At 37.0% G+C, this 72,089-nt stretch overlaps 3 protein-coding genes across 3 annotated transcripts; 1 reads left to right on the forward strand and 2 right to left on the reverse strand.

Moving 5' to 3' along the window:
• Positions 1-13,217: 13,217 nt before the first annotated feature.
• Positions 13,218-22,563, reverse strand: LOC107796754 (phragmoplastin DRP1C). The gene is made up of 16 exons (XM_075221764.1): positions 22,260-22,563; positions 21,977-22,040; positions 21,314-21,418; positions 20,582-20,683; positions 19,953-20,003; positions 19,778-19,839; positions 17,639-17,729; positions 17,480-17,544; positions 17,174-17,368; positions 16,955-17,074; positions 16,791-16,861; positions 16,297-16,522; positions 15,802-15,852; positions 14,496-14,736; positions 14,124-14,263; positions 13,218-13,625 (listed from the first exon to the last, which is right to left on the reverse strand). The coding sequence occupies exons 1-16, from the start codon at positions 22,389-22,391 to the stop codon at positions 13,500-13,502; spliced, it is 1,842 nt and encodes a 613-aa protein (XP_075077865.1). The 5' UTR covers positions 22,392-22,563; the 3' UTR covers positions 13,218-13,499.
• Positions 22,564-32,441: 9,878 nt separating this feature from the next.
• LOC107793130 (uncharacterized) lies at positions 32,442-38,293 on the forward strand. The gene is made up of 2 exons (XM_016615417.2): positions 32,442-36,876; positions 36,952-38,293. Exons 1-2 carry the CDS (start codon positions 32,681-32,683, stop codon positions 38,084-38,086), a joined length of 5,331 nt encoding a protein of 1,776 aa, XP_016470903.1. The 5' UTR covers positions 32,442-32,680; the 3' UTR covers positions 38,087-38,293.
• Positions 38,294-44,937: 6,644 nt separating this feature from the next.
• On the reverse strand, positions 44,938-46,899 carry LOC107783379 (uncharacterized protein C594.04c). Its single transcript, XM_016604348.2, has 3 exons — positions 46,655-46,899; positions 46,300-46,569; positions 44,938-45,532 (listed from the first exon to the last, which is right to left on the reverse strand). The coding sequence occupies exons 1-3, from the start codon at positions 46,856-46,858 to the stop codon at positions 45,056-45,058; spliced, it is 951 nt and encodes a 316-aa protein (XP_016459834.2). The 5' UTR covers positions 46,859-46,899; the 3' UTR covers positions 44,938-45,055.
• Positions 46,900-72,089: the final 25,190 nt, after the last annotated feature.

Raw genomic sequence — 72,089 nt, forward strand, 5'->3', positions numbered from 1 at the left:
GAATATCTTGAGAAAAAATTTGAGATGAAAGATCTTGAAAAGACAAAACTTTGTCTTAGTCTGCAAATTGAACATTTAGCAGACGTGATCTTTATCCATCAATCTGCCTGTACAGAAAGGGTCTTAAAATACTTTTACATGGACAAAGCGCACCCATTGAGTACACCAATAGTTGTTCGATCACTTGAAGTGAATAAGAATTTGTTCCTACCTCAAGAAGAGGATGGGGAACTCCTTGGTCCCGAAATACCTTATCTTAGTGCAAATGGTGTACTTATGTATCTTGCTAATGCTACAAGGCATGACATAGCATTTTCTGTTAATTTACTAGCAAGATATAGCTCTTCTCCTACATGGAGACATTGGAACGAGATTAAGCATATATTGCGATATTTAAAGGGAACACTTGATATGGGTTTATTTTTGTCACGACCCAAAATTTCCCACCGACGGGACCGTGATGGCGCCTAATATTTTATTTGATAGGCAAGCCAATGTTAGAAAAATCGTTAAACCAATTTCTTATTTTCATTCAGTAAATAGTCATAATAAACTAAGATGAAATATATTAAGTGCGGAATATCATAAAACTGTATTAATTACTACCACATAGATCTGGAGTTACAATTCACGAGCATTCTAGAATTTACTATAAGTAATAGTCTGAAAGAAATACAACTGTCTGAATGAAAGAAAGCATTAGTACATAAAAGATAGACGGGGACTTCAAGGTATGTGAATGTCGACAGATCTACTTTGAGTCTCCGGACAACGGACCAGTAGCAAATCTCGATCAACCTGAGCCGGTATCAAAATCTGCACGGAAAGTGCAGAGTGCAGCATTAGTACAACCGACCCCATGTACTGGTAAGTGTCGAGCCTAACCTCGATGAAGTAGTAACGAGGCTAAGGCAAGGCACCTACAAATCAAACTGTACAATTTAACAGTGTATATGCAAATAACAGAAATGAAGAACCAAACAGGAAATGTCGGGAGGGGAAACATACTGAGGGAAATACAAGATAAAGAACTACAATACAATGATCACCGGAGCAGTCAATATACCATGAATCAACATGAATAGTGAATACAGTAAGGAAAAATGCACGGCATTACCCTTCGTGCTTTTACTCTCAATCTCATCATAAAATTAATAGAAACGACACGGCAACACCCTTCGTGATTTTACTCTCATATCATGGCACGACATCACCATTCGTGCATTAACACTCACAATATGGCACGACATCACCCTTCGTGCATTAACACTCACAATATGGCACGACATCACCCTTCGTGCATTAATACTCATAATATGGCACGGCATCACCCTTCGTGCATTAACACTCTCCCTTACCATAATGCAATGCATAAATAACAATAGGGAGATAGAATAACAAGTACAAACCTTACTTCAACATTTGGTTCCATAATATCAACCTCAACTTTGAAATAAAAACTCAGTTATCCCCAGAAAAATCTGTAAACATGATAAGAACGATAATTTGAACAATACTAGTATAACACGTAGCAATTTGGCATAGGAATGAGACAATATCAGAAAAATAGAGAAACATAGAAAAACATGTAAATTGGCGGCGCATAGGTACTCGTTACCTCACATATACGCCGCTCACATGAATTTTACTTAGCAAATAATCTAAGGTTCTTAATTCCCTCAAGTCAGGGTTAGACACAATACTTACCTCGCTCCGAAGGCCACTTAATTCTCAATCACAGCTTTTTCTTTGGAATTCACCTCCAAACCACTTGTATCTATTCAAAAATGGCACAATAATATCAAATATTTCTAAAGGAATCAATCATATTGCATAAATTAAATTTTCTAATTTTTCCTCCAAAAAGTCGAAAAATTGACCCCGGGCCAGCTTGGTCAATACCCGAGGTTCGGACCAAAATCTTTTTACCCATTCACCCCCGAACCCGAATATGTAATTAATTTTGGAATCCGACCTCAAATTGAGGTTTAAATCCCTAAATTCTCGAAATCCCTATTTTCTACCCTAACCCCTAATTCTACCATGAAAATTCTAGATTTTAGGTTGAAAATTCAAAAAATGTAATGGGTAATTGAAAGAAAATGGTTTAGAATCACTTACCTATAATTTGGGGAAGGAATGACTCTTGAGAAATCGTCCCTCGCCGTTTGGTTTTTGAGAAAAATGATTTTTTTGGGCAAAAATCCTGTTTTGGATTCTGTTAAGTGCTGGGCGACAGTGTTCATCGCGTTCGCGAGAGCACTGTCGTGTTCACAAAGTGTATGGGCTGCCAAGCCTTCGCGTTCGCGAGGCAGTGCTCGCGATCGCGTAGGCTACCCTTCCCTGGTCTTCGCGTTCGCGAGATATTGCTCGCGTTCGCGATGAAGAAAAGGCTGACTCCCCTTCCCCAGTGCCTAACGCTACGCGTTCGCGATGGACTTGTCGCATTCGCGAAGGGTAACACCCCCATCGCTTCGCGTTCGCGACCAAGCCTTCGCGAAGAAGAAATCCTCAGCTGCCCAGTTTACTCTTCGCGAAGCTTCGCGAACGCGAAGAAGGACATGCCAGAACACAGATTCTGCAGAAAAACCAGATTTTTAAAGTCCAAAACATCCCGTGGCATATCCGAAACTCACCCGAGTCCTCGGGGCTCCAAACCAAACATGCACACGAGTCTAAAAATATCATACAAACTTGCTCGCGCGATCAAATCGCCAAAATAACACCTAGAACTCTAAATTTAGCACTGATTCAAATGAAATTCTCAAGAACGCTTTAAAACTTCTAATTTCTCAACTGGATGTCCGAATCACGTCAAATCAACTCCATTTCCACCAAATTTCACAGACATGTCTTAAATATCATAGTGAACCTGTACCGGGCTCCCGAAACCAAAATACAGACCCGATACTAACAATGCCAAATATCAATCAATTCTTAAAAATAAATAATTTCCAAACTTTTAATTTTCATAAAAAATTCATAACTCAAGCTAGGGACCTCCAAATTCGATTCCGGACATACGCCCAGGTCCCATAATTCGATATAGACCTACCAGGACCGTCAAAGCATGGATTCGGGCCCGTTTACCAAAAATGTTGACTGAACTCAACTAAAATCAACTTTTAAGACAAAAATTCTTATTTTCATTAGTTTTCAACATGACAAGGTGGGTTGCTCTGATGGTAAGCACCCTCCACTTCCAACCAAGAGGTTGTGAGTTCGAGTCACCCCAAGAGCAAATGTGGGTAGCTCTTGGAGGGAAGAATGCCGAGGGTCTATTGGAAACAGCCTCTCTACCCCAGGGTAGGGGTAAGGTATGCGTACACACTACCCTCCCCAGACTCCACTAGTGGGATTATACTGGGTTGTTGTTATTGTTGTCATTAGTTTTCAACATAAAGGCTTTCCGAAAACCTGCCCGGACTGCGCACGCAAATCGAAGAGGGTAAAAATAAGATTTTTAAGGCTTAAGAGTGCAGATTCGTGTTCTAAAGCATAAGATGACCTTTTGGGTCATCACAAATTTTATTCTAACAAAGGTAGTGCAGATCTTATTGGTTATGCAGATGCAAGTTATTTATCTGATCCACATAAAGCTCGATCTCAAACCGGGTACATGTTTACATGTGGAGGCACTGTCATATCATGGCGCTCCACAAAGCAATCTATTGTTACTACTTCTTCAAATCATGCTAAGATAATAGCTATTCATGAAGCAAGTAGGGAATGCATATGGATGAGATCAGTGATTCATTTTATTCAAGGAAAATATGGTTTGGAGTGTGATAAAAAATTCACAATTTTATACGAAGACAATGCTGCATGCGTAGCCCAATTAAAGGGGGGATTTATGAAAGGAGATAGAACGAAGCACATTTCACCAAAATTATTCTACATACATGATCTTCAGAAAAATGGTGACATTGATGTGCAATAAATTCGTTCAAGTGACAATCCGACAGATTTATTCACTAAATCGTTGCCAACTTCAACTTTTGAGAAGATGGTATACAAGATTGAAATGCGGAGACTCAAATATTTAAAATAAAATTTTTATCAGGGGGAGTAAAATACGCGTTATACTCTTTTTTCCTTACTAAGGTTTTCCCCATAGGGTTTTTCTTATAAGGTTTTTAATGAGACAACTAGTTATGCGTATTACTAAATATGTGTACTTTTTTTCCTTCACTAGGATTTTATCCCACGGGTTTTTTCCTAATAAGATTTTAATGAGGCACATTATCTTTTAATGAATATCCAAGGGGGAGTGTTATAAATATATTATGGATGTTCATTTAGTACTCCGTTGTAAATAAGCTTCCTGAAGAAACTTATCTATATGAGACTCTGCCGTAAATATGTTTATCTATTTAGTACTCTATTGAAAATAAGTCTCCTGAAGAAATTTATCCTTTCGGTACCCCGTTATAGATAAACATCACCCCCGGTAGAAGATTATCTATATCTGGTACAATGAGCTTATCCTTCCAGTACCCCGTTATGAATAAACATCACATCCGGTAGAAGATTATCTATATCTGGTACAATGAGCTTATCCTTTCAGTACCCCATTATGGATAAACATCACACCAGATAGAAAATTATCTATATCTGGTACAATGAGCTTATCCTTTCAGTACCCCGTTATGGATAAACATTACCCCCGGTAGAAGATTATCTATATCTGGTACAATGAGCTTATCTTTTCAGTACCCCGTTATGGATAAATATCACACCCGGTAGAAGATTTTCTATATCTGGTACAATGAGCTTATCCTTTCGGTACTCCGTTATGGATAAACATTACCTCCGGTAGAAGATTATCTATATCTGGTACAGTAGCAGCTTACACAACAGCTTGCAGAAGCAGTTTACACAGCAATTTGCAGATGCAACTTACACAACAACTTATTTTCTTCTATAAATAGATGAGCTTTTAGTTCATTATGTACATAAATTTGAAGTTTGAATAATATATCAGTTTCTCTCTATATTTATCTTTACTTTACGGTCTTTATTTCATCACAAATTTATCATTTCAAACATAGTTAATAGGGGACTGGCAACAGGATAATACTAGTCAAGGGCATTGACATCCGAGTTTGTGTTTAGTGTGCTTAGAATTGTGACCTTTAACCCACTATATTTTCTCTAACTCTTGAAGGTAATATTTGAATTTGAATCACAACGGAAATAGTTTTACAGAAATAATTAGCAGAGTTTTCAATTATAAGTTGATAACCATTAGGAGTATTTTTTATAATCATTTGGAGTATTCAACACTGACATCATGCTGATGAAAGGGAGACTGATGAAAGAAAGTAAGTCCAAATTTCAAATTTTGTAGTTTTTAAATATTGTGGATTTGATCCCAATTCGAAGTTCATAAATTCTATGTTTCTTCATTTGTTTCCTATTTTGGCGTTTTGAGAATTTGGCACATGAAATATTAATATTTTATGATATTTATTCAGATGGCTTGTTATTTTGACATAATAATATCAGTATTACATATTGGCATGTTTTGAGACCTACTTTCTCAGCCACAGGCTCTCTCAAATACTTTACCAAGACTTATCTAGGATATGATGAGAAATTAATTTTTATGATCTTACATATATGTATAAGAGTGTGCACACGCAAGACCACCCAATGAAAGGGACTTTTGCAATATCAAAGTTACTCCAACAACAACAACAACAATCTAGTATAATTCCACTAGTGAGGTATGGGGAGGGTAGTGTGTACGCAGACCTTACCCCTATCCTGGGGTAGAGAGCGACTGTTTTCAATAGACCCTCGGTATCCTTCCCTCCAAGAACTCTCCACCTTGCTCTTGGGGTGACTCGAACTCACAACCTCTTGGTTGGAAGTGGAGGGTGCTTACCATCAGAGCAACCCACCTTGTCAGAAACATAAAAAGTTACTCCAAGCTTTTGGAATATCTCTGATTCATAAAAACTTTATAGAATACAAGAGTATGACGTGAAAGATTAATTATTTATTGAAAGGACACAATTCTATATGAGAGAATCGATAAATTTATGTTTATTTTATAATAATATCATTACATAATACTATTTTATATAATTATTCAATGTGGTTTCATAGTTGGTATAATGAATTAATAAATTAGTATGATTATGAATGGATAGTTTACTTTTTGTCCACCAAATGTTTGAATGTTGAAGAAATTAAAACATAAAAGGAGAATGGAATTCAAAACGTCAATATTTTTCTTGTCAGATTACGTCGAAGAAGTGGGTGAATAAGCACCATCGAGTCATATTTATTTGCAAAAGGTGAATATTCAACTCATATTACAAAAGATGCATATTAAAACTCATGGAAAAAAAATTATGTTTCGAAAACATAATTTTTAACTTTTGACACTTAGTTATTGTATAATTATTAAAAGGGCATCGGCCGTTATTATTCTAACACTTGAACTATTGCCACATTTTAAGTTCACAAACCAAATCTACGAGCAAATGACTTACATGTTGGACTCTTCAAGAAGCTTATACAATAGTACATGGATGATCTGTGGAGGATATGACTGCAATGTATAAATGCATAAATTATAACATGTCAATTTGCTATCAAGCATATATTTATCCTAATAACTCAGCATTTTTTCCAGTAAAAATAAAGGATATCCTCTCAATTTTGTCGGAAAACATCTTCCTGTACTTTTATGTTTTGCAACAACGATAAATAAAATATACATCAAATAAATCCCAATGTTGGATAGTCCATAATATTATTTTTTCACATATACAACTTTATATTACACTCTTAAGAGATAACAATATCGACAACAAGAATTATGATCATGACAGAGCAATCTAAATGGATGAAAAGAGCATACACCAGAAATACATGTTTATACCTTATAAAATTAAAATAAGTAAAAAAAGAATTACTTGACGATTTCCAATCATCTTGACCGCAACAAACAAGTGACCATACAACAATTTTCATTTGTCATTCGCACGGTGATACGGTGTTGATAATATCTTTTTTATTTTGTAATCTTCGAGGAATTTCGTCACTTTGCCGCCGATAAACTGTTTCCCATTGTCACAGACTATTTCGGCGGGTATCCCGAATCGACATACGATATGATCCCAGATAAAGTCTATAACCTCTTTCTCTCTTACTTTCACGAATGCCTGTGCTTCAACCCATTTAGAGAAATAGTCAGTCATAAATAAAATGAACTTAGCTTTACCTGGGGCCGATGGCAGAGGGCCGACGATATCCATTCCCCATTTCATGAATGGCCATGGGGATAGGACTGAGTGAAGTTGCTCTCCGGGCTGATGGATCATTGGTGCAAACCTTTGACATTTGTCACATTTTCGAACAAACTCCTTTGCATCTTTGTCCATATCGATCCAATAATACCCTTCCCTGATTATTTTTCGGACTAATGAATCGGCACCAGAATGATTTCCACAAGCACCCTTGTGAATCTCACGTAGGATGTAGTCGATGTCTCCTGGACCTAAGCATACTGCCAATGGTCCATCGAATGTCCTTCGATATAATGTTCCATCTGCAGTCAATGTGAATCGAGCAGCTTTGGTTCGTAGGGCCCTCGAATATTTAGGGTCCGATGGGAGCTTTCCGTTCTCCAAGTATTCAATATACGTAGTCCTCCAATCCTAGGTTAAGCTTGTAGAATTTATCTCGGCATGACCTTCTTTGATCACGGATCTCGAGAGTTGAACAACAGTCCCCGAGCTTATCTTGTCTTTCTCGACCGATGATCCCAAATTTGCAAGTGCATCAGCCTCACCGTTTTGTTCTCGTGGTACATGCTGTAAAGTTCACTCTTTGAAATGGTGCAAAATGACATGCAGTTTGTCCAAATACCTTTGTATTCTATCCTCTCGAACTTCGAAGTTTTTGTTTACTTGATTTACCACCAGTAAAGAGTTACATTTGGCTTCAATGACTTCTGCTCCCAAGCTTTTAGCTAGCTCGAGCTAGAGACCTGCAATCATGGCCTCATACTCAGCCTCATTGTTAGTCAACCTAGTAATTTTGATAGATTGCCTAATAGTGCTACCCGTAAGCGGCTTTAAAATGATGCCTAGCCCGGACTCCTTCATATTCGAAGCCCCGTATGCGAAAAGAATCCATACCCCCGATGATGTACCCGATTTCAACAAGAGTTCCTTTTCGACTTCGGGTACGAGGGTTGGCGTGAAATCGGCCATGAAGTCCGCTAAAATTTGAGACTTAATAGCCGTATGGGGTTGATATTCGATATCGTACCCACTAAGTTCGACGGCCCATTTGGCCAATCGGCCTGATAGTTCGGGCTTGTGCAAAATATTATAAAGTGGGTAAGTGGTTAATACACATATGGGGTGACATTGAAAGTATGGTCTTAACTTTCTAGAGTCGCTTATTAGCGCAAGTGCCAATTTTCTCTAAGTGTGGATATCTAGTTTTTTCTTCTCCTAAGGTTCGACTTACATAATAAACGGAAAATTGCGTACCTTGCTCTTCTCGACTATGACACCACTTACCGCGATTTCAGATACTGCCAAGTATAAGAAAAGTTTTTCGTCTGTTTTTGGAGTATGAAGCAGTGGCGGGCTCGATAGATATCGCTTTAATTCCTCTAATGCCTGTTGGCATTCCGGAGTCCAAGCGAAATCGTTCTTCTTTTTGAGTAGAGAGAAAAATTTGTGACTTCAATCTGACGACCTTGAAATGAATCGGCCTAATGCATCACTCCATCCCGTTAGCCTCTGCACGACTTTTACACTATCCACGACGGGGATATCTTCGATGGCCTTGATTTTATCGGGGTTTATCTCGATCCCCCGATTTGATACCATGAAGTTGAGAAACTTGCCCGAACCGACCTCGAAAGCACATTTCTCAGGGTTGAGCTTCATGTTGTATTTCCTTAAAATCTCGAATGTTTCCTGCAAATGAGCCAAATGGTCCTCTGCGCGTAGTGACTTAACTAGCATGTCATCAATATAAACTTTCATTTATTTACCTATTTGTTCCTCAAACATTTTATTTACTAGGCTTTGGTAAGTAGCTCCTGCAGTTTTTAGCCCGAAGGGCATCACATTATAACAATATGTTCCATACTTGGTGACAAATGAAGTCTTTTCCTGGTCTTCCGGGTTCATTTGGATTTGGTTATACCCGGAATAGCCATCGAGAAAGTAAGGACCTCGTGGCCGGCTGTGGCATCGATCATGCGATTGATGTTGGGCAACGAAAAAGAATTTTGGGGCATGCCTTGTTTAAATCCTTATAATCTACACACATTCTAAGTTTGTTCCCTTTTTTAGGGACTACAACTACATTGGCTAACCACTCGGGATATTTCACCTCCCGAATGTACCCTATTTTGAGAAGTTTAGTTACCTCGTCCTTTATGAATACGTGCTTTACCTCGGACTAGGGTCTTCTCTTTTGCTTCCCCGATTTGAACCTAGGGTCCAGGCTTAGTCGATGCGTCGTTATATCCGGTAGGATCCCTGTTATATCTAAATGGGACCAAGCAAAACAATCTATGTTATCGATAAGAAATTGAATAAGCCTTTTCCTGAGTTCGTGGGTTAATCCCATTCCCAAGTATACCTTTCGTTCAGGCAAATGCTCGATTAGTATGACTTGCTCTAATTCTTCAACCGTTTATTAGGTAGCGTCGGAATCATCGGGAACCACGAAGGATCGAGGGATCCTTTGATCATCATCTAATAATGTTGGCCGAGCTACCTGGATCAATTAACACACGCTTAACTTTAGTTTTATTCATAAGTACGGATATTACCAGTGCATCGTTATGAGGTTGCATGACTCCTTCTGCATCTTCATCATTAAAGGACAAAGTTCCTATGGGAGCGTAATCATGAATTCGAGTTCACTTTTCTCTCATAATCGATGTCTTAGTGCATTTAAGCACCGACCCTTGAGGGGTATCGACGCCCCCGATGATCATGTGGATGATGTGCTGTGGTTCTTCTTGTTCGTTTTGTTTGCCGAAATCCCTATTTTTGAAATGGTTCTTGGCCCTGTCGCTCAAACATTCTCGAAGGTTCCCTTTATTGAATAACCGGGCTACCTCCTCTCTTAGTTATCTGCAATCTTCCGTTCTGTGGCCATGAGTGCCATGATATTCGCACATTTGATTGGGATTCCTCTAGGCAGGATCGGTCTGCATGGATCGAGGCCATTTAGTGTCTTTGATGCATCCGATAACTGACACGATGGCAGATACATCAATGCTAAAGTTATACTTTGATAACCGTGGTGCTTCCTTCGAACCGGTAGGCATGTCGAACCCATTTCTGTTCATCAGCCCCCGAGACCCTTGACCTCGATCACTTCTTTTGTTTCTTTGTCCGGGGTTACATATCGATTCATTGATTCTGTGATTTCCACTATGCGGTCGGTATCGGTTCCTGATCGGACCTTGTTCTCGATTGATATCCCTTCGAGCAGCGGGTTCAGACCCCAACTGATCGTCTTCGACTCCAATTTTTGATTGGTACCGATTATGCACGTCGGCCCAAGTAATAGCTGGGTACTCGATCAGGTTATGCTTCAACCGCCATGAAGCCGTTGAACTTTGTCCGTTCAAACCTTGAGTGAAAGCCTGAATAGCCCAATCGTGTGTGACTGGTGGCAAATCCATTCGCTCCATTTGAAAATGAGATACGAACTCCCTTAGCATCTCGTTATCCTTTTGTCTTACCTTGAATAGGTCCGACTTCCTGGTCTCGACTTTTATGGCCCCGGCGTGTGCTTTTACGAAAGAATCTGCAAGCATAGCAAAATAATCGATAGAATTAGATGGTAAATTATGATACCATATCATTGCTTCCTTTGACAGGGTTTCACCGAATTTCTTCAATAATACGGATTCGATCTCATCATCCTCTAGATCGTTCCCTTTGATGACACATATATATGAGGTGACATGTTCATTGGGGTCGGTAGTTCCATTATATTTAGGAATCTCGGGCATGCGGAATTTCTTTGGGATCGGTTTAGGAGCCGCGGTTGGGGGGAAAGGCTTTTGTATGAATTTTTTGGAATCTAAGCCCTTCAATATTGGTGGTGCCCCCGGGATCTGATCAACCATGGAGTTATATGTTTTCACCTTTTTGTCGTTTGCTTCGATCCTCCTTTCTCCCGATTCTATTCGTTTGGTCTGTTCTTCGAACATCTTAGCAATTTTGGGATTAGTCCCCGACTCCTGATCATTTGATTTCACTATAGCTGGTTCCGTTGTATGGGCGATTTCTCGAGGTTGACTGGGCTCCGGCCTGCTCGGTATCTGGGTTTGACTCTGCAACTGAGCTATTACTGCTTGTTGAGCTTGCAACATTTCGAAAATCATATGCAAGTTGACGCTATTTTTCTCAATGTTAAGGGTATCTCGACTGCAGATCGAGTGCCACCATGTATGCTATTTTCAGGTTCAGAATGTAGGCTCTCCTCAATGGCCACATGCGAATTAATGTCTATCAACACTTCGATTCGAGCTCCAACGGCGTTGACAAGCGGCCTTTCAGTACTGGGTGTCAAGTTGTTGTTCTCATCTTGAAGACCAGCTTCGTTGTCGATAGGTAAGGCCATTTAATTGATAGTTAGTCGTTGCTAATCCGAAATCAAAATCACTTCCGGAAACAAGCGCAAAACGGCGTGTTTTTGCAGATTCGTATCAAATAACCACTGTTATCCTTGGCCCCACGGTGGGCGCCAAACTGTTTACCCGAAAAATAGATAGAGTTGAATTTGTACGTTGTTCTAAGGATATGTGGTATAACTTAATACAAATCATAAGGATAAATACAAAGTATCAAATACGGATTGTAAAGAATGAAAAATACACACAAGGTTGGAAAGGAGATGATTTAAGGACTAAGCAATATGAATCAATCTTTGAAGCCAAAAAGAATAACCCTTCAATATAGGAGTGTATGATATTTTAGTTATAATGTAAGCAAAAACTGTCATTTACAGAAATATAGCAGTCCTCTTTATACTGGAGGATCCTACTTTAGATATAATTAAAAATATATAGTGGAGAACCCATAAAAAATCAGTTTTTCCCTAATTCTCGCCGAGATTCTCTCCCTTAGTGCGGTTGCAACGGCTCTTGTCTGTGAGCTCGAGCTTGATCGGACTTGGTGCTGGTCGGTATTATTTTTAGAGCTCGATGCGGACTTGAGCTCGATGCCGACTCGGGGTCTGGTAATGACTCGGGCTCGGTATCGGTTGGCCTTTGCCCCTTAAGCTCGATTCCATAACATCTCATCATAGTTCGATTCGGACCCGAGCTCGATAATGACTTCGAACTTGGTGTTTGACCTGTACCTGAAATCTGAAGCTCGTTCGTACCATCTTCGGAACCCATCTCGATATTACGAAGTCTTCCTTTGGTCCATTATGATCCCATCTCGATCAATCGTACGAAGGTCGAAATCAATTTCGACCGTATACAGATGGTCTTAATTTTTTGATTCCTGCTTACCCCACGGACAAACATTTAAAGTCAAAAATTAAAAGTGTTACTTATGGGACATGCGGGGATTATTAAACTTGAAATTCTGCCATAGGGTAAGCATGGTCAGAAAATCAACAGTGATACCGAAATGCCCTATTGCTGTTTCACTCCGTTTTTTACATACTCATTTTGTGAGTTTGTTGAGCCCAAGATGCCCAACATTCACTTTGATATAGTATTGCTAATCACACAATTGCTCATTTTGATCTGTAATATTCTTCTGCCGCATAAGACTCTGTACGTAATCTGCATCCATTTTAACCATCTTATTGGAATTTTGTATTACATTTTCATCTAACATAACATTTTGCAATAACCTTAGTCCTAGTATCCTAAACAATATAAGCATAGAGAAGCATTATGAAATTGTATAAAAAAGGTAACCAGGACTACACCTTGTAGTCAACATTATATGAAAACGTACAAAGTGAAGTACTACAAAATATTAATTTAGTTTATCACTATCAGGCACAAGAACCAATTTAATTGGTTATGTTGGACTAGATCATAGTACAAAATGGAAAATGACATCTCTGGAAAATATGAAAGACGATCAGAAGTCAGAAGCAATAATTCCATCATAACTCATTGAAATTTGACTGTTACCGAAAAACATAAAAGCTTTTCCTCCAATTTTCCTGGCATGTGATGCTCCGCAGAAGCAAAACTGGACTAATCCCTTAGAATTACAAAGAATGAAAGAATAACAAATAAAGAAATTAAATTGGTAATTTTGCACCACCAAACAAGAATTTACCAAGTAGGACATTTTGAAACTGAAATCCTTCCTTATTGCAAGAAGGGTATATTGGCATCGAGAAAAACATCCTTGCAAGATTAGCCACAGGCATAACAATGCTTTCATCTCCTACTACTTTATTTTATACTCTATCCAGAAAATGAGAATTTTTTTTTTTCAAATAAGAAAAACTGGAACTCATCATTTCCATGCAACTGCATCAATCTCATCTCTGGCTGACTTATATAGCTCAAGCCTTTTGGCTATAGTCTCTCTCTTTGCCATGAGAGAGGGATCCTCATCCAACATTTTCCCCAGCTGCTCCTTCTGTACATACATTTAGAGAACATAACTTATTTTCTTTCTAGGAAATGTCAAATATTTATCATTTTCTCTACACTAGCAAACCCCCTTCCCCTTGTGGTCTAAGGTTTCCTCACACAAAACATCTAGGATTCAGCAAAGAAATATCTATAACCCTCACCTTCATCTTTTCAGATACTAAAAGATCTTAACAGATTGATAAGATTACAAAAAAATGAAGAAATCAGAGCTCTACTCTATTGACTTTAGTTTCTCTCTCGTGTTTTATTCTGTATCCATCATCCATTTTGCATTAGCATCTCTAAATCTGAATATTCTGTATCACGTTTATTGAGTATCAAACGTTTTTCATAATAGAGACATGATCATGTAAGGGTTTGCCATGATGATCAGATAGTATAATCTACATTTAGCGTAAAACTTTACTTATCCTTTTCGCTACAGAAGTCTCCCAGGGAAATAAAAACTGAGGAAACACTTGGAAAATCTCGAATACTTTACCTCTCTCCTTCCGACTTGAGCATAGAACTGATTTAATAATGACCTCTTTGCTTCTCTGACTTGGCAAAAGACAACAGCCTTAGGAATAGTATTCCTCAATGTTTCACAGACCATATTAATATAAGCAGAGACATTTGAACCTGTTGCAGATGAAGCAACATAATTTAGACACTGTATGTCTTTAAGTCAGTTTTTCTACTTTCGTAGAACGGAACGGATATGTTTCACTAAAGTATCCTACTGGGGGGAATCTACAATGAAGTCTGCGATCTTTGAAAAGAAAACGCGAACAATATACTATTTACCAATTCTCCGAATATGGTTATATGTATCGATGGAATGAAAAGGGCAAAGCAATCTGATGATACTTACCAATTCTCCTTAGATGATTATCTGAATACCGGTCTACATTTGGCGCTGCTGCTTGTGCCTGGTTTTGGGGGGGTTTTTCTGGTTCAGTCTGAAGCTTCCTAAAGAATTCAACTGTCAGGTAAGAAGACTCCATCTCCACCAGCCGTAAAACTGTTTTTCGACTTTCATTACGAAATTTCTCAAGAGCATCATTTGCTGCCGCTGCTATATCAGATTGAAGTGTTGGAAAACGTTTCAGTTCCTGCATAGGGATATTCTAGGTTAGAATTATCACCTTTTCATCTTCTAAAGGTCAGCTTGATGTTCTGATTGACCTAGTATTTTCAGTAGATGAAGTTTGGGCCTCTTATATAGAAGCATTTATGAAAGATGGATAGGCAAGAACTGATCATAAAAGAGTTGCTATTCTTTTTCTCTTTGGCCAGAATCTATGGTCAGGGCTTAGATAGGCATGATTCCTTTTCCCTCCTAAGATCATAATCTTTAGTTTGGAAGAAACTTCCCTTTAAGTTCTTAGTAACATAAACAAGATTTGAATGCACATGATAATTAACAAGTAGATCATGATGATTTCTGAACATTGCGCATCACTAAGAAAATATCAGGGGAGGAAACATAGAACCAACACTGTATTCTTCTTCTCAACAAAATTTTCTGACTCTCATGCACTAACACTACTCATTGATGAACTTCGAATAGCTTTTGTCAACACAGAATTCTTCCATCCTCTTCACAAATCTAAGACAGAAATCCAGTGTCTAGTGACTGCACAAATTCCTACAATCATACTTCAAAATCTTCCATAGTTAAGAATTAAAAGACAAAGAAAGGAATATATACCTAAAAGCACTACTACATAAATCCTCGAAGGACAACTAGGATAACAATTCGAATCCAACTCCTTGTGTGATCTGATATCTTCTGGACGAATTGTGATGATGCATGTGAACATTTTACAACTTATCATGATACAAATGGATAAGTACTATGTTAAGAAATATTAGTAGATATAATTACTACAGTTTCAAACTAATATTGCAGCAAACCGAAACGTATAGTAATCCTTTTGGATTCAGTTGAGAGCCATAAAAATGAAATAGCAGGAAATCTGAAGCTATCTTTAACAAGTCGGGCTGTGCTTTCTGAAACATAAGCTAGCAGAAATAGCTACAGTTTTTGGGTTAAATATTTGAAGAATGATCAAAAGGATCAGCTCCAGGTTCCTATTGATAAACAAGCAAACCTGTGGGAAGAACAACATAATTCCAATCAGCAGAGCAAGGTTTACAGAAGACGTCTGCTTTACCTGGGTCTCTACGATTGACTTCCTCACAAGTTCTTTCAGAATGGAGTGCACCTGCAAAGCAAAAAAAAACAATTATCTTTGAAGAAGTAAAACACTACCATGATACGTGCTAGATCCAAAGGCTTCATGAGATCCGAACCTAAAATAGTTGTAATTGATAAAAATACAGAAGAATAGTAATTTAAATACTTCAACATTCATAAGTAAAGATGCAAAAGAAATATGGAATTAAGCATATTGAACTACATATCTGTCATCTTCTGTAAAAAGACAAATTATATGCGTGTCCGTGTGGACATTTCGGATTACCTTCTATTTTTCCTCCTTTTTAATCTACATTACCTCATACTGTTTGAACTAGCTAATTGATAAAATCAAAGCTTTCTGATTTCCACAAAGCAGGATTTTGATGAAACTTAGCGTAATGTCTACCACAGATATATAACACTGAACAAGACAAACATTTTAAACAAGAATCAAAATTAAGAACTTTACTGCATCAACTGAGGCTTCAGCGGGGCCTTTGAAGAAGCCAAGGGATCCATCAATTAGCCTTCTATACCCTTGCTCAGGAGCAATTAAGTGAGGTTGGTATCCATCTGCCTCAGAAATAACCTTTTTGACATTACTCGTTGAAAGATGACGATCAAATGGAAGCTTCTTAAGAGCATCTGGAAGCTGATGGTCAAAGACACGATATATTCTATCGCCACCTGGCCTCCTGAGATAAAAGAAAGTATAGCTAGTATCCCTTTTATTAGAAATTAGAACATTTTACAATCAAATAATATACGTAATAATAGTAAAGTCATATAGAGCATGATACTCCTGGCCCCTTGAACTCAGGTAATCACTGTAACTTCATCTAATAAGTTCAGCATGTCAATTCATGATCGAACAAGATTAAATCAATCAACTATGCCTCAATCCCAAAGAAGTACTAGCATTCTGTGATTCTATGTCATGAAGTTCTAACTGTTAAGCATTACCCTCCTTCCAGGTGTTCTCTAAATATTCGATCGAATGCACGGCACATTTCCAAAATGGTGTACAGCTGTGCCTGTAGAAAGAAGAAATTACTTCAAGTTAATAAATAAGAAAAGCAGCTCCCAATTACCATTAGTTCTCAGATTTAATCATATACTGTAATTACCCCTCCATCTACACCAACAGGTCGGCCAATTCGGTCCAACTCAGAGTTAAGCTCATCAATTGTCTTATTTATTAGAGCAATAATGCTTGGTATTCGCTGTCTGATCACAGTCTCCAAGTGCTGAAATTTCAAAAAGGAAAAAAGGAAAGGTAAATAATGGTAATTCAGGGAATTCTTAACCCAAAAAGGAATATTTGAAAGCCAAAAAGGAAAACCTACCCTAGATAGAAGTTTTGCAAGATATTCAGCTCCCATTTTATGAGCAAGATGTCCATATTCAGGACTGGATTCGAAATATTCCTGCTCCTTCCGACGAGCGGCCATCATATCTACATTCTTGTTGATATCAGCCTGTGAACGATTAACAATTCCAACCCATGGATGTTGGAGCTTGTATGATCGACCCTCAAGTACCTTAAACATCAATAAAACTAAAAATAAGTAAAGAATATAGTAGACAATAAGTATTTCAAGGATCACAAACTTGTGTAAGTCAGGCAATTTCTGGAAAAGGATGGATCATACATCCAAGGCATTGGTTCCCTTATCCATCAGATCAAGTTTTGTTAAAACTCCAAATGTTCTTTCACCTGAAATATGAATATAGTATGAAGTACAATCAGACACCCGCCCCATTTTAGCAGCCTATTGGAAGTACAAAATTAGCATATCCCACCATAATACCTGAAGGATCGACTTCTCTTGCAAGCTTTATTGCGTCAGAAGTTGCAATATCTTGATTGGCTGGAGAAATAGCCAATATGATGCAATTGGGCTAGTACAAAAAGCACATAAAGTTTAAACATGCTATAGATAGGACATGATAACTCATGCTTGTTAGTAGCTTCAAAGTATAGTTTAGAAACAAGAAATAATTTTGACACTCTTTCATCAATAACATGCAACTTCACCACACTCTATCCCTGAAGATAAGGTCCAAATGTTCTTTAACATTCCAGAGAAGTAGCTTATGCTGACACTGATCGAAGAAATATTTCAGATAAAGGTAGGATGTTTATTTCTACCATGAAAGAGTATATCAAGGAGTAAGAGAGTGGGAATTTTACTTATTCATAAAAAGGAAAAAGAAAAGAGAGCCTGAATCTTACCTCCACATGCTATTGCCCTAAAAGCTCAGTTTAGAAAAGCAAACATGTAATACACTGTTCAAGACAAACTCAAAAGAAGCTTGTGGGTGCTGAAGTTGTGGGAGGAACAACAGAGCAGATCCCAAAGAAGATAGCTGGAGGAAAAAGGAGTTGGGGGGGAGTAACCTAACAGCACCGGAGCACATCTATTCATGATAACATTATTAACTAGATCTAGATTAACAGTTTTTTTGGTTTAAGAGTTCCAATCAGACAAGATAATGAGGTTACACGTTACAATCACAACGGTAACCTTGGTAGTATGTTCCTCTACAACTTGCTGTTTATTAAGTTAGCGAGCTTTTTTAGCACACATGAGTGAGCACCTCAAATGGTATTCCTTTCAGGGGGAGACTAGGAGAATTTATATAAATTTTATCTGTGATTAGGACAAGACACTTTAAATATACTCCCACTGGTAAAAATAAATGGAACACTAACGTAGTTTGCTTTATAATACACCGATTATCGAGAGATGAGCTCATGGAATAACATATTCTTTCATGAAGAGCACATATCGGCAGAATGAAGGCTTTATGGGGTCTAACGCTAGTTGAGAGGCTAGCAACAATACTTGTTGTTGATTGTCTTGTGCAAAGTAATAGGAGAGCAAATAAGTTGTTTGGACAGTAAGAGCATCAGAGTATATTTCATTATTTTGGCAGCAATTTGTAAGTGTTTCTCTCAGTTTTCTTGCTGAAAAACACATGTGAGGCTAAGTTGTTTGGACAGTAAGAGCATCAGCGTATATTTCATTATTTCCTCAGCAATAAGTAAGAAATTTGGACAGGTCTTGTTTCTCTCAGTTTTCTTGCTGAGAACACGAGTTAATCATGTCCTTTTGTAAACATAATGCAAAATTTGAAACATTATATTACTACCGAATGTCCATGTTAAGCATCAATCTTATGCAAGGGCTTGCCCAAGACATAGATCATGTTGATTGTCTGGTATAAAGTAATAGGAGAGTGTTCAAGTGACAGTAAGTGCCTACATGTATTATTTTGGTAGCAATCAGTAAGAAATGTGGACAAGACATAGTTTTCTCACTTTTGTAACCTCAGAACAACCTACAGTTCGGTGAAGCTATATTTCATTAATTTTTGTAGCAACTAGATAGAAACTTGGACAAGTCTGCTTCTCTCACTTTTCTAGCTAAGAAACAACCTACAGTTCTTGCAGCTATATTGTAATATTTATGAGAAGAAAAGCAAGGCTATGTTGCCCTTTAGTAAGCACAATGCTAATAAAAGATCACATCAATTCCACATGTCCCCTTGTTAATCATCAACAATGTGAATCTCAGTTCGCATGAAGATATCACATATATCTGGCTCCATTATCATCAAGATGTTGATAATTTGAGCTTTAAAATTTATTTTTCCTCCTTTGCTCTAGATCTTGATGTTCTTAAGCCCACATGAATTCTGTTTTGTCACCCTATACCTATAAGCAAAGCAGCAAAAGATATATTGTATTTCCTACAAATGATCACATTAAGAGCTTCATGCTGATGGACGTATATTTAAATGGTAGATGTACAAAGGTAACACATAAGTAAATCGCCAACTCCACCAACTTTAACTGTTAGTACAAAGCCAAACGCTAGTTCAATATAAGTAGTAATTCTGTATTTTTCAAGTAGTTAGTTAATCAAGCTTGAACGTAGTCTTACTTTTTCCACATAAGAGCGGACCATCATTTCAATATCCTCAACAATGCTCTCTGGTTGTCCCTCTGCATAATTCAAAATTAATCATATCAATTTCGCCAACACCTAAGTAATACAGCACCACAGGAAAATTGGCTCCTTTTCTATACCTATAGGAAAGTAGTGATTTCGTGCTCACCTACAGCAACCTTTGTCAACCCAGGAAGATCAATGAGTGTTAAATTTACCACTGTAAGACAAAACATGCACTTGATAGTCATTAACTTGAAACAATAACTGTATCAATATAGGCATCTGCTATTCAAGATTATAAAGAGAGGGAGGGGGGGAATAGAAAAATATGACTCACAATGATGTGGCATAAACAAAGCACTAATTCTAAAGAACTTTTGGTCAGGACCTCAAGTTAACCGGCATAACACACAAACTATCTTCTATCTGGTGGATTATGGCTGGTCCATTAATGCATTTAATATTCGCCATAAATTCTTTCTCTATCAACAACAAACTAGGATACATTATAGTATTATACCCATGCAAAATGCCTAACTTCACTTAAGAGTTGCTGATAGGTCATAAAGAGCTGAATTGATATATGTTAAACTGATGTACAACAGATTGTCAGATAAAACCAAAGTAGACATGATGCTTTATGATTAGTTGAATGACAAGAATCCTCAAAGATTTTGTTGGGAAATGTGCCATAGTAAGATGGTCAATTTAGACCATAGCCATATTTCAAGAATTGAACAAGTGCAATCAACATAACCAAGATTTGATAAACTGGTAAGGATACAGAAGACATACCATTAGGAGAATAAATGCTCAGTTGAATTGGAACATTAGAAATTTGCTTGGTCTTCCCTGTTATGCGGTCTGTCTCATCTGCTATCTCTTGACGTACCACAGCTGCATAAACAAATATTATGTTTTAAATAATGAAAAGCTTACATTTGAATGGATGATTGCATTATTCTCGCAGATAAATGTTAATGTCAACTCAAAATTCCGTTCTGCTTTTTAAAGGAAAGTTTGATGGGTGGAAAACTTTGTAAACAATGGAAGCAGTTGATATCTCTGATTCATCATGTGAACAGAAATCAGATATGGGAGGAAGTGGGTATGACATAGAATGCGAGGTCAATCTCCAGTTCTGATTTTAGGAAAGAAAATTATCAGTGTAACATGCTTTTACGTGTATCTGGAGGACTTGATCTAACATATGCCTGAACGAAATAATCTTTTGACGAACTGCAGAAGTGGCCAGGATACAACCCTACTCAAACGTCTCTCTAACATTTCACACCAAGTTGCACAAAGTTTCCAAAAAAGGGTCAGTTATGTCTATCTTACTAGAAGATCTCAAAAAATTTTCATTGCAAATTAAAGTAGGGAACTCATATACTGGTGTACATGTGTAGCATATGGAGCATCTAAACCTAGTAAAGGTTCAATTATCATGCAAACACATATCAACTAAACCAAAACTGAAAGACCAGCGGTTAAAGAAAGTAAGTTTCTTATAATATCAAAACTCACCAAAGTCAGGAAACTTCTTCTTTGGAGCATGCAGGAACTCCGCATATTCAGCCCCTCCCTCAGTCTTATGCAATTGAAGTACCAATGGCCTCCTTGTAACGATGCCTTTCAAATTTCAAAAGACGAGGAAAAGGAAAACCAAATTAGATGAAGTATAAACTGAAAGAGTAATTATCAGAAAAAGAGAAATGACTGGATAGAGATGTGCTTAACTGCTAACTTCAAATCATACAAAGACAATTGCGACAAACACTCTTTAATCTCAGAAAGCAAAAAAGTAAAGAGATTTATGAGAGAAGATCAATAATTTGGTTAGGGACTTGTATTTCAGTGCGCGGATAATTGTGAGATTCAGAGAACCTATAGAGAAAAATGGATATTATATAGGATTCATATAGCTGACGCCAACTAATTTGGAATTAAGAGCAGTTGAATAACCTAATAATCAAATAAAATACCTAGCGTAGATTCATGATTATTGATGAGAGAAGTGTACTGCTGAATTAACAATAATTTAACTATCACATGATTACCTAGAAGTCTTACCATGTGATAGTTAAATTATTGTTAATTCAGCAGTACACTTCTCTCATCAATAATCATGAATCAGACTTTCCACACATAAAAATGCCATCCAAAGTTTTTTAAAAATATTAAAATTACCCGATCCACGAGGCAGGAAATCTCTACCCACGACGCTTTCCAATACAGATGATTTTCCAGAGCTCTGATTGATTATCACACCACAAGATCAGAAAATGAAATGCATGTAACACTATTACAATGTAGAGATTCATATATATAGCGGACTCCAACTAGGCAGAGATTCAGAGTTGTTTGATTTATTGATTCGTTGTATAATAAAAAAATTGAAAATGAATGATGATTTATAGATGTGAGCCCGAATTTTGGGATAGTTGTTTATGATTAACGTAGGAATACTAGCCTGACCACCAACGACGGCGACAGTAGGAAGAGCTTCCCAGAGGGACATTCCTTCACCACCATGATCTCCTAAGATAGTACAGGCACGTTGAATTCTGTTCACTAATCCGATCAAGCTTTCTAGGGTCGCCATTAGTATGCACTTTTATGGGATTTTGGATTAAAATTGAGGAATTTTTGGGATTTGCAAAAAAAGAAATGCGGAATTTTGGGATTTGAAAATAGAGAGCGTTTTTTATTTTATCTGAAACTGAAAGATAGAAGCGGGCAGGGCAATTGCGAAGAGGAGGTGATAATGGAATTGGAAGATAACGAGAATAACGGTTTAGTTGTTTGTATTTTCATTTTTTAGGACTGTTTGTATTAGCTAATAGTGAAATGCTACTCTTTGTGTTAGGATCGGGTTACCGGGTAGTGCAAAATTTAGCCAAACAACGTTATAATGACAATAACAAAGACAATGCAAGTTGATAATAACGGCAATTAAAGAAGATAATGAAGACACAAATTTAACGTGGTTTGGTCAAGGTGACCTACGTCCACAAGCGGAGAGGAACAATTTTACTATACCAACAAGAGTACAAAAGAGAGTACAAAATTAGAGTAAATACTCTAATTAATCCCAAATACCCCAAGAGAATAACCTCACAAGATCACTCCAAAGAAAGGGTTCACACAAGTATTTTCCAACACTCACTCTCTTACAAAATACTCTATAATGAAATAAAGGAGGAGAAAGAAAGACAAGAGTGAAAAACTCTTGAATTGGTGTGTTTTCAAATGAGGAGAAGCTCATCTATTTATAGCAAGATATCATTGGCCTAATAGTGGATACTATGTCATGACAAATGTCATGATCCACAAATTTTGTTATAATAGATATTATATATGTCATAGCAAATGTCATGAAAATTTGATCATATTTACAAATCTCCAGCTTATATACAGTAAATTTGCTCCACCTTCTCCGCAAAAACCCCAATGGGCAAAATCATTCTTCATAAATGCCAATCAAGTTCAGACAAAGCTTGAACTTGGACACTGGAAGAGGTTTTGTGAACATGTCAGCAGGATTGTCTCTATTGTTGATATTCTGAACAGAAATTTTTCCTTCAGCAATGATTTCTGGAATGAAATGATACTTTATATCAATGTGCTTTGTCCTCTCATGGTACATTTGATCTTTAGTCAGGTGAATGACACTTTGACTATCACAAAAAATGGTAATACCACCTTGGTGTAAACTGAGTTCCGCAAATAGACCCTTCAACCATAAAGCTTCTTTGATCGCCTCGGTCACTGCCAAATATTCTGCTTCGGTAGTAGATAAAGTTACTACATGTTGTAATGTAGCTTTCCAACTAATAGCACAACCACCGATGTAAAATACATAGCCTGTCGGTAATCTTCTTTTGTCAAGATCACCTGTATAATCTTAGTCTACAAAACCAACCAAAGTGTTAGTATTTCTCCCAAACTCCAAACATGTGTTTGAATTACCTCGCAATTATCTGAGAATCCATTTCACAGCATGTCAATATGCTTTACCAGGGCAAGCCATATACCGGCTTACCACGCTCATTGCTTGTGAAATGTTTAGACGTGTACAAACCATTACATACATAATATTGTCGACTGTACTGGAATAAGAAACTTGTTCCATGTACCTCTCTTCTTCCTCTGACTGCGGGGACTGAGCAGCTGATAACTTAAAATGATCAGCAAGAGGGGTACTAACTGGTTTAGCATCTTTCATGCCAAACCTCTCCAAGACTTTCTCCAAGTACTTCTTCTGGGTCAGAAATAGCCTGTTGGCTTTTCGATCTCTTTTGATCTCCATGCCAAGAATTTTCTTAGCTGCTCCGAAATCTTTCATCTCAAATTCACTTTTTAGCTGACTTTTCAAATTGTGAATTTCTGTTAAATCCTTAGCAGCAATGAGCATGTTATCAACATATAATAATAGGTACATAAATGAACCATCATTTAACTTCCGAAAGTAAACACAACAATCATACATGCTCCTCGAATAACCATGACCCAACATAAAGGAATCAAACCTTTTATACCATTGTCTTGGAGACTGCTTTAATCCGTACAAGGATTTCTTCAACAAGCAAACATGATCTTCTTTTCCTTCAATTTCAAATCCTTCGGGTTGATGCATGTATATTTGTTCCTCAAGTTCGCCATATAAGAAAGTTGTCTTAAGATCAAGTTGTTCTAATTCCAAATCATACATGGCAACGAAGGCAAGCAAGACATGAATAGAGCTATGTTTAACAACATGTGAGAAAATATCATCAAAATCAACTCCTTGTACCTGACTATAGCCCTTTGCAACTAATCGTGCCTTATACCTCGCATCTTCAACCCCTAGAATGCCATCATTTTTCTTGAAGAACCATTTGCAACCAACAATTCTTTTTCCTGATGACAGCTTCACAAGAGACCAAGTACCATTCTTGTGGAGAGACTCAATTTCTTTATTCATTCCAATCAGCCACTTGGCTGAGTCAGCACCAGAAACTGCTTTTGAATATTTTGATGGTTCTCCAATTTCTTCAGTTTCCTGTGCAACTGAAAAAGCAAATGCAACATAATCTCCAAACCTTAAAGGTTGTTTACCTTCTATTCTTGGTCTATATTTGGCTATAGAATACTCCTCTTCTTCTGGTTCAACTTCAGGAGTCTCAACTTCAAGAATTTCAGCTTCTGTTTCAACTTTAGGGGTTTCAAATGTATTTTGCTCCAAAGTTGATGCGCTTGGCTCAGAAGGAATGCCAATCTCAATCTCCATCTGGTTCTGTGTACTCTTTTCTTTATTTGTATTATAAGAACTAGAAGAATCTTTTCTAGAATGTAACATAGAGGATTCATCAAAGGTTACATCTCTGCTAATTATAAATTTTGGTGCCATGGGATCAGGATACTATAGTCGGTATCCTTTCACCCCTGATGCATACCCAAGGAAAATGCACTTTTTAGCCCTTGTCTCTAATTTTTCATCATTTACATGCATGTATGCAGGGCAACCAAATATCTTTAAATCAGAATAATTAGCAGGAGTACCTGACCACATTTCCTCTGGAGTCTTAAAGTTCAAAGGTGCAGAAGGAGCTCGGTTAACAATATAACAAGCTGTAGAGATAGCTTCTGCCCAAAAGGCATTTGTCAACCCAGCATTTGAAATCATGCAACGAGCCCTTTACAAAAGAGTTCTATTCATCCTTTCTGTCACACCATTTTGCTGAGGTGTCATTCTCACAGTACGATGTCGAACAATTCCTTCATTCTTGCAAAATTCGTTGAATTTATCATTACAAAATTCCAAGCCATTATCTGTTCTAAGCCGCTTAACCTGTTTTCCTGTTTTCTTCTCAATCAAAACTTTTCATTGTTTGAAATTTAAGAAAACATTACTTTTATTTTTCAGAAAATAAACCCAAACTTTCCTTGAATAATCATCAATGAAAGTTAATATATACCTCGTACCACCTTTTGATGGGGTACGTGAAGAACCCCAAAGATCTGAATGAATGTAATCTTAAGTACCTTTTATTTTATGAATCGATGGAGATTTAAAGCTGACTCTTTTCTGCTTCCCGAACACACAATGTTCACAAAAATCCATATTTTCGGTACTTTGGCCACATAAGAGACCTCTTTTGTTGAGGATGGAAAGATATTTTTCACTCATATGCCCCGATCGCATATGCCACAATTTGGTGATGTCAGAATCTGATTTATCTGATATTGAAACTGCAGCAGCACCTATAACAGTAGATCCCAAAAGAGCATACAATGCACTAGATCTGCGTGCTTTCATGATCACAAGAGCACCATGAGAAATTTTCAGAATTTCACATTCACCTGTGTACTTGCACCCAAGAGATTCTAGAGTGCCCAAAGAGATAAGATTTTTCTTCAAGTCAGGAATATGTCTAATATCGGTGAGAGTTTTCACCACACCATCGTGCATTTTGATTCGGACTGTACCTTTTTCAATAACTTTACAGGCAACATTGTTGCCCATTAAGATAACTCCACCTCCAATAGATTCATATGTGATAAATAAATCCCGACTGGGACATATATGATAAGAACAACCCGAATCTAAAATCCACTCATTGTTATATTTGAAACTATTATTAGTTGCTAAAACAATAGTTCCCTCAGTCTCATCAGCAGTTACACTTGCTTCGGCAGTGTCAGTATTTTTGTGCTCATTTTTCTTTTCTGTATGCTTTTCTTTGTTTTTCAATTTAAAGAATTCAGAAATAATGTGACCTTTCTTATGACAATATTTGCACATGACATTTCTGTATCTGGATTTTGATCTTGATTTAGGTTTCTCACTACTTGAATCTTTCTTATTGGATCTACCTCTTATGAATAAGCCTTCCCCTTGGTTCCCACTAGTTTCCCCAGTAATATCTCTATTATTTGTTCTTTTGATTTCAAAATAGATTTGATATCTTTATAAGAGATATTATCCTTTCCATAAAGCATAGTATCTCTTATATGTTTAAACGACTAGGGTAAGGAAACAAGCAATAACACAACTTGGTCCTTATCTTTGATTTCAACATTTATGTTACTTAAATCCATAAGAAGAGAATCAAAAGTATCAAGATGTGTAAGTATAGAGGTACCTTCAGCCACACGAAAAGTGTAGAGTTTTTGCTTTAGGTAAAGCCTGTTTTCTACTGTTCTTTCATATATAGGGTTTTAAGCTTTTCCCATATGCCTTTGGCTGAGCTTTCTGCTGCAACTTCACGCAAAACCTCATTTGAAAGATTTAAAATAATACCTGTTTTTTTCTTTTTGTCTATGACGGCAAACTCCTCGCCTATCATTTTATCCGGCATCTTCTCCTTTCCTTGCAGTGCCAAATTTAAGTCATCCTGAATTAGGATAGCTTCCATCTTTAAATGCCACATTTTGAAGTTTGCACTTCGGTCAAATTTCTCAACATAAGATTTTGTTAGAGTCATTTTGGCTATTTAAACTAACCGGTTAGATCTGGCTCTGATGCCAATTTATTAGGATCGGGTTATCGGGTAGTGCAGAATTTAGCCAAACAAAATTATAGTGCTAATAACAAAGACAATACAAGTTGATAATAATGACAATTAAAGAAGATAAAGAAGACACAAATTTAATGTGGTTCGGTCAAGGTAACCTACGTCCACAAGCGGAGAGGAGCAATTTTACTATAACAACAAGAGTACAAAATTAGAGTAAATACTCTAATTAATCCCAAATACCCCAAGAGAATAACCTCACAAGATCACTCCAAAGAAAGGGTTCACACAAGTGTTTTCCAACACTCACTCTCTTACAAAATACTCTATAATGAAATAAAGGAGGAGAAGGAAAGACAAGAGTGAAAAGCTCTTGAATTGGTGTGTTTGCAAATGAGGAGAAGCTCATCTATTTATAGTAAGAAATCATTGGCCTAATAGTGGATGTTATGTCATGGCAAATGTCATGAAAATTTGGCCATATTACACTTTGTTGTAATGTTTATCGGACCGTTCTATTTCATTTTATCAATTTTTGACTTCTTTATTTTCTATTTTAGATATTGAAGAAAAATTGAAATAATTTTAGTGTGATTCGATTGTTTCTCTTTGGATGCGGTTTGATTGGGCTTATAAAATTGGACCTCTAAAATAGTATCATGTCAAAATTATTTAATTATATAGCTAGATTAAACTATATCAGCATTTACTAGAGTTCATTTAATTACTAAAAAACATATTTACTAGAGTTAAAGTACTTAATTTTCAGTTCGAATTTGAAAATAAATTCCTTAAGTTTCTAAAAATAAAATTTAAATATCTGAAACTATATAAAAAGTAATGTACGATATAATAGTTAATAATTTAAAATATTTAAAAGTAAAATAAGAAGAACATGGTCAAAGAAAATAACCTTGGTGAGTCATGTATATGCGTTTGCAGAGAAATAAGGCGGGCTCTAGAGTTTAGAATAGAACCAGCTCAATCAATAACGTATAGGAATAAACTGAAACAAAAAACAAAAAAAAGCAGCTCCTTCAACATAAAAATTGCACGGGGCGTCCTATTTGGTCGCCCCTTTTAACTTGTATTCATTTTTTATTTTTATTTTTAATTAGCACCCAAAGTTTAAACAACTTCAGACTTTTTTCTCCTCTTTCTTCTTCTTCTTCTTCTTCTTCTTCTTCTTCTTCTTCTTCTTCTTCTTCTTAGGGTGACCGTGATTTTATATAGTGCATGTGAACATAAGGTAGTTTATGATGTTTTACGGTGGTGAGCTGCTATGACGCTTTATTTTTTACTATTGCTTAGGTTCTTCTTCTTTTTCTTAATTGCAAAATGGATTCGTTAGATTTATTGTTATTTTGACAAATTGATGATTGGGGTTTGTTCTTGATGATATTTGGAGGTTATGTTTCAAATTTGAGCTCATTTGGAGTAGATTTATGTGTTAAATCGTATATTGGATTGTTAAAATTCGAAGAACAAACTTCTGTTTCCGGACAATTTGCACTTCTAGCCTATTTGGCCTTAAGTGCATGAAAACGTTGGTTGCGCTTCAGACCTATTTGGCCTTAAGTGCATCTGAAGTGCAATTTATTTTTTTTATCTCAGATTTATTGGCCTTAAGTACATGAAACTATTGGCTGCACTTCAGATCTATTTGACCTTAAGTGCATTTGAAATGTAATTTTTTCACTTCAAACATATTTGGCCTGAAATCATTGGTTACACTTCAGACCTATTTGGCCTTAAGTGCATCTAAAGTATAATTTTTTTACTTTAGACTTATTTGGCCCTAAGTGCATGAAATTACTGATTGCACTTCAGACATATTTGGCTTTAAGTGCATCTAAAGTGCAATTGTTTCACTTCAGACTTACTGGCCTTAAGTGCATGAAACCATTGATTACACTTCAGACCTATTTGGCCTTAAGTGCATGAAACCATTGGTTACACTTCAGACCTATTTGGCCTTAGGTGCATCTGAAGTGCAAATTTTTTACTTCAAACCTTCCCTCTAAGTGCATGAAAATATTTATTGCACTTCACACCTATTTGGCCTTAAATGCATCTTAAAAGTAATTTTTGCATTTTAGACTTAATTGACCTTAATGCACTTCAGACCCGATAAGTCTCAAGTTGATGGTAAAGTGGGTAGGCTTGCAAAGTGGGTATAGTTTCAATTATGACCCCAAAACCGAGTATGGATGCAAAGCCCCTCCTTCTACTCCTGCAGTCCTGCTCTTGTAGTTAGAGGTGGAGGGAGAGCATTAGCTACGACCAACGGGTTCGGACGAATATAGTTGCTTTTGCTTAGACCCTTTATTTTAATTATAAAATTTATAATATATGTATAAATATTTAATTGCGAACCTAGTAACTAAGGGTGTACAAAGAAAATCGATAAACTGCACCAAACCGATAATCTGAATCAAACCGAGAAAAAAAAATCCCGACTATGGTTTGGTGTTGGGAAAAAATCCCGACCATAATTGGTTTGGTTTGGTTTTAACTAAAAAAAGTCAAACCGAAACCAAACCAACCCGACATTACATGTATAGAAATTTTAAATATATTTAATACATAAAAATATTCATTATAGTGTAGTTTATAAATATTTCTTAAATATTTTCATAATTTTATCTTTTAACGTATTATTTTAAATTTGGACTTATAATTCTTAAATGCTACAATAAGTTTTATAGTCAATATTAGTGCTAATAAAAGACATTCAATTAAATTATACTAGGAATGATAAAAGTGTTGGATATATATTTGTTCAGTTTTTCCATGGTTTAGATAAAATGCACAACTTTTTTTTATTATAGTGTTTAGTCATGTAAAAATAAGTACTTATTAGCCGTACTTATTTTAGCAACTTAGTAATTTTAGATTATGTTTATTTTTATTATGGCTTATTAATAATATTTATTTTATGCGATTTTATTATCTTTATTATTGAATATTTTAGTACAATGACATAGCTCATCTCATATAGTTATGTATTACTAGGCTCAAAGAAACACTTGGAGCACAACTTCTATGTTTTGTGCTATAAAGATTTTATGAAAATATTTTCGAAATAACCCGAAAATCTGAGAAAAACATCAAACTTTTACTGATTTGGTTTGGTCTTTAGATTTAATAACACGACACAATTTGTTTGGTTTGGTAATTGAAAAACCCGAACCAACTCGATCTATGTACACCCCTACTAGTAACTATGAGAAACTATGAGTTCAGTGACGAATTCAAAATCCATAAATTTTAAATCTTAACCCCGCCTCTACTTGTAGTTCCGGGACTTCATTTGTTCTTTGAAAAAGAAAATTATTCTGAGATCATGCGCAGACAAGGGTTTATGGACTATGAACAGTCGACTCTACTTCGACTTAATTTATTTGTTCTTAGTCTAGTTTCCATTATTAATTGTTCTAGTGCAGCTTCTAACAACTATGACTTTGTCTTCTCTAATTTTTTAATCATGTTTGTGTCACAAAATAAAAATTATAGACTAATACGAATAAATATTGCCAATTATGTTTTATTAATACGTTATACATATTATTCAGTAAAAAAAACTAACTAAGGTACTAATACTAAGCATTCACATACATCCGCCTGGGATATCACAAGGATTAAAGACAATAACTACAAGAACGAATACCCTAATAATCAAAATAATTAAATGGGTAAATAGTTGGGGGTTTAAAAAATCAAAGAAAGAGGGTGAAGGGATAAACACACGGTCATTTTATAAAATAAAAAAAAAATTCTCTTCCATCTCCTTCGATAATGGCTAACACCATGTTTCAATCGTAATTTTCGACGTTAAACTTTAATTAAACAATGGATTTCTCTCATTAACCTTCGATTTCACTGAGAATTTTAGCCTAATATGAGATTTGGGATAAAAACAAGTTAGGGTTTGGTAAAGATTATGGGCTTTTGGTGGACTAAATAGTGTTGAAAGAAATCGCCTAAACGAAGAAAAAAGATAATTTTAGAAAAAAAAAAAGAGAAGAATTTTTCTTCCAGATGAAACCCATATAGATAATGTTGTGAGAAGGAATCCGATAATCGGGAAAATCATAATTCTTGGCCTCCTTAATCTTGTCTCCAGCTTCATCCTCTTTAGTTGATAATTTTACTACTTTAATATTTGTTAGTTAATTAGCTAGAAATAAAGATCTTAATTTTTTTTTATTTAGAAAATTATTCAACTTGTCTTCTTAGTGATAGTGAACAATTGTAGCTAAATTTAGTTCTTTGTGGGTTTAGACTCAGGACTCTAAAATCGGATTATATTTGCAACGACCACTTAGTCCTTTTTATAAGACATAGTTGGGCGAGATAACATATATAGTATTGGAATAATAAAATAATTGAGAACAATTTTCAAACATATATAATGTATGTATATTATAAAATATACCTCTAATTTAAATAATTATTTTTATATTACATGGATGAAATATATTTTTTAAAAGCTTTTATTCTTTAATTATCAATTCTATAAATAATTTTTTGAGTTTATATAGTAAGTGTTAAAATTACTAATACTAACAAATTATTCCAATTAATATTTTTTATTCTGCTCAATTATTTTATTATTTCAACATTAGATATGCTTGAAAAAATATTTTGCACTTTATTACTTTATAATTAAAATTTATTTGTTCTATAGGTAAATCCACAATATAGATTAAAAAGAGCAAAAAATTATAATATAGGTAAAAAGAAAAAAGACAAAGATTGATAATTTAAAGGGTAAATTAGACATTTGATAATCAAAAGTTTGGAAAACCTAGTTGAGCGGCCTTCTGACTTCTGAGTACTATAACAATAGTTATGTGACTTTTCTGTTACAAACGAAAGAAATAAAACTTCACTAGATAATTTCAAATAGTTGAGTGACTATTTGAGTAATAGAGTAAGATATACTATAATCATCTATTTTCCGCACATCTTTATTTATTTTGTTTATGTATTGTATTTTTCAAAATATTCGACTCCAATTTATCATGTTCAATAGTATCTTTCGTCTTTTCTAACTCAAACCTCCACCTTGGAATGACTTGAAAATGCAACAAATTAAACGATCACATTCATGCACCAAAACTGATACAACAGACCTGAATTACAAATTATTAAGTTCTATGGTTGAACTGTCTATTCACACGTCATATCTGTGAAGTATATATACAATCATACAAAAGACTTACTATATAATAATGTACAAATTAAAGAATTACTAAAGTCAACGCTATTACCATTTTGTGCAATGTTCTTGATCTGAATATAAAGAGGACTGATCGAGTCAGCTTCTCATTTTCTTGTGTGACAAACCAAAGAAAAAAAAGAAGTAATATTCTGATAGAGAGACTGTAAGATGTTTTGCAAAGAAGCCATTGAAGCTCTAGATTTGATGAAAGATCAATGGAGATTGTCCTTGACAGATGCAATAATATTGGATGAAATCAATTTCCTCATTATGGAGCTGAAGTTTCTGGACATTTTCCTGAGGCTGCACAGCTTTACTAATGACAGTAACTTGATGGATGCTTCAGAACACGTCCGAGCTATGGTTAGAGTTGTAGGATCAGACCTCTACAGTCTATTCTCCACAGGAATGGTGCCACCTGATCCAAACTTTGATCTCACTTTGTCTGAGGTGCAAGAAAAGATCCAGATTTGTAAGTCCGAAATCAAAGCTCAATACTCTTATCCTCAGGTAGTAAATCTTTCTGATGCTACTCCCATGTCTGTAGCAAAACTCATTGGTGATGTAATAGAGACTATAAAATATGTGGTGAGCACACCTTTGGCCTCTTCCTTATCTATTAGTCCACAACTTGAGGAGCAACTCTTTTGCGCATTGAGTTCACCACAATCTCTCTGTTACATACTTGCTTTCAGAAAATTACAAGACTCTAGCCAAATGACTTTCTTTACTCATGCTATAGCTGTCACTTGTCATGCAGCAATGATTATCTTCTTGCATTTTCCTGAGCATAATCAGGAAACTGATATCAATTCCTTGCTTACTGATTTCGTATTGAAGAGAATCTTTCCCATTCAGCCTTGTGTCCGCCGTATCTATGTTGAACTCATCCAATCTTTTATGTCCGGACCACAATTAACCTGGCGTCACGTTGTCCTAGCAAAAATGGAAACAATGTTTACCATTTTTCTCAAAACCAATCTGCTGATGTTACAATTCTCTTATAGCTACGGCTTGATAGTTCCATTGGAGGATCAAAAACAAATGGAGAACTTTTTCGAGATGTTGGACTATTTGGGAACTTATCTTGAGGATCTGCCACCACAGGGCTTTGGATCTAAGCTTAGAGAAATAGATAATTTGATGGTCAATGCAGCACTTTTCATTTTCTCGTTATATGGTAACGAGGAAGACGTGGCATCTGGAGAAATAAATCAAGAGGCCACCCTTGATTTGCCTGGCTTGATTCGGAGTATCAGCGCTTTGACTTACCAGATCATTCAAATGTCATTTCAATCCGTTTTACCTAGGATTGATGGACTTGGCTTTGTTGATTTCCTTCTGGACAACATGAAGGAGTTCCTTAACCAGTCTGCTGATACACTTCCTTCTGCCAAGAGCCAACTTGAATCTGTGCTGAAGCATCTTGAATTTTTGCAACCTTTTTTGAGGGATGTTGCAGCAGCAAAATGTATTAATCATGACAGACTGCAACATCTTGCCACAGTGGTAATTGGCAAGACATATGAAATAGAATATATAGTTGATTGTTTCGCGACTAAAGATGTTCCTGGCTGGTATCTTACACCATGGCTTTCGGATCTCATTGAGGAGATTGAGTTTGTGAAGGCAGAGGTTGAAAAGATTAAGGAGGACAAGGCGTGTGACGCACCAACAGACAACTTCACTGATGCTTCCAATGTTGCCACATCATCACAATTGGCCAGTATGCCAAGCATAACTGAAGAAATGGTGGGATTCGAGGACGTGGTGCAAACGTTAAGAAATCAACTTGTTGGAGGAACATCACAACTTGATGTTGTCTCAGTTGTTGGCACTTTCGGACAAGGTAAAACAACAGTTGCCAAAAAGCTATTCTCTGACGAATCAATTGCCTCTCTGTTTGATGTTCATGCAAAATGTCTTCTTCCTGTTGTATATTTACGTAGAGAGTTGTTGGTTGCTATTCTGAATGATGCTGTTGACAAGCAAACTGATCTTAGTGAAGTGCCTGAAGATGAATTAGCTGACAAGTTGCACAAAATATTGTTGCAAAGGAAATACCTCATCCTCATTGATGATGTTCGTGAAACTGTAGTATTGGACTTTTTAAAGTCGTGCTTTCCGGATGCCAACAATGGAAGCAGAATTATTCTAACAACAGAGTTAGACGAAGTTGCTAATTATGCTACACGTGTTAGTTCTCCCTATCGTCTTCGCTTGTTTTCTGATGAAGAAAGCTGGATGTTGTTACAAAATAAGGTTTTCCTCCGACAAAGTTGCCCACCGTATCTTAGAGATGTTGGACAAAAACTAGTAAAAACCTGCCGCGGGCTACCTCTTGCTGTTGTTATGCTGGCCAATGCTCTTGCAAAACTGGCGAAGAATGGGGATCACGTGAACTTCTCTGAAGAGGCGATGAAAGAGTTCAATGAAATTCTGGAGAACCAGAGATCTTCTTATGTTAGTGTATCATCACAAATGGCCAGTACTCCAAGGATAACTGAAGAAATAACAGATGAAATGGTAGGTTTCGATGATGTACTGCAAACCTTAAGAGATCAACTTGTTAGAGTAACACCAAGAGAGCTTGATGTTATCTCGATTGTTGGCACCTTTGGACAAGGTAAAACAGCAGTTGCTAACAAACTATTAGCTGACGAATTAGTTGTCTCTTTGTTCGATGTTTGTGCAAAATGTTTTGTTCCTGTTGTTTTCGAACGCAGAGAGTTATTAGTTGCTATTCTGAGGAATCTTGTTGATAAGACAACTGATCTTAGTGAAGCGAGAGAAGATGAATTAGCTGATGAGTTGCACAAACTTTTATTGCCAAAGAGGTATCTTCTCCTCATTGATAATGTTAATGACCCTGTAGCATGGGATTATCTAAGGTCATGCTTTCCAGATGCCAACAATGGAAGCAGAATTCTTCTAACAACTCGTCTAGATGAAGTTGCCACTAAGGCTAGACGTGTTAGTTCACCCCATTATCTGCGCTTGTTTACTGATGAAGAAAGCTGGATGCTGTTACAAAATAAGGCGTTTCCCCGACAAAGTTGTCCGCCAAATCTTAGACCTCTTGGAGAACAATTAGCCAAAGGGTGTAAAGGGTCACCTGTTCAAGTTGTTGTGCTGGCTGGTGTTCTTGCAAAAATGACGACAAAAGAGTTGGAACTACTGACAGAAGGGGATAAAGGTGTTCAGATGGTCTTCATTAAAGAGCTGGAGAAAAAGGCCATGGAAGCTACGTTAGACCAGGCGCGTGGCTCACGACCAAAAAGCTTTAGAAAGGCTTCCCAAGGCCATATATCATCTCAACTGGATTGTACTATAGCTGAAGATATGGTGGGATTCCAGGACGTCTTGCAAACAATAACAAACCTACTTGTTAGAGGAACATCACAGAGAGATGTCATTTCTATTGTTGGAATGGCTGGACAAGGTAAAACAACAATTGCTAACAAACTATTCATAGATGAATCAGTTGTTCCACAATTTGATGTTCGTGCAAAATGTTATGTTTCTCAAGTGTACGACCGTCGAGAGGTGTTGGTTTCTATTCTGAGTGATGTGGTCGACAAGCCAACTGATCTTAGTGAAGTGCCTGAAGCTGAATTAGCTGTTAAGTTGCGCAGACTATTATTTTCAAAGAGATACCTTATCCTCATTGATGATGTCTGGGAAACTAGAGCATGGGATGAGTTACAGTCATGTTTTCCGGATACCAACAACAGTAGCAGAATTATGCTGACAACCCGGCTAGATAAGGTTGCTAACTATGCTAGCTGTGTTAGTTCTCTTCATCATCTTCGCTTGTTTTCTGAAGATGAAAGCTGGACGTTGTTACAGAAAAAGGTGTTTCTCCAACAAAGTTGCCCACCGGATCTTGAAGGTGTTGGACAAGAAATAGCAAAGAAGTGTGGAAGGTTACCTCTTTCAATTGTTTTGGTAGCTGGTGTTCTTGCAAGTATGACGAAGAAAGAGCAGTGGGAACAAGTGGCAGATGGTTTAGGTTCACATATTCGTGGTGACTCCAAGCACATCATACAATTCAGTTACAAGAATTTGCCCCATTATCTCAAACCTTGCTTTCTGTATTTTGGAGCATTCTTGGAGGACAAAGAGATTCAGATCTCAAAGTTAATGAAGTTATGGACGGCGGAGGCTTTGGTAGTAAAACAAAAGGAAAGACGCTTGGCTGATATAGCAGAAGATTATTTAGAGGATCTTATTAGAAGAAATATGGTGATGTCCACCAAGAATAGATGTCTTGGCAAAGTAAAAGCATGTCGTATCCATGATCTGTTGCTTGAATTTTGCAAGGAAAAAGCAAAGGAGGAGAAATTTCTACTGTGGATATATAGGTACTCAATTTCAGTTTTTACTTTCTCACTGAATCAATTTTACTTTGTTTTGATTCTGTTTCTTCCTATGGACAGGGATCAAGATGCAAATTCTACCGAAGTGTTGTCTCGAATGCTTGTACAACGTCGTATATCCATTTATTCAAAACAGCACAATCTTGTTGAAAGGAGTCCATCTTGTTCCAATGTCCATTCCTTACTATTCAGGAAGGTTGGTGATGATGTTATCCCCTCAGTCGACAATCAGGTCTCATTTGCTTTTCACAGCTTTAAGTGTCTTAGAGTGTTAGATCTGGAGTTTGTCACTGTTGGTTCTTTCCCAACTGAACTATGTCAATTGAGGTACCTTGCACTTAGAACTTTTGAGGAATCTATTCCATCATCTATAGACAATCTCCGGAATCTTGAAACACTTGTGGTTAAAGGGCTTGGAAGTGAACTTTCATTTCCACACTCCCTGTGTAAGATGGTTAAGATGAGACATCTACATTTAAACGACCGTGCCTCTTTCGATTTGCAGAACTTAAAAATATTCCTTGAGGATCCCTCGGAATTAGAAAATTTGGAGACTTTTTCCACTCCTGCTTTTTCATCTGGTGAAGATGTGGAGAGGGTATTGAGTAAGACCCCTAATCTTCGAAAACTGAGATGCATATTTTCAGGATCATGGGGTTATTCTGAGGAACAAAAAAAGGACTGCAATCAGTTCCCAAGATTACAGCACTTAACCAAGCTTGAATCACTCAAGGTGTTTTGTTTCCACAAGCCAGAGCGATCACCGTGTGTATTCAATTTCCCGTCTGATCTTAAGAAGCTGACACTTTGTGGTTTTGGATTGCCATGGAGTGAAATTTCAGCCATGTCAACACTTCATAACCTTGTGATACTCAAGCTGCAATCCGATGCCTTTTGTGGAGAAGAATGGGAAGTAAGTGATGAGCAATTCTCCCAGCTAAAAGTGCTGAAGCTAGAAAATATTTCCTTTGCGCGTTGGAGTATCTCAGAGGATGCTTTCTCTAACCTTGAGAAACTGGTTCTGCATAGTTGTGATTGTCTAGTCGAAATCCCTTCTGAATTTGGTTACTTCACTTGCCTACAAACCATCGAAGTAAAGTCGTGCCAGGAATCCGTTTCAAATTCAGCTAGGAATGTCGAGAAAATTCAGGTTGAAGAAATGCAAAATAACGGCTTCAAGCTTTTTATCTACTAAGTTGATCAAGAAGCATTTTTTAGTCATGTATGCCATTTTCAAATGGCTATAACTTTCATTAAGATGAAATACTAGCTAGTTTTTACTCATTATATTTCTTTAGGATTAGCCTATTTTTAATGTAAATTCTGTTTACAGTAAAGATGAAATGTATGGATTTGCAAACTTGGGAGTTTTATTAAATGAAAGGCAAATATGTTTCACTCAGTAATTGGACAACAATAGCTTAATCATTTTGGATGTTGCAAATGTTGCGGAAGCCGAATATATAAAGAGTGATTAAATCACAACTACTATATCTAAAGGTAGCTAATAAATAGTAAATGAGACAATAATAAAATGAACACCAGAAATTAACGAGGTTCGGCAAAATTTAATTTTTGCTTAGTCCTCGGACACAATCAACTCAAATTTATTTCACTCCAAAAATACAAGTGAAATACTACAAGAGAGAAAGAAGATTCAAATGCCTTAGGAGATAAGAAGGCAAGTGAAAGATGTGTACAAATGAACAAAACCCTTGCTATTTATAGAAGAGAAATGACCTTAATAATGTCATGCATGACATCATATTAAGTGTGAACATGCAATGTAAATGCATGAAAAATGTATCTACCAATTTCTTCCTAAAAGGAGGCTTCAAATGTTCACACTAGTTCACATTAATCTTGTCAAAATTCAACAAATCTCCACCTTGGCAAGATTCCACTTTTGCAATTTTCTCTTACTGATAAATTTTGATTGTGTCTTCAACTCCAATCTTCAAAGTTCAACAATGTTGATCAAGTTCAAACAATGTTGAAACTTGATCGCAGTCACTACTTTTGTTAGCATATCGGCAGGGTTGTCTGCAGTCCGAATTTTCTGCACCATGACTCCACCTTCTTCTATAATATCTCGTACAAAGTGATATCGAACATCAATGTGCTTCGTCCTTGCATGATAAACTTGGTTCTTTGCTAATTGGATAGCACTCTGACTATCACAAAATAGTGTGATGTTTTCTTGACCAATACCAAAATCTCTAAGCAACCCTCGAAGCCAAATTGCCTCCTTTACAGCCTACGTAATTGCCATGTACTGTGCCTCAGTAGTAGACAAAGCAACCGTTGACTGCAAAGTAGACTTCCAACTAACTGGTGCATTTGCAATAGTGAAAACATAACCAGTAGTTGATCTACGCTTGTTCAAATCACCCGCATAATCCGAGTCACAATATCCAACCAGATACTGACTATCTTCCTGCTAAAAAATCAATCCAACATCTACAGTATTACAAATATACCGTAGAATCCATTTCACAGCTTGCCAATGCTCCTTTCCTGGATCATGCATATACATGCTTACAACTCCGATAGCATGTGAAATATCAGGTCTTGTGCAAACTATTGCATACATCAAGCTACCAACGGCATTCGCATATGGCACTCTTGACATATACTCTTGTTCAGCTTCATTCTTCGGCGACATAGCAGCACTATGCTTAAAGTGAGGAGCAAGAGGAGTGCTAACCAACTTTGTGTTCTCATTCATGCCAAATCGATCTATTACTTTCTTCAAGTATTCTTTCTGAGATAGATAGAGTTTCTTTGAATGTCTATCTCTTTTTATCTCCATGCCAAGAATTTTCTTCGCCTCACCTAAATCCTTCATCTCAAACTCCTTTCTTAGTTGAATCTTCAACTTCTCAATTTCCTCTTGACTTTTGGAAGCTATCAACATATCATCAACGTATAGGAGAAGATATATGAAGGATCCATCTTCAAGCTTGCGCAAATACACACAATGATCACATTTGCTTCTTTTGTACTTCTGCCGCAACATAAACTTATCAAATCGTTTGTACCATTGTCTAGAAGATTGTTTCAATTCGTACAATAATTTTTCAAGTTTGCACACCATATTTTCCTTTTCAGCAACTTTGAATCCTTCTGGCTGAGTCATATAGATTTCCTATTCCAAGTCTCCATGTAAAAATGCAGTTTTTACATCTAACTGAACTAGTTCCAAATTCAATTGTGCTACCAAAGCCAACAAAACTCTAATGGAGGAGTGTTTAACGACTGGAGAAAATACCTCATTGTAATCAATTCCCTCCTTTTGAGCGTACCCTTTGGCCACCAATCTTGCTTTGTAGCAAACATCTTCTTGGTTAGGAAATCCTTCTTTCTTTGCAAATACCCATTTACACCTAATTGCTTTCTTGCCCTTCGGGAGATTGGCCAATTTCCATGTGCAATTCTAATGAAGGGACTACAATTCTTCATTCATGGCAATCCTCCACTTATCTTCTTTTGAATTTTGGACTGCATTTTTATAAGTGATAGGAACACCATCAGCTACAATTGAGGCTGCACAAGCCACCGTCTCTATGAGACGAACAGGTTTCTTTATTGTTCTTTTTGGCTTGCTGGTTGCTATTGATTCAAGTTGTTGTTGGGGTTCCTGAGTTGGAATCTCCCCTTCCACTGACTCTTCTTCCAGGGGAAAATCTTCTATTGTTTCCTCGTTTTCTCCCTGTGTTGGGAAAATTAATTTTTCCTCAAACTCCACCTGCTTTGAAGCACCATCAGTTTGTTTGACATCTTTAAATGTCACCTTATCTATTATGGCAGATTCATCAAAGGTAACATCTCTGCTGAATATAACTTTTCTTGTCTCTGGACACCATAATCGGTATCCTTTGACTCCAGAAGTAATCCCCATAAATATAGCTTTCTTTGCCCTCGGATCCAATTTTGACTCTTTCACATGATAATATGCAATTGAGCCAAGCACATGTAAAAAATTATAATCTTCAGCAGGTTTTTCATACCATTTTTCAAATGGTGTCTTGCCTCCCATAATGGCAGATGGTAGACGATTAATGAGGTGGCATGCATATGTTATAGCCTCAGCCCAAAATTCTTTGCCCAAACCAGCATTGGACATACACCGAACCTTCTCCAGCAAAGTCCCGTTCATGCGTTCTGTCACTCCATTCTGTTATGGTATATTTCTGACGGTGAAATGTCTCAAAATTTTATCATCTTCACAAATTTTATTGTAAAGATCATTTTTGTATTCTCCACCATTATATGTGCGAAGACACTTTATCTTTCTGCCTGTTTGAGTCTCTATCATCGCCTTCCATTTGAGAAAAATTCCCAGCACCTCATCTTTGGTTTTCATAGTATACACCCACACTCTCCGGGAAAAGTCATCAATAAAGGTTACAAAATAGTGTTTCCCATCTAATGAAGGTGTTTTGGAAGTACCCCAAACATCAGAGTGAACATAATCCAAAATACTTTTAGTATTACGGATTGCTGTTCCAAATTTAACCCTTGTTTGTTTCCCTTGACACAATGCTCACAAAACTCCAAATTATAAGTCTTTACTCCTTTCAACAATCCTTGATCTGATAAAATCTTTAAGGATTTTCCTCCAGCATGTCCCAAGCGCATGTGCCATAGCTTGGTTGCTTCTGCCACCTTGTCATCACTGGATGTCACTGTTGCTGTCCCAATAACTGTACTACCGCGATAGTGATACATGTTATTATTTCGCCGGATTCCCTTCATTACCACTAGTGCACCAGAGCATATTCTCATTACCCCATTTTCTGCAACGACTTTGAGCCCCTTTGACTCTAGGGCTCCTACAGAAATGAGATTTTTCTTCAATTCTGGTACGTATCGAACATGTGTTAATGTTCTGATCAATCCATCATGGTTCCTTAATCGGATTGAACCAATACCATATGCGGTAAGAGGATTGTTATTTGCTGTGTGAATAACTCCACATTCTCCTTCTTGAAAATCAACGAACCAGTCCTTGTTGGGACACATATGATAGCTACAAGCTGAATCTATCAGCCATATGTCAGATGGTTTGAATGGCTCAGTTGTAACTAGCGAGAAATCAGAGTCGTCACAATCAGCTACATTTGAATCCATAACAGTCTTTCTATTGTTAGGTTTGGCCTTGTTTTTCAACTTTGGACAGTCTTTCTTCCAATGCCCCTTTTCTCGGCAAAAGGCACATTCATCTTTGCTGGGTCTGGATCTTGACTTGGATCTTCCTTTTTTCGTTCTCATATGATTTTGAGAACGACCTCTCACGACCAGTGCTTCTCCTTTTCCACTCTTTTGTTTTTCTCTCTTTCTTTGTTCATAGCTCTACAAGGCAGAACAAACTTCTTTGAGAGACACTTCATCATTCCCATAAAGTAGAGTAGTTTCTAGGTGCTCGTACTCATCGGGAAGTGAACTTAATAATATTAAGGCCATATCTCCATCACTAAAAGTCACGTACATATTCTGCAAATCTGTCGCTAACTTATTAAAGCTGGTGATATGATCATTCATTGTAGTACCAGGAACATATGTGAAGCGTAACAGTCTTTTTTTCATGTAAAGTTTATTTTGACTGTTTTTCTTCAAGAATTTATCCTCCAACGCATTTCACAATTTACTTGCAGAAGTTTCTTTTGTGTATGGATACTTCTGTTCTCTTGCGAGGTAAGATCGAATGGTACCACAAGCAACACGGTTGATAATCTTCCAATCTTCTTCTCCGATATTGTCTGGTTTATTTTCTTCTATGGCAATATCTAGCCCTTTTTGAAAAAGGACACCAAGAATCTCAGCTTGCCACATCCCGAAATGTCCTGACCCGTCAAAAATTTCAACTGCAAATTTCGCATTTGACATAATTCTTGTCATAAGCGAAGATGCCAACGACGTATTACTGACACCCGATGTGGACTCTTCATTTTTATTATCTCCCATTTTGCTATAGATACTATTTATTTGCTAACAGTACAGAACACCAAAGTAATTCTTTTCTGATGTGGAAGTTCAGACTTTGCTGCAACCACAGAGCATACTAAGATAGAACCTTGGCTCTGATACCAATTGTTGCGGAAGCCGAATATATAGAGAGTGATTAAATCACAACTACTATATCTAAAGATAGCTAATGAATAGTAAATGAGACAATAATAAAATGAACACCAGAAATTAACGAGGTTCGGCAAAATTTAATTTTTGCCTAGTCCTCGGATACAATCAACTCAAATTTATTTCACTCCAAAAATACAAGTGAAATACTACAAGAGAGAAAGAAGATTCAAATACCTTAGGAGATAAGATGGCAAGTGAGAGATGTGTACAAATGAACAAAACCCTTGCTATTTATAGAAGAGAAATGGCCTTAATAGTGTCATGCATGACATCATATTAACTGTGAACATGCAATGTAAATGCATGAAAAATGCATCTACCAATTTCTTTCTAAAAGGAGGCTTCAAATGTTCACACTAGTTCACATTAATCTTGTAAAAATTCAACAGCAAAAAAGTTATTCCTGTCCCAAGTAATGCTAGTGAAGTTTAAGACTTTATTCTTTTGTTGCAAGTGAAATTACTCGCTTCACATTGTCAATAATGAACTTTTCTCTGAAAAATCACATGATAAACTGTATGTCCAAGAGATCACTTGTTTCACAGATTCTTCTTCTATCACTCTCTCAAGACTCTTAACGTCCAATAAGCAGCTCAAAATGATTTATAAAGAGCAGCAGCAGCTGGTCCCTCATTTATCGAGATCATTAAGAATCTCTTTTGCACTATACTTGTCTTAATTTTTTGTTTATTATGTGGTCTCTATTACTCTGATTGATTCCTTCATATAATCTATAAGACCTGACATTGCTGAATATGCATGATTGACATTTGAACACATACTCTTTAAGAAATCCATCTGGCTATCTTGCTGATTCTTTGAATAAGTTGCATCTTGAAGTGAATAACTTCACTGATTATCTTCCTTCTCAGTTGGAAAGTATAAGAATCAATTTGTTTACAATGCGAGCATCTCAGATGACCTTTCAGTTTAAGCTTCTTGGAATCTTGTTTTTCAAGAATTTGCGGTGTGATGGATTATTTCTGTGTGTGGAGAATTATATCTGCTATGAAAGCTGCTTAAGTGAGAAGGATGTTAAATCACAAGTAATATACGAAGGGCAGAATCGGTCAACTGATCCACCTTCTCACTCTTTATCATAATCTTGTCTTCTGTGCATTGTTGCACTAACACAAATTTGAACAGTTGCAAACCTACAAGGATCATTGTTGCACTATCTTACATATCATTCTGCAGCAAATGATTTTGAGAATATACACCACAAGGGCACAGAGAAGCAAGGAGCACGACTTCTTTTGAGTTTTAAATCTATACCAGAACTGATTTAATATAGTTGGAAGCTTAGATAGAAAATCAAAATACTCAATAGGATAAGAACAATTCTTACTTCATACTAGTCTTATTGGTTGATCTTCTAAATTGCAGGAATTTTATCTCAATCCTGTAGACTCACAAGAAGATTAATCTCGTAAGCCTTTTGAAAGTTGCACTTGAAGTAGAAAAACGAATTCAAAGAGAAATATCAAGAGACTTGTACTAATAACATGTTACCAAACGGCAGAAATTGGCAGCGAAATAACGGAAATTATAGCAGAATTAGACGGTTCAAGAGAAATACCATTGCATCGTTGATATCACTCTACATTTTCATATCCAGACGAGGCCATGATAAGGAGTATTTATAGCAACGGGAGGGGATTTAGGTGTAATGATTGAGTTTACACTTGTCTAGGCCATTGTATTGAAAATCAACTCAACTGTGCCTATATGTTACCAGAAATTATTATTTTTAAAAGTCGGAAAATGCTACACCTGGTCCGGAAAACACAACTATACTAACAAATCATACATTATGGGAGTTGATTGCTTGATTTAGTTTATCTAACTTATTCCACATTTTTCTTCTTTTACATACTATGTCTACTATATATTAAGATAACTCAGTAAAGAAGTTCTTCTTAACCATCTTTCATACAAAACAAATAAATACAGAGCAGATTACAATCGTTCTTATCAACTGATATGCCAAAGAATAAGGCACATCAACTGATGAAATATGAAGTCAAGTTTTCTTATCTTTTCCAATTGAGGAAGACTTGAACCATGGTATCAACACAGATGTAGTCTTTTGGTAGAGCGTATATGCTTCAGTTCTGTATGTTTGGCTAAGCATTTTCCTCTCCACAAGCACAGTGACATATGCTAAGCAAATGCTATTTATGAGTGCACCAAGGAATGTCCAACCTTGACCCAAATTCCATGCAATTAAGGCCAGTCCCCACCACCATAACTGTTCTCCAAAATAATTAGGATGTCTTGAGTAGCACCAGAGGCCTTTGCCAAGAATTGGAACCATCGGTTGGCCAAGTTCTTTCAGTTTCTGATTTCTGCTAATAAAATTGTGGAGCTGTGTATCGGCATGATAGGCGATTGTAATGCCGGAGAGGCAGATGACTATGGCAATGAAATCCCAGATATTCCATGGCTTGTTCTGCGAATGGACAACATATAGAGGCAGGCATATCCCCATCTGAAAAACCTGCAAAGGCAAATGTATACAAAAACTTAAACATCATAATGCTATATTAACAAAGAATTTGAAGAGGGAGTATTCTTTTTCATTTTGTTTCTCCCAACTCACAGAATGCAAATGTGATTTGATGTTTTCAGTTATTATGAACATCCAAACTTGATTGCTAAATGAAGAAAGCAAGTAAAAAATTGGAAAGGACGCTGCTAAAGCTCGGGGAATGGCTAAGAATTTGACACTAGGTAAATAATCTTATCATATTTCTTGTCTTTGTTGCAACACTTTTTAATATGATTGTTGTGCCATCAGAAAAGGCATACTGCACATAAACTCAATCAACCGCTGATACTGCAAGTGATCTATGTATTTTATGTACAACCTGTAAAGAAATAGAGAATTTTAAAATTTGGGTCTAACTCAATTTCAAAAGCTAGTTAATGTGATGAGTAACGCCAAGACCATATAAGGAGTTAACAACTCATAGTCTAACCAAGGTGGAACTCTAAAAACATAACATGGGAGCCCAACATTGGATAAATCAAGAATAGAAATAGGTGTGGCATAAAAGAAATGGACTTGAGCCTAACTGAAAATAAGAAACTAGCTCATATGATGAACATTGCTCAAATAGCGTATGAGGAGATAAAGACAGGGACCCTCAAACAAAATCTGGAAAAGTTAACGTAAGATTATAACTATTTTTCACAAACCACATAATAAATGAAACAGAGTCATATTCATAAAGCAAGAACATGACAAATGAAGAAAAGAGTTACCTGCTGAGAGAGATAAATAGCAAAGAAAGAGACCCACCACCATTTCTTGCCATACTGGTGGCTCAAGTCTGTGAATCTCCAGTCTTGCCTGACTCCCCATTGCCAATTTTCACGTCGGAAGTAGCTGTGAATCAGCCTAATACTCCAAATCCATGTCAAAAGCATCACAATACGTGATCTCCATTGATTGTACTGTGTCTGTGCCGTGGGATGATTGGCATAGAAATGTAACAGCATTATTGGAATCACCATCCAGTACAAACCTATCAGCTGCAAATCAATTTCAATTTTCAAATCATCAAGTTAAAAAGGAAGAGCTAGCATTGACAGTGATTTCATTTTACAAGTGAGTTACCCAATGGCTTGATTGAAGAAGAGCAATGAACCAGAAGAGGACGTTGACATTAAGGAAAAACACTACATTAGCCAGTAAAAGTGGATGGAGATTGCACAATGAGTGATCTTGATTTTGATGAAGGAAATAGAGGTAGAAGATAATGGAGGGAAGGGGAACAACAAATGCAATCAAGGCATTCTTGAAATTCCTATGAGTAGCCATGTCTCTATTTCAGTTACCAGCTAGTGTCCTTGTCTTTTTTGCTTCTAGGGGTCTAATTTATAAACGAGTCTACGAGCCACGCCAAATTAAAATAAATGAGAATGATTACTCTATGTGACATATTTTATTACTCCTTAGTTTATCAAAAGAATGATAGTACCTTTTTATCTTTTAAAATAATTTAGAGCCGACGTAAGAAATTTTTTCATTTTTCCAAAAAAATTTCACTTTTTTCTAAATCATCGTTTGTTCATAAAATTTTTAATTTTCACTTGAAAATGCATTTTGGAAATTTTTGAAAATTTGAAAAACTCAAAAAAAAACTGTTTTTCAAAATTTTCACTCAAACCACTCACAAAACTTCAAAACCAACCCAAAATAACACAATTCTAAATTTAAAATACCATTTTCATTTGAAAATTTTTTTTTCACTATTTTGAAATTTTACAATTCTTATGTCCAAACGCCCTCTTAGTTTTAAACATTTTTTCTTTAGTAACATGATTTTATAGCCATAAAAATCTCATGGCATATTAAACATCATAAGTTTTAAAATTATGTATTTCTTTCTTAAATTTTGTATCGAATCAAACATAAAGTGAAACAAAAGAATAGTGATAAGGAGGGTGGTAGAATGACATCAATTAAAGGTTTCGAGTTCTTGTTCTGGAAATAAAAAAACCTCTTAGTAGAAAATACTTTTACCAGTAGACTTATATAGAGTAAATAGAAGATATTAGTTAATTAAGTCATTAGATTTATAATATCAGATACTAAGAAAACAAAAAGAAGAAGAAAGAATGAGTATGGACTGGTCCAAAAGAAAGCAAAAGGGGCTACTTTACATTGTTCATTGCACTATCTTTATGATTTTCTTCTGTCATTGAGAGGTTGCTATTTAAATTTGAAATTTATGATTACTTCCACTATCATTCTTGTCTCTATATTGTTTCCGACAAGCATGCCATTTCATCATCTTCTTCAATAAATTTGGACGTACCAATTTTGCAATATGGGATGATAAATTTGATGCTAGCTATCATGCTTTATGTTTTATTGAATCCTGATGTTAGCTGCCACAAATTAATGATTTCATCACAAAATCAACTAATAAAAGGTTTCTACTATGAGTTGATTTGAGAATTTTCGGTGATTTGATTGTAAGGTTAAAAATATGTTACTATATGAAGAAAGGTATATTTATAAGTAGTAGTATTACTCTTGTATTCTTTTATTTCGAGTTTCTTGTTGTTAGACGATGTGGCATTATTGCCGGTAGTTTTCGTACTTCTCTTATAGCTTCGTATTCCTAGTTCTCTTGCTATTACAGGCTGTGCTATTTGTTTCTGTTATCTTATTTTCTTGTCATTATTACTGTTTGTTTATTGTGTCTTTTTCACTGTTCTTGAGCCGAGGGTCTATCAGAAATAATCTCTCTTCATTCGTAAGGTAAGGGTAAGGTTTGCATACACACTACCCTCCCTAGACCCCACATGTGAAATTACACTGGGTTTGTTGTTGTAATTTTTTAAACTACAAGTATAATTGAGTTGCTTGATGATTTCTATATAGATATGCAGATTTAAAATTTAAACTTTTTGAGTTCTGAGTTTTACAATGATCACTTTAAGTACTGATAAATAACATGATTCTAAATTTAGAATTTGTACAGTAAATTTCATGAAATAAATACAAAATTTAGGATAAATCTGTTAAGTTTAGCCGAACCCGTAAGTTGTCTACTAGCTCCGCTCTATCTATATGTTGAGAACATTGAGTAGATTCGCTTGATGGAGAAAGTTCAGTTAGTGTCAGTTACGATTTTGTTAGTGATAACTAATAGAAAAATTTACACCGGGTAACAACATATAAAAAAATTGACAATTTTTTTACCTTACGTTACATTTGGCAAAAGAAGCCCAAAAGAATTTGCATTCTATAGCCAGTCAATTATAAAATAGCCAAGCCAAGTAAAATATTGGAGAATCTGTATATTCAGGAAAATGGCTAAACTACCGCTATCGTTTGTTAAATGGTATACAGATATCCTTTGTCCATCTATCCGTCCAAAAGAACACATGATATTAATTTTATTCATAAAATTGCCCCCATATCTAACGACAGAAACTGTGGGCCTTCAATGTAATGAAGTGACATTTTGTTTAATGGGCCATATGGTAATCTCGGACTGAAACAAAAGTTGGATCTTATTTTGACCCACTTACTGAATCTGACCCAAGGTTTTTGTTACATGGGTCATAAACTATATTAATTATAATTAGGCCAGAGCAGGTAAGTAGGTCCAAATAGGATCCATTTTTGTTTCAATCTGAGATTGCCACATGACTCAGTAAAAAAATAGCACGTCATTAAATTGAAGGCCCACTGATTCTGCCGTTAGACATGAGGATAATTTTATTAATAGAATTAATGTCATGTATCTTTTTGGACGGATAGATGGACCCGCAATTGATAGTGGTAGTCCAAGCCTTTTTTCGCTATATATTCAATTCCTAATTTCACGCATATTCTTTTCTAAAATTTATATTGTCTAAAAATCCCAAACAATCACCTATAGTGTGTATTCACACAAGATTTTTATTGATATACATACACACAAGTGTATAGGGTGAAATAAAATACGACATGTGGTCGTCTTAAAGGAGGACACGTGGAACCCAAGACGGGGATGGCCGAAGACCGAACGCAGCCATTCCGCTTGTCACCGGAAAGGATAATATTCATAAAGGTGTGTTAAATGCTCTGTGCCCGGTGGCATTTAATAGGGAATATTCTGCAGCATTAAGAGCAACGACCTGTTATAGAGAATTTGACATTTATGTTCAACGTTACATCTTCATCAATGACCCTCATAATTGACATTAAAGGAGGGCACGATCCTAGGACCTCATTCCCTAGACAAAATTATAAATAGTGAGCTCAGTTATCATTGTAAGAGACACGAATTCTCTAGCTAAACTTATATTACATTCTATACAAAATTTAATACAATCTTACTTTCTGGCTTTTTGATCCCATCATTATTGTGCCCGAAAATTCTATTCCCGGAACTGCCATTTACGCTGTTTCATCTATATTTCAAAGTTAAGTATTGTATATTTCTTCAATTATTGTATTATTTTAGCATTAAATTAGTTCACTTGTCTAGAAACCACGTATAAATTCAACTGTACCGTTTTACGGATAAATAGTTTGGCACCCACCGTGGGGCATAGACAGTCGTGCAATTAAATTAATCCTTATCATTTTTACTAACGCGATTTGATTATTTTGTCTTAGAAAAAAATCATAAAAAATGGCAGATAACACTGTTAACAAAACGCACAACCCTGAAATTCGAGGGGATCGGCCTCATTTCGAGAATTCAATCAATGACACCCGCAACGAGGGAAATGATGCCACGCCGGTGCATGGCAGGCAGAACCCTCGACAGGTTCGAGAGACAATTCCTGATGATTCTAACGAGGAGCATGTCGTGGATGCGGTGAGGGTCCTGCGAGAACAAAAAGCAATCATTCTAGGCCATCTCACGCGGCAGGATCAGGTTATGACAGAACTGAAACATGCTCTATCGGGGGCTTCAAATAATACAAACAGACGAGATCCATTTCCTTCCGGTATTCCCGCAAACCAAACCACGCAGAGAGTCGACAACATTACTCCCAGGGGCAAAGTTGGCTCCGACAGGGACGGAGGGAATAGATCCGGTCTCAACAACGAGAACGACTCATTCAAAAATGAACTTTTACGGTTTATGAGGAAAGAAAATACCCGCATGGACCAAATCCCGAGCACGCTACCAATATTGAAAGGCCCGGACTCGAAGAAGTATACTCAATTACCGTACAAGCCGAGCGCGGCACCAAAACTAATTCCGAAGTGGTTCAAAATTCCCGAAGTGCCGAAGTATGACGGGACTTCAGACCCACATAAGCATATTACCACCTACACAATGGCGGTAAAAGGAAATGATTTAGCTCCTTACGAAATTGAATCTGTGTTGCTAAAGAAATTTGGAGAAACTCTCACAAGGGGAGCCCTAACGTGGTATTCATTGTTACCCGAGCATTCTATATATTCCTTTGAGATGCTCGCAGATTCTTTCATCAAGGCTCATGCCGGTGCCACAAAAGTACAATCCCGGAAGACCGACATATTCAGGATCGCACAGGGAGAATCCGAATTACTACGAGAGTTCGTTACCCGATTCCAGAAAGAGACAATGTTGCTCCCGGCTGTCCTGGATGAATGGGCAGTTGAAGCATTCACCAAAGGATTGAATTAGAGAAGCTCAAACGCTTCCAGGAAGCTGAAGGAGAGCCTTCTTGAGTTCCAAGCGACAACTTGGGCAGATGTCCACAACCGGTACGAGTCAAAGATGAGGATCGAAGATGACCAGGTCGGTTTCACATCATCGGACAAAGGACGAGAGAAGAGCAGAGAAAAATCAAAGGATGACTATGACTCGAACAGACGGACTTCGAGGGGCCGATTTTTGCCCTACGAGCGGACCGAAAGCCATGGCAGAAACTTCTGGGTAGCAAACAAATTCATTGTTAATAGAGGGACCGATCATGGCCGAAACGACAGATCACTCTAGGATAAGGAAACGTCGGGGTCTCAAGATCCTTCTTACCCCAAGTTATCGGAATATAACTTCAACGTTAGTATAGTGAAGTTGGTGTCAGCCATGAGAAACATTAAAGATGCACGATTCCCGAGGCCTATGAGATCCGATTCCAGCCAGAGAGATCCCAACTTATGCTGTAAGTACCATGGGACGAACGGTCACCGGACATAGGACTGCCGGTACCTCCGGGAAGAAGTGGCTACACTATTGAAGAATGGTCACCTCAGAGAATTCTTGAGTGACCGAGCTAAGAATAATTATGGTCGTAACAGAGACAACATGAAACCTTTGAAAGTAGGAGAAGAACCCCAGGGCCAAACGATCAATATGATATTTGTCGGATTCAACCTTGAGAGCGTGATGACCTAGGGAGAGGTTTTGCTGCTCAAGAATGTTGAAGGGGTAATGAAAACAACTCTCTTCGAAATGATAGATGGTGATATGGGATACAAAATCATCCTGGGAAGGCCATGGTTACACGAGATGAAAGTTGTACCCTCAACATATCACCAATTGTTGTAGTTTCCAACGCCCGAAGGAATCAAGCAGATAAGAGGTGATCAGCCGACAGAAAGGGAGATGAATGTAATCTCAGTTTCCAGTAGCAAAAGGAAGGAATGCACGGCATAGAAATTACAAGAACCGACACCTATTCCCGAGCTAGAAGGAGTTAGCTCGGAGGCAGAGCCGTCAAAACAATATCATGTGCCAAGATATTTCCAAATTCCAGAAGATACGGACTCAACGAAATCCACGGTGGAGGAACTAGAGCAAGTTGCATTGTTCGAGGAATTCCTGGAAAGAAAATTCCATCTGGGGACAGGACTGCCCCCGAAGCTCAGGTCTAGTTTTATTGAATTCCTTAAATTTAATGCTGATTGTTTTGCATGATCGCACGAGGATATGATAGGTATCCTGACGGAAATAGCCATGCACAAGCTGAGTTTGGATCCAAACTACCTCCAGTAAGACAGAAGAAATGCCCTATTGCCGAGGCCAGGAATAAATTCGTATAGAAGAGGTAACCCGCTTGCTTAAAATCGGTTAGGTCCGAGAGGTAAGATATCCGGACTGGCTAGCCAATGTAGTAGTAGTTCCTAAGAAAAAAAATAAATTTCGCATGTGTGTAGACTATAAATACCTTAATAAGGCGTGTCCAAAAGACTCGTTCCCACTGCCAAATATCGATCAAATGATTGATGCCACGGCCGGGCACAAGTTGATGAGTTTCCTCTATGCTTATTCCGGGTACAACCAAATATAGATGAACCCGGAAGATCAGGAAAAAACTTCATTTATAATGAATTTCGGTACATATTGTCACAATGTAATGCCCTTCGTGTTGAAAAATGCCGGAGTGACTTATCAACGGCTCGTAAATAAGATGTTCGAAAAGCAAATAGGAAAGACTATGAAAGTTTAGACGATATGCTTGTTAAGTTTTTGAATGTAGGTTACTATCTTAAGTATTTGCAAGAAATATTCGACATCCTAAGGAAGCATAACACGAAGCTTAATCCCGAGAAGTGCGCGTTCGAGGTCAGTTCTGGTCTCACAAAAGGGAATAGAGGTAAACCCCGACAAAATCAAGGCCATAGGGGATATCTTGGATCAATTGTCGGATGTAAATGAAGTCCAAAGGCTTACAGAAACATTAGCAACTTTGAGCAGGTTCATTTCCCGGTCATCAAAAAAATGTCATCGCTTCTTCATACTGCTAAAAAAGAAGAATAATTTTGAATGGACACCGAAGTGCCAGTAGGATCTGAGGTATCTGAAGAAATACTTATCGAGCCCTCCATTGCTCTCAAAACCAAAAGAAGGTTAAACATTGCTAGTTTACCACGCGGTTTCAGAAGTTGCGGTACGTGCGGTTTTAGTCCGGGAGGACGAAGGTACACAATTTTCTATCTATTATGTTAGCAAAATTTTAACGGGAGCAGAAACTCGCTACCAACAATTGGAAAATTGGACTTAGATCTTGTAGTCATCGCTCGGAAGTTGAGGCCCTACTTCCAATATCACCCAATAGTTGTGGTGACTACTCTCCCTTTGCAGAACATCCTCCATAAACCCGAGCTCTTGGGCAGATTGGCCAAATGGGCTATTGAAATGAGTGAGTTCGACATAAAATACTACAATTAAGTTGCAAGTCTTGACTGACTTCGTGGTCAATTTTAGTCCAGGACTACTGCCTTTGGCAACCAAGGAGGCAATAATGGTGTCGGAATAGACATCGGGGGTCTGGACCTTATTTATAGACGGAGCTTCCAACGTAAAGGGGTCTGGACTCGGCATAGTCTTAATCACGCCTTCGGGGGAAACCCTAAGGCAAGCCATCAGAACGATCCCTTTAATTAACAATGAAGCAGAGTATGAAGCTTTGATTGTAGGGCTCGAATTGGCTCGGGGACTTGATTTCGAGGTTATCGAAATTAAATGTTACTCGCAGCTGGTGGAAAATCAGGTCTACGGGATCTTTGATACTAAATAAAAACGTATGAAACAATACGTGGTAAATATCGAGGCTCTTGTGGCGCGATTCCGGGAATGGTAAATTACACATATCCCGAGGGAGGATAACGCAGAAGTGGATGCATTAGCAAACTTAGGATCATCGATGGAAATAAAGGAATCGAAATCTGGGACGGTAGTACAACTGATGAGCTCAGTTCTGGATACAGGTGATTATTATGAGGTAAAGTCGACTAGTCTGGTCTGGGACTAGAGAAATTAAATAATTAACTATCTCGAGTACGGAAAGTTTCCCGAAGAACCCAAAGCATAATGGGCCTTACATGCCAAAGCTGCACATTATAGCTTCAAGAGAGTCCAATTGTATAGAAAATGCTTCCAAGGCCTGCTGGACCGATGCTTAGGAACGTCAAAAGCTAATTTTGTCATGAGAGAAGTCCATGAAGGGATATACGGCAATCACTCGGGCGCAGTTTCTTTGGTGCTGAAGTTGGTACGGGCAGGATATTATTGGCCTTGCATAGAACAAGATGCCAAAGCATTCTTACGAAAATGCGATAAGTGCCAATGCAACGCACCACTAGTACACCAACCAGCAAAACCCTTATATTCGGTTCTGTCCCCATGTCCATTCATGAAATGGGGGATGGACATCATCGGACCGCTGCCACCGGCTACGGGAAAGGTAAGGTTTCTTTTAATTTTGACTGACTATTTTTCTAAATGGGTGGAGGCAGGTCCTTATCAGAAGATCGGGGAACGCGAAGTGGTCGATTTCCTATGGGAAAATATAATTTGCAGATTCAGAATACCAAAAGAAATAGCATGTGACAATGGGCCACAGTTTATCGTTGCAAAAGTTACAAAGTTCCCCGAAGATTTGAAGATAAAGAGGATCACGTCTTCCCCTTATCATCCAAGCGCAAACGGTCAAGCGGAGTCAACAAACAAAGTGATTATTCAAAACCTCAAGAAAAGGTTGGAAGTAGCAAAAGGAAAATGGACCGAAGAATTGCCCGGAGTTATATGGGCCTACCGATAAACGACTAAATCGAGTACATGAGAGACTCTTTTTTCCCTTGTGTACGGCGCTGAAGCCCTAATCCCGGTGGAAATAGGTGAACCCACTTTGAGATATTTTCGGGCAGATGAAGAATCGAATAACGAAGAGATGTTAATCAACTTGGAATTGCTGCAGAACGCAGGGATTTGGCACATGTAAGAATGGTAGCTCAAAAGCATAGAATGTAGCGGTATTATAATCGAAGAGCCAACGCGGGGAAGCTAGGTCCAACATGCAAAGGTCCCTACTGGATTTCAGCTATCACTGGGAAAGGATCATACGAGTTAGAGAACCAGAATGGAGACAAGTTGCCTAGCAACTAGAACATGGCACACCTCAAAAGGTATTATTGCTGATGGACATCATTCAACCGGAAAGTATGTGTCGCACTCTTTTTCCCTTCGTCTAGTTTTTGTCCCAATTAGGTTTTTCTCATAAGGTTTTTAATGAGGCAGCAACAAAGAGCATACTATGAAGACATCAACAATAAGACCTTTGATACCAAGGCAAACAAGCAAAGCTTACACTCGGGGACAATTAGATAATCTTTGGTTGGATAGAAAATTCCCACTGGGAAGTTAAGTTTGCTGCCGAACAAGGGTTACCCAACCGTTCACGAGCACAAACCACTAGATGGTTGTTAGATATTCCTTCGCTCTATAGCATAAATTCCTGAGGGGGAGTAAAGTTGTGTTACCAAGTTAAGGATTATCTAGCAATTTATTAGTGGAATCTTCGAAGATACAAGACTTCCAGTGTTTTAATTTGCACTCTTCGCATTCAAACACTGGGGGGAGGGGGGAATGATATGAGGATACGATAACAACGACTGCCACGTCAATCGAGGAACAAAAATTCGAAAACTAAATGCATCATCGGGACTGAGGACTACGTAGCCGGCCCCATAGAAATAAGTTGTACAAGATAGCCACAAGTAATGACAATTTCTTTCCAGCATAGCAAATGCTTATGTTTTTTTTAAAAATAAAAGGAATAAAATGAAATCCTTTTGTTTTTACCTTGTTTCTTATCCGAACGATGAATAAAACTTTGCCATTTGAAAGTTAAAAAAGTACTTCAAATGTTAGTGACGTAATGAACATGAGACATCCTCTTCAAGAGCACCATAAACATAAGAGGGCCCTCTCTTATAAAAATCCTCACGTTAAAGGGTTGATTCCGAAAGAATCTATGCCCTGAATCAAAAATGCCTTCGGGGAAAAATTCACCCAAAGCCACATATGAAAAGGATAATGCTCGGTACCAAAATTCTTCGAAGAAAACACATTCAAGTCTAAACATAGTAAAGCGCAAACAGGAAAACATGCCTGAACTCTTGAGCAAATGAAAAGATTAAAGACTTGCATGGATATTCAAACGAAAGTAAGACTCAAACGATACTTGAGCAAAACTATGTCTTTATTTACAAAAACGTGCCAAAACGGTAAAAGTTCAAAATGGGAAAAAGAAAAGAAAAGCTAAACTGCAACACCTCTAGAACCAGGAGGAAGAGAAGTGTTTGCATTCTAGGAAGAAGTAGGTGGGTCCACCGATGGCTCGATGTTTTCCCGAGTTTGGTCTTAGCATCGTCACCTTCCGATACCTCTTCAGTTTTCGAAAACTCTGAACCGGAACCAGAAGAACCAAAAGCATCAGACTGCGCTGGGAGTCCATTTTTAGCAGCTAACTCAAGCTCTCGGGCCTTAGAAATTTCGGCATCAAAGTCGATGATACCAGTATTGGTCTCCTGCAAGATTATTTTCCTCATGCTGTACATGACATAAGTTTTTTCAACAACGAGGGAAGTCGCTTGACGCTTAAGTGCTTCTTTGAGTTGGGTAACCTTGGCAGAAAGGGTTTCCCGAGCGGACCTAGCAGATTTGAGGCTGACGTCAAGGTTGCGGACAGTTGAACTAAAGAGCCTATTATGCTCGATAGTTTTCTTGTACTTCTCTTCTAGCTGGGCGTGTTTCTCCCCCACAACAGCAAGCTCTTCGAGTTTGGAGTTCAAGGCTGCTTCTAAGTTAGTTACTTTTTTGGCAGCAGCAGCCTCGCACTCGGTTGCAGCAAGAACGACGTCTTGGACTTCAGCCCATTTGGCCTTAGCTTCATCAAAACTAACCCTCAGTGGAACAATTTCTTGGCTAAGGTTTACCACCTCTTGCTCGCTTTGCTGCAAGTGAGCCTCCAAAATAACGACCTCAGTAGCTTTGGTTTCTAGTTCTAAGAGGCGGAGAACAATTTGTTCTCGTTCCACCAAAAGCTGATTTCGTTCAGAAGTAAGTTCTTCCTTCTCACGAATCAACCTTTGAAGGCCCTCAGAAGCAAGAAAGTTGACCTACAAAACAAGAAGAAGTAAAAATTAGAATTCATTCATACAAAAGTAAAATAAGTAATGAAGGAAGAAAATAATGTATTGCTGCAGTGTTATGCATTGTATTGTTCAACAAGCACTCTCCCGAGAGTGCTTGAATCTTTCCCTAGTCTTTTTCTGAAGCCAAAGGCTTTAGATAATTAGCAAGCTCCACCGGCCAGGATAGCAAGTTGCATCTGGTAGAGACCGAAAGAGTAATATTCCTCCTCCTTTGTGGATCTTCAGAAGGGGCATCATAATTTTGCCCCAAAATCCCATGAACTTGGGACTGTGGGAGAGGAACACCTTCTTCATGGTCAGATGTGGTCGATGAGGTGATGTAGCAACTGTTGGTGGAAGAGTGAATAAAGATAGAAATGATGTAGCAGTTGTTAGTGTTGGTGAAAGTGGATATGAAGTTGATGGAGTTGAAAAGTGAGAAGCAACTGCATTAAATTCAGTGTTGGCTGTTGGATGCTTACCAACCAAAGACAGCAAGGACTCAGTACTCAACCCCGAAACACCGGTTACAACAATTGGGATCCGAAAATGGGAGCTGGCATTTTCTACCAAATCTTATTCTCCCCAAAGTACCGAGACATCATCTTCGTTTGGTGTAACTATCTCAATAGGTCGAGCATCATGTTGAGATGATGAGGATTGTCGCCTTCTATGTAGAGAAGCTCCCTCATCACTAGCTTCATCATTATCATCAATCATCACGGTGTCTATGACCGGCCTGGAAGGAGGACCAGTCGTCATCGCCACCGGAGATGACTCGGGGGCATCAGTCTTTGCCCTCTTATTCTTTTCCCCCGCCGTGGAGGAACGCCTTCTCTTTGTTGTTTATCCTCCGGTCGGGGACTCCGTAAATAAGTGTTTGCGCCCGAAACAGGCCCAGAGATACCTGCTCGAGTAAGTGCTTCTTGAAGTAGCCTCGCTGCATCAGCAAGATCAACCAATATGTCCTCCTCGGGGACAACAACAGAGCCCATAGGTAGACCTAATTTTGTGAACAAGTCAGAAGGGTTCAGCCAAGTTTTCCATATACAAAAAGATGGAAACAAGGTAAACTAAAATTACCATTATATTTGGCCTTCCACCCGTATTTAAGGGCTAGTTCTTTCCACAAACTAATTTCGGGTGTCGTGATGTCCAAGTTCTTCTGAACCCACCGGTCCAGACCTTCCACCACCGGTGGGATCCATCGAGTTGCTAAAACATGTGAAGGGTGATGAGTTGATACAACCACAAAAGAATATCTAGTGAAATGAAATACTAACAAAGAGATTACGAGTGCGGTTCTAAGCGACCGGAAAGGATGAAGCCGTTGTCGGAATGATGTCATTGGTGGCGACTGCAACGAACCATTCCATCTACCCACGGTCGTTGTCATCATCTATGCTAGACAGCAAAGCATGGTGGCCATGCTTGCACAGGTTTATCATTCCCCCGCGGAAGATTTTGGGAGAATAGAGATTCATTATATGAGCTAAGGTTAGCTCCTCTCCAGTTTCATGGCACAAGCGTCGAAGACATGCGACCGTCCTCTACACTGAAGGACTTACCTGTGCTAAACACACTTGGTAGCGAAGGCAAAACTCCGCAATCACAGAATCAATCTCTCCGCTCAAAGAAAACGCACCTAAAGTAAAGGGATACGTGTAAAAGTATGTAAAACTTTCCTTGAGAAGGGTCACTCGCTTCGATAGATCAGGAGCAATGATATCCAACTCATGGCAACGACAATCTTCCTTCACAGAAGGAATATTGGAAGGACGAATGGATGAAGGGTACCTGCTAACAACCCATATGCGAGGGTTAGCAGTAGGAAATTTCTCTTCAAGATCCTTTGTGATATTGAGTTTTCTTGGGATGATGAAACTCATCGTTGGAGGAGCAAAATCCTCGGCTTTGTTTTTGTTCTTTGAAGAACCGACACGGTTGGAGGAAGAAGCCATTGAAAAAGAAGAAGGAAAAAGTTTTGTGTTTGAAGAGAATTAGAGAAAGGATGGAAAACAAAGATGCAAATCGGAAGCTCGAGAAATTATGAAACACAAAAGAAAAGAATGTTGCGTATAAGTAAAATTTTGGTGGCTAAATTCATGGCTATGATTACCTCGATAATCGGCAAAAGCTGTGCTGAATCATGGGATGACGCGTGTTCGGGACATTAAATGCGGAGAAACGTGCGTCTAATCAACTGTCAGGAACCTTCATAGGGAGTTATAGTAATTCCTGCCAAAAAGATATTTCTACCAACTTCCCGGTAACACAAAGTTATGTCACCGGAAAGCAGGGGGACTATCTGTATAGGGTGAAATATGATACAACACGTGGTCGTCTAAAGGGAGGACACGTGGAACCCAAGACGGGGATGGTCGAAGACCGAACGCAGCCATTCCACTTGTCACCGGAAAGGATAACGTTCTTAGATATATGTTAAATGCTCTGTACCCCGGTAGCATTTAATAGGGAATATTCTGCAGCATTAAGAGTGACGGTCCATTACAGAGAATTTAGCATTTATGTTCACCGTTACGTCTTCATCAACGACCCTCATAATTGACATTAAAGGAGGACACGATCCTAGGACCTCCTTCCCTAGACATAGCTATAAATAGTAAGCTCAGTTGTCATTGTAAGGGACACGAATTCTCTGGCTAAGCTTATATTACATTCTATACAAAGCTTAATACAATCTTACTTTCTTGCTTTTTGATCCCATCATTACTGTGCCCGAACATCTTGTTCCCGAAACTGCCGTTTACGGTGTTTCATCTATATTTCAAAGCTAAGTATTGTATATTTCTTTAATTATTGCATTATTTCAGGATCAAATTAGTTCACTTGTCTAGAAACTACGTATAAATTCAATTGTACCGTTTTACGGGTAAACAACAAGATTTTCATTGACATACATAGGCATGTATATCAATATGCATAATATACAAGAGATAAAGATATATACACTGATATATTAGGTGATATACACTATATGTAATTCATTGGATTCCTCGAAGATTTTTTTCAAATTGTGGTAGTGAAAATTAAAGATGTAGATATGATTGTCGGAGCTCAATATCAACTAGCAAATCCAAGTCAAAATCAACATCGAAGACTTATCGAATTAAATCGTAAAATGGTCACGTCTGTTTATATGTCGAGGCAGTCCTACATCAAGGGATTTCATAGCAATAATTTGTATATCTGCATGTATGTCAATATATGTTATGTGTATCCCTTGTTACACTTGTAATAAATAGCACATGTATAATCATGTATATCCCTATATATAACAGTATATATCCATGTATATATCAACGTTCACTTTCTTTATGCATACCTTTTATCCATTATCAATAATAATTTCTAGAATTTTGTTTTTTTTAAACGAACACTCAATTTAGAATGCAACGACCAAATCTCTTGAAAGAGAAGAAAAAACAGTGAAGATTTCAATAATGATTCCAAAAATTGAAAAAATTTAACCCAATTTAGAATGCATAGCCAAAGTTTTGAAGAAGAGAAACTAATAAAAAAAATTCAACAAATCACTTAGAAACTAAAAAAAACAACTCCCAATCCAGATGTAGGCATGGCGACCAAATCTTGAGGAAGAAGAAGAAAAAGAGATTTCAACCCAAAAAGGGTTTATAGTTTGTCACAGTAACCTCGTCCGAGAACTTGTATAGAGAAGGATTTTTTGCGGCGCATCAGTTCTTCTATGCCAACTTAGCTGCCTGGGTCGCCTACTTGAAGTATGGTATCAGTATTTACAATCTTCACTTCTCTATTATATTGTTCAATACGTTCACGGATAATATTCCTAATTTTGTCAACTCGAATAGTTACCAGAGAGAAATTGAAAGAAATTCGGATAAAAAAGGTTAATAGAGAGAATAGAAAATATATGAAGCTACTTTTACGGGGGCTGCATATTACCAAAATTTTAGGTTAAAAAGTTAATATGGGCTACCAGGTACCATTAATTGAAAATAAAAAAGTTACACATTTGACTGGTTGGCCAAAAATAAATATATTCGCTAGCAAAATATAAAACAAAATATTAATTTTATATATATAAAGTATATATTATGATGTCTATTATTTTTTGACAGCAACTATACAATGTAGTTTTCCTATAGAAAATTGGTCTATTTTATATTTAGTGGCTAGCTTGTCATGTATTTTTTTCTAAGCTAAGGTGTTTGGCCAAACTTTTAGGAGGAGAAAAAGTACTCTTGAGTAGAAGTTAGAAGCTATTTTTGAGAAGCAAAAAAAAAATAGTTTCTTCTCAAAAGCAGAAGCAGAAGCAGAAGCTTTTTTTAATTTTTCTCTTTGCAAAAACACCCTTATAAATATTTATTCTTAGGATAAAATTTTAATATATGATAATTTTGGAGTGAATAAGTGAATGATGTTTTAATGTAAATTATTGAAAGAATAAAGTATTGTTTTCATTTTATTTTTTTTATTTTACTTCAAAAAATAAAAAAAACTAATTATGGTCTTTTATACTAAATATTAAAAATTATTTACTAATTAAGTAATATTAACTGTTAAGTAAATTTTTTCATCTTCTTATTCGTACTTAGATACTTAAAAGTACTTTTTGAAAAATTTGACCAAACATAAATTATTGCTTAAAAGTATTTTTCAATTTAATCAAATACAAACTGTTTTTTCTCTAAAAGTCAATTTTCAAAAAGCAAATTTTAAAAATAATAGTTTTAAAATAAGTTGATTGTAGAAGCTGAGGCCAAATAGAAAAAGAGCCATTAAGATGTTAACAAGTTTGACTAATAATTACCTATCAAACTGCACATTATTTTCGCGTTTTCATTACCAAATACCAACTGCACTATTAAGCTTAAGGATGTTCTAGTAATTATATTTAAATTACTCGCCAATCACACTTAATTCAAATAATAAGAAGATATCTAAATCCAAGAATCCGCTGATATTCTTATTCTTGTTAGGAAATCCAATAGTTAAAAATATTTTGGACCGTAAAAAACTTATTCGTATTGGATATTTATATCAAATTAATAAATTCAAGACACATACACATACTTTATTATTATGTGATATGCATTCTAATTTTAATTTTAACTATTAAGATTAAGTTTGATTTGGGGTAAACACGTACCCGATATCCATTTTAAACCTTTTAAATTGGTTGATAGTAAAAGTTGTATTATCATTGCTTCCCTCACTACAAATTAACAAAAATACTCAATAGAAATCATCAGTCATTATTAGAAGTGCCCATGCAAATCCAACATCAATTATTATATAATCAAAATCTGTCTTGTACAAATCAAACGAATAATTATGATTACTTTTTAACGGTGATATTAATGATTATTGCAGCCCACATTGGTGTGCTTAATCATTTGCAAGATTCATATTTTACCTCGCAACTATAGCCCACAGTGGATATAGGTCCCATTTAAACGTCTGCCCTTGATCCTCTCTAAGAGAAAACTTACCTGCAATTACGAACACGACATATTTTAGTTTTTTTATAAATTTTTATTGCTGAGTCACTGTTACTGTATTTTGAACTTCAAAAAATTAAGAGAATTGATAAGAATATTCTACTACCTTTGTCTTAATTTATGTGATATTGTTCGAATTTCGAGTATCAAACTTTTTAGTTTTGATTGTGAATTCTGATATATAATCTTTATATTTTTTTGAATAAAATTTATATATTCGAAACTATGTAAAAAATAGTATAAATCACAATAATTAACAATTCAAAATATTTAAAAGATATGAAAACATGGCAATCAAAGAAAAACTCATTTAATTCGGGAATCTGGAAGGTGCCACCTAAATTGAGAGGGATGGAGTAATAATTATTCATTTCAATATAACATTGTCACCTATCGTCCTTGTAATTTTCAAATTTTTAGAATAAAAGACTTCAAAATTCAAAGTAATTATTCATGATGAGAAAGAAAAAAAGAACATTATGACATGTTTTAAAAATATTTTAACTTATAAAATTAATTAATTTAACTTGATACGTCCGTCGACTGGAGTATATTTTTCCTCTCCCACGACTCCCACGACTCCCCAAAATCTCAAGCTGCAAAAAGTTTTCTTCCTAAAATATTCTTCTATTTCTTTCCTAATCATAAGCTTTCTTGTTAACTTATATCAACTTTGTAGCTTGCAGATTCCAGAATCCTAAGATGAAGGTAGGGTGGAAATCATGGGCAAGGGCATAGATGTAACGACTCGATCGGTCATTTTGAGCTCTAGCACGGCGTTCGGTGATTTGAGGCCTTGAGTAGATCCAGTTTATGTATTATGACTTGCACGTGCGGTTGGTTTCGATTATCGAGAAGTTCGGGGTTGATTTGGAAGAATAATTCTCAATTCGGAAGTTTTATTTTGGAAGAGTTGACAAAGGTTTAACTTTTGAGTAAACGACATCGGAATCGAGATTTGAAGGTTCCTATAGCTTCGTAAGGTAATTTCGGACTTGGACGCATGTTCGGGTTGAGTATCGGATGGTCCGGGAGCGTTTCAGCGCTCAATATCAGAAGTTTGTATTTTGAAGGTTTTGAAATTTGCTAAGTTTGACTTGGAGTGAATTTCAGTGTTACCGGACTCCGGACGGTGTTCCGGGACCTTGGATAGGTTCATTTTATTAATTAAAACTTGTGTGTGAAGTTTGGTCGTGATCCGGAATATCTAAGTGTGATTCGGACGCATTCGGCGAAGTTTGAAGGTTTGAAATGTAAAAGAAGGGTGTTGATCATCGATTCATGGCATTTCGAGCCTTTGGATAAGGTACTGGGAATGACTTGTACGATTGGAGGGGGTCCCAGGGGCCTCAGGTGTGTTTCGGAGTGATTTCGGACCATGTCAGAGTGTTTTGCAACAACTGGTTGCTGGTTCTGGTTTTGTTCTTCGCGAACGCAGTGGGAAGCACGCGTTCGCGAAGAAGGATTTGAGCAGGAGGTTGTTGTGCTTCGCGTTCGCGATTGGCGTGTCATGTTCGCTAAGGTTTGGTCAAATGGTGCTTCGTGTTCGCGATGGCCAGGTCTCGTTTGCGAAGTAGAAGCTGGGCCTGGGAGTCTTGGCCTTCGCGTTCGTGGAGGCAAGATCGCGTTCGCGAAGGGGCAACCTTATAAAGGATCGTGTTCGCGAGCCTTGTCTCGTGTTCGCGAAGAAGACTTGTGGAGCAAGAGCTGGGTGTGCTTCGCGAACCCAAGGGACATTCCACATTCGCGATGAAGGGTTGCATGGGCAGTGTATAAGTTGGCAAGTCGGGATTTTTGCTCATTTCAACTCTTTTTTTCTTCCTTGGGCGATTATGAGGAGCTTTTTCATCATCCATCACAAGGTAATTGATTCCTACACATTTCGAGTTAAATACATGAATTGTATATGGATTTGAAAATAAAAATTGGTGGAAATTGTGGAGTTTTTGAAAAAAACCTAAAAATGGTAATCTTAGATTTTGACCATAAAATTGGACATGGAATTAGAAATAAATTATATATTTGAGTTCGTGGTGCTATGGGTAATAATTATCTTCAAATATTTTCTGAATCCGGGTGCGTGGATCCACGGGTTGATTTTGTTAACTTTTCGATTGGAGTTGGGAATTGTTATAAATTGTTAAATTACGAGTCTTTGAGTATATTTTGATTGGTTTGCACGTTGTTTGGCTTGTTTCAGATCATTTGGCATTGATTTGAGGAGTTAGGGAGGTGTTGGAGCCGGTTTTCAGATTTCGGAGAGAGGTAAGTCTCTTGTCTAACCTTGTGAGAGGGAAATTATCCCGTAGGTGTTATATATATTATGTGCTACATGTTATGGGGGCTAGGCACATATGAGGTGACCAGTGTCCGTGCGTATGCTAGAATTTTTTATTAAGTCCGGGTAGACTTAGGCTCACACTATGCTTTAATTGTAATATTTGAGTTATTCGTGCTTGTTTAAATGCTTTAGTTTATATTATTGCCTGAGACTAGAATTGCGTAGAGTATTAGACTTGATATTTTAGATACCCGATGAACTACTTGATTAGCAGTAGAGATTATACTTCCTTTTACGGATTTCCCCCGTGTTGTATAAATTTGTCCGAAAGTTTCTTGAAATTTCATAACTCACACATATATTCATGAGTGGGGTCAGTAACCCGTCAAGTTTCACTATTCCTATGGGATCGGGCTGAGCGTCTCAGCAGTACCATTATAGGATCGGCCCGTTCGCCTCGATAGTATTATGAGATGCATATATGGTTCATGCCGATCGACCCTCTACAGTGTACACGATTATGAGATCGGGTTGAACGACCTCAGCGGTACTATTATGAGATCGGGCCGCGCACCACGATAAGAAATCGTGCCATTACTCTTATGGGATCGAGTCGCTCGCCTCGGCAGGATCGTGCATAATACTTGATAAGAAGTCAGTGTGCCCGTGAGTTTTTCTGACTTGAGATGTGACCGTTTATTTGGTGTTGACCATTATGTATTCCATTTGAGAAAGTACCCGGTATTTGAGGACTTCGTGTTTACTCTTCAATTGGGATTGCATTATGTACTTATATATGTTCCCACTGATTTACCTGCCATGCCTCTTACCTGTTTATTTTTATTATATCTGATTTATTGGACCACCAGTAAGTGTCGATGTCGATCTCTCGTCACTACTTCTTCTGGGTTAGGCTAGATACTTACTGGGTACACATTGATTTACGTACTCATGCTACACTTCTGCATTGATCGTGCAGGTAGTGAGACATGTACATTGGTGGTCACCTTGGCGCATAGGCGCATCTGCTGAGGGGACTTTATGTTGAGCTGCATTCCATATTACGATCCGCAGCACACGGAGTCTCCATCATATTCATTTATTCTATCATGCTATTTTATATTCTAGACATATGTTGTAGTAGTCTTGTATTGTTCTAGTAGATGTTCATGCACTTGTGACACCGGGTTTTGGAATTTTTAGTAGATGTTCATAGTTGTATTTAATATTATATTATTATCACTTTATTTTATGATTTATTTATACTCGAAAATGTGGTAAAGAAAAGTATATGATTCTATGAGTGCTAGGTGTGTTTGGTATGAAGGAAAATATTTTACATGAAAAAATTTTCCTAGAAAATATTTTCATGAAAAATGAGTAGTTGTATCACTTATTTTCCCTTGTTTGGTTGGTGAGTGAAAATTTATTTCCGAAAAATATTTTCTAGTGTTTGGTTAGAGAGTAGAAAATATGTTTTTAGGATTTTTTTTTTCATGATACTCTCACCTCCCCTCTCCCCCAAGTCCACATGTTTCCTTACTTTTCCTCCCCCTTCCCCCGCCCCACCAAATACCCAACGTTTTCAGGACTCTATTTTCTTCAAGAATTTAATTATTCTTCTAAAAATTCACACAAACCCAAAGGAACTAATGTGATGCTTTACCTTTTTACGCAAAAACAACGTTGAAATTTGTGCTCCATAGCTAAAAAGAAAATATTCTTTTTTTGGTTGAAAAAAAAAAGTACTCTTTCTACAACATGAAAATAAAGTACTCATTTATATTAAAATAAAAGATATACTTTTTCTACATCATGAAAAGAAAATACTCATTTTGTTGAAATGAAAGAACATACTTTTTCTACATCATGAAAAGAAAATACTCATTTTGTTAAAATGAAAGAACATACTTTTTCTACATCATGAAAAGAAAATACTCATTTTGTTGAAATAAAAAAAATACTTTGTTGAAATGAAAGAACATACTTTTTCTACATCATAAAAAGAAAATACTCATTTTGTTGAAATGATAGAATATACTTTTTCTACATCATGAAAACAAATACTCTTTTTGTTGAAATGAAAGAAAATATTTTTTACTTCATCATTTTATTGAAATGAAAGAAAATACTTTTTTTACATCATGAAAAAAAGTAATTTTTTTTGCTAAAATGAAAAAAAATACTTTTTTATATCATGAAAAGAAAATACTCATTTGTTGAAATGAAAAAGAAATCTATCTATAACATAAAAAAGAAAGTACTATTAATAATATTTTTATTTAGGGTGAAGGTGGGGTGGGGGTGGGGGTGGGTGGGGCGGGGTTTGGGTGGGGGTGGGGTCGGTAGGTGAGGGTATGGGGGTGGGTTGGTGGGGGTTAGTAAGGATGGGGAATAAGATGGAGAAGGTTGAAAAAGAGTTTTGGAAAATATTTTTCCTTTTCTTGATAGGGAAAATATTTTCCTCCAATTGGAGGAAAGTGAGTTTATGAGAAAAATATTTTTCAAAATATTTGAACTTACCAAACATGGAAAAATTGAAAAATATTTTTCGAAATTTTTTTTCCTTCGTACTAAACACACCCTTAATTCTATTTATTTAACGAAATTCATGATTTTAAAAATCTGAAATAGATAATTAAGTGGAGTTTTCACCCGTTGACTTGCCCAACAGCATCATTGGGTGCCATCACGATCTATTATGGGATTTGGGTCGTGACAATAGATGATGTTTCCACAGCTTTACGATTACTTGTTAGGCTTCTAATTTTCTTTGAGACCTAATTCATCTTCATAAAGTTCTAGAGATATTTATACCTTGTCTTCAGCTTTAACTTTAACAGGTGAGTTAGAGAAAAACTCTAACCACTCTCTTCAATTATTAACCCCCTCCCCCTTAATGGCCCTATCCCCACCCCCTACACAAGACCCAATTTCCCTACTACTACTGAAACCCCCAGATCCACCGGACATCACCACATCGCCAATGGAAGTCGAAACAACACTAAGAAAATACCTTCAAGGAGATCCTATTGAAAAAACACTTGACAAAGTCAAGCGTGTATCACCCCAATACCACCAAGTAGAAACAGAGCTTGAAGCTTCTCTGATCAAAGGCAACACTGAGCCAATTGAGCAAAAACTCCGAATCTACCACCCACGGAGGTTCTCGGTTACCATTAAGGTCTTTGGACGAAATATCGCACACCATGTCCTAAAGACCAAACTACAACAGCTATGGACCCCAATCGAGCAATTAATTCTCATAGACCCAAGCTGGGATTTCCTCATAGTTAAATTCGCGAAAGAGGAAAATATGACCAATGCACTGCACGGAGGACCATGGTTCATCATGGGCCACTTCCTCTCCATCAGAAACTGGGAACCAAACTTTATAGCGAACTCCCCGATACAAGCCACAACAATATGGATATGGCTACCGCAATTACTCACTGAATTCTACGATAAGGAAATCCTAGAAAAAAGTGGGGAAAAGGATAGGTAAACTCCTAAAGATAGATACGTGCACTTCCGCCACTATAAGAGGCAGATAAGCACAGATCTGTATTCAAGTGCCTATTGAGGTACCCCTCCAGACAACTGTAGTAATTGGGGACCACAAGCAACCTATTGTGTATGAGGGACATGGTATATTGTGCAAGGGGTGTGGGCGAATTGGCCATTTATACAAAAAGTGCACACTACAAACAACAGTAGGGACACCGGAGCAACCGGAAAGCTCAACAATGAGCCAGCAAGTATCGGGCAAACGGGACTGAAAAACAGTGAAATTTCCACGGAGGAGCAGGCGACAGGGAAAGGGAATGGAAAGCCAAAAGCTGAAACATCTGTAGGCAAAGGACAGTAGAACGGAGAGCAGGACATACACGCCAGAGTCAGGTAAGTTCACCGTACTTGGGAACTACGGGGAGGGGGCCAGAGGGCTGCAAATTGAACTACCACATGTAAACAGGCCCAACATCATGTTAATGGGCTTACTCACACTAGGCCACAAAGGGGTAGTAAGCAAAGCCTACGTGGGGTGTCGGACCAATCACATGGTCCACTAAAGAGTACCCAAGATATTCTACCATAAGCACACCATAAGCCCCAACACGTGCCCCATCTCAGGTACACTAAGAACCATACGCCGCACATATGCCCATTTAACACACACATGCCCCCTATCTTCCAAGGCCAAATATACGCACCAGTATCGTGTAATCCTAACATACCTGATTCTATTCCTAATATGGTACCAAATCACCCCAATAAAAGTCAATCCGAGGGGATATCACCGGAAACCAACTCCACCAAACACACTACCATGAGTGGGATGCTCTGCACTCCAACTCCTACACCCCCCAGTTCACCTTCATCATTTCTCCTCTGATGATTTGACACCCAACCATATTGAATCAAGAATATGAACTTCAAGTTCTTCAAACTTACTCCCAACGCACCGAAACATACTTAAACTACTCGGAATGATACCAAATTTTGCGTGCAAGTCTTAAATTACCATACAAAATTATTCCTGGTCTCGGAATCCCATTTGGACCTCAATATTACCAAAACCTATTCCAAACAAAATTTAAAAAACTTCAAAACCTTCAAAAAACCAACTTCCACTATTAGGCGCAGAAATGCTCTCGGGTTATCCAAAACTCGATTCGAATATACGCCCCAGTCCGAAATCATCATACGAACCTATTGAAACCATCAAATCCCTATTCCGTGGTCATTTACTCAAAAATATTGATCAAAGTCAAACTTAGCCTTTTTAGCCAACCTTAAGGAACTAAGTGTTCCGATTTCAACTCCTAACCCTTCCAAATCCCGAAATAACCATCCCCGCAAGTCATGAAACAACCAAAGCACGTACGGGGAGTCTTATTTAGGGGAACGGAATTCTAAAAATCAAAATAACCGGTCGGGTCATTACAGCCTAAGTGACCAAAACATGAGTATTATTACTAATATGGAATCCCTTTGATTTGTATTGATATAGATTAAAGTTGAAAGGGTTGGCGAATGTTGTATTACGCTCAAGAGCAGGAAGTTCAGGTATGTAAGGCTAACTCTCCATGTTTGGGAATGTTAATGATTCTTCCTACACTATGTTTCTTTTACGACGTTACTAAGTGCCTTAGAAATATAGTTAAGCCTAGATCCTTAAATATTTGCACAACTTCTATTCTCTAGCTTCGTAACTCGTTCATGACTTTCATTCTGAACGTTGTGAGCTCAGTGCGTAATCAATAAAGACTTGGGTTTGATGCCCATAAGTCTTAGTCTAGATTACTCAGCATGTCATAAACAATTGAAGATTCCGTTTTCATAATCAGTTCAAGAATACATGTCTCAGTCTAGTCCTATTCAGTATTCCAGTATCATGTAACTCAATATGATTCAGTATTTCAGCATCACATAGTGCAGTATGATTCACAGTTCCTGAGTTCAAATCCCTGAATGTTGAACACCTATATTTGGGCCTGAGGCCATAGTTTATATGCTTTATGCATATTTGGGCCTGAGGCCGTAGTTTATGCTTTATGCATTTTTGGGCCTAAGGCCGTAGTTATGTATATGTATACTTGGGCCTGAGGCCGTAGCTTGTGTACATATATATTGGGCCTGAGGCCGTAGTTTATTCATATAAACATGTTGTTCATCATTCAGAAGAAGGAGTATTCATATCCTTACTTCCTTTGTTCATTTATCATTTCAGTTATCAGTTATCAATGTCGTTTCAATTTCAACAGTTATAATTTTAGTTTCAGTTTCAATTCTCAGTATCAGCTTCAACATTTATATTTCTTTCTTTCAGTTACTTTACATACCAGTGCAATTCAAATGTACTGACGTCCCTTTTGCCCCGGGTCTGCATCTCACGATGCAGGTAATGATTTACAGGTTGACGATTCAGAGCGCTAGGATCGTCGTACCAGCTATTTGGTGAGTCCCAGTTCTTTCGGGACATTACCATTACGTTATAGTCTTTATGTATTTACAAACAATCAGTGTTTTTAGTACTTCATTAGAGGCTTCATAGAGTAAAAGATTGATATGACATTTCATTTTTAGATCTTTATATTTGTAGAATTATTAGTTGTATCGACTCTTACCAACCTTTTTTTTTCTCTTTCTCACACATTTATATTCTTAAATATTTTCTTAGTTGTTGTTTAATAATTGGGTATTTTTCAATATTACATGAAAAATTGATTAAAAAAATATTATTTGAGTAGGAAAATAGTTCAAATATAATATAAAAATATATATTCGTGGGGGTATTTTTTTTCTCAATTTCAACTCTTTATGCATTCCATTTAATACTATTTTATTAAACCTCCCTATATATTTTTAATAAGAATTTAATAGAATTAATTTTAAAATTTTAAATATTAAAAATTAGCATAGAAGGTATTGTAGTCCAAAAAATAAGTTATTGCAGTTATGTCCTTTCCCTATGAGTTCTTCCATTTAATATTTTAGGAATATTTTGATATATTAATATTGTATTTATAATTTTATAATAATATAGGCTCCCGTTTTTCTAAATGGATTTGGACAATATAATACATTCTCAAATTAAATTAGTAATAGGACATTATAATATGTTTTCAAATTAAATTGGTAATAGGAATTTTTAAGAAGTATATCCTAAAAGTAGTAGGATTGCATGATTAAAAATATTTACTTGTTCAATTTTATATGAATTAGACAGCTCGAAAGTAATTATATTAATAGGATTTCTAAAGGTAATCATGTAGGATTCCTAACGTGTAGTATTATGTCCTAAAACTAATAGGATTGTATCACCTCCCAAAGATATCAAATGATGGGAGATTTCCTGGCACAGAAACTAACTAAGGGGAGGGATGACTTAAAAACTAACTGT

This window comes from Nicotiana tabacum, chromosome 9 (genome assembly GCF_000715075.1).
Source record: "Nicotiana tabacum cultivar K326 chromosome 9, ASM71507v2, whole genome shotgun sequence".
Classification (NCBI taxonomy): domain Eukaryota; kingdom Viridiplantae; phylum Streptophyta; class Magnoliopsida; order Solanales; family Solanaceae; genus Nicotiana; species Nicotiana tabacum.

Bases quoted from the DNA above. Each gene is read 5' to 3' on its own strand.
- LOC107796754 (XM_075221764.1), bottom strand. From the start codon at position 22,391: ATGGCGACCCTAGAAAGCTTGATCGGATTAGTGAACAGAATTCAACGT. The intron at 20,004-20,581 runs GTATGTCTTCTG...TTTGTCTTACAG, and splicing joins GAGCATTTATTCTCCTAATG to TGGTAAATTTAACACTCATT. The intron at 17,369-17,479 runs GTATGATCCATC...TTGATGTTTAAG, and splicing joins AGGGAACCAATGCCTTGGAT to GTACTTGAGGGTCGATCATA.
- LOC107793130 (XM_016615417.2), top strand. From the start codon at position 32,681: ATGTTTTGCAAAGAAGCCATTGAAGCTCTAGATTTGATGAAAGATCAA. The intron at 36,877-36,951 runs GTACTCAATTTC...TCCTATGGACAG, and splicing joins TTTCTACTGTGGATATATAG to GGATCAAGATGCAAATTCTA.
- LOC107783379 (XM_016604348.2), bottom strand. From the start codon at position 46,858: ATGGCTACTCATAGGAATTTCAAGAATGCCTTGATTGCATTTGTTGTT. The intron at 46,570-46,654 runs GTAACTCACTTG...ATTGATTTGCAG, and splicing joins TTCTTCAATCAAGCCATTGG to CTGATAGGTTTGTACTGGAT. The intron at 45,533-46,299 runs GTAACTCTTTTC...TTGCCTTTGCAG, and splicing joins CTATTTATCTCTCTCAGCAG to GTTTTTCAGATGGGGATATG.